This window comes from Onychostruthus taczanowskii, unplaced genomic scaffold (genome assembly GCF_017590055.1).
Source record: "Onychostruthus taczanowskii isolate IOZ18803 unplaced genomic scaffold, ASM1759005v1 scaffold257, whole genome shotgun sequence".
Classification (NCBI taxonomy): domain Eukaryota; kingdom Metazoa; phylum Chordata; class Aves; order Passeriformes; family Passeridae; genus Onychostruthus; species Onychostruthus taczanowskii.
In genome coordinates, this window is record NW_024499873.1 from 142,464 (window position 1) to 212,474 (window position 70,011).

General features: G+C 48.7%; 3 protein-coding genes across 3 annotated transcripts; 1 reads left to right on the forward strand and 2 right to left on the reverse strand.

The window, feature by feature from the left end:
- Positions 1–2,720: 2,720 nt before the first annotated feature.
- Positions 2,721–17,320, reverse strand: LOC121337216 (spermatogenesis-associated protein 16-like). The gene is made up of 11 exons (XM_041407168.1): positions 17,282–17,320; positions 15,733–16,197; positions 14,537–14,682; positions 13,749–13,838; positions 13,283–13,367; positions 10,734–10,881; positions 10,218–10,358; positions 9,872–9,984; positions 7,034–7,198; positions 5,592–5,669; positions 2,721–2,927 (listed from the first exon to the last, which is right to left on the reverse strand). Exons 1-11 carry the CDS (start codon positions 17,318–17,320, stop codon positions 2,721–2,723), a joined length of 1,677 nt encoding a protein of 558 aa, XP_041263102.1.
- A 6,541-nt stretch (positions 17,321–23,861) lies between these two features.
- LOC121337217 (gastrula zinc finger protein XlCGF49.1-like) lies at positions 23,862–25,897 on the reverse strand. The gene is made up of 3 exons (XM_041407169.1): positions 25,805–25,897; positions 25,301–25,379; positions 23,862–25,112 (listed from the first exon to the last, which is right to left on the reverse strand). The coding sequence occupies exons 2-3, from the start codon at positions 25,350–25,352 to the stop codon at positions 24,358–24,360; spliced, it is 807 nt and encodes a 268-aa protein (XP_041263103.1). The 5' UTR covers positions 25,353–25,379; positions 25,805–25,897; the 3' UTR covers positions 23,862–24,357.
- A 5,363-nt stretch (positions 25,898–31,260) lies between these two features.
- On the forward strand, positions 31,261–40,722 carry LOC121337230 (zinc finger protein with KRAB and SCAN domains 1-like). Its single transcript, XM_041407183.1, has 3 exons — positions 31,261–31,427; positions 39,870–39,948; positions 40,136–40,722. The coding sequence occupies exons 2-3, from the start codon at positions 39,897–39,899 to the stop codon at positions 40,720–40,722; spliced, it is 639 nt and encodes a 212-aa protein (XP_041263117.1). The 5' UTR covers positions 31,261–31,427; positions 39,870–39,896.
- Positions 40,723–70,011: the final 29,289 nt, after the last annotated feature.

A 70,011-nucleotide genomic window follows, 5' to 3' on the forward strand; every position in this document is an offset into this window, starting at 1 on the left:
CTCTGGGAACTTCTCCAACGTGGTTCTAATTTTCACAAGTCACAGTCCTGCCCAACATTTCCTTCAACATGAGTCCCTCCCAAGGGCAGAGCAGTCTTCCCACAATTGCCTTTTTTCCGTGGCCCCCTCCCCTCTCTTCAAAGGTGAAAGAGAAAGAGCTTCCTGCAGCTTTTTCGTTCTTAAATACATCATTGCAGAGGCATTGCTGACTCTTCTGATTGAGCCAGGCAGTGTTGGTCATCAGAGCCTTTAGGGATTGGCCCTGCGGGACATACAGCATAACTTTCTAACATAACACCTATAATATCAATTTTAATATTTGCGAAAAGCCAATCATAAAATACACATTTTTCACCTCCTTGAACAATGAACAAAGGAACACCAAGGGTTTGCCAGTTCTTTCTTAGTTTATCCAAGTCCTTTCTGAGAGCCTGGGAAAATGGTCTCTGGCAGCTGGGAATCTGTGGGGTTGAGGCTCTTGTCTGTGATAAAAGATCATAGGAATTAGGTGGCTCAGTACCTTTGAGGCCCTGGACTTCTCATTCAGTCTTTGCCCTGGGGCTGGATTTTCCCTTTCTTTCTGCCTTTTAGTTTTAAAATTCCCCTTGAATCAGAAGATGCCATGACCTGAATGCAGTTTCTGTAAGGATGAGTGAGGTTCTTCCCTTGGAAAGCAAAGGCAGCGGCCAAAAGGCAGCTCAGGCTCAGCAGGGGCTGCACCTGTGAGCTGGGGCTGCTGGTGGAGCATCAGCTGCTGGGGTGATCTCTGGGGAAAGGCAGGGCTATCCTTTGATCCCTGGGGAAAGGCAGGGCTATCCTTTGGTCCCTGGGGAAAGGCAGGGCTATCCTTTGATCCCTGGGGAAAGGCAGGGCTATCCTTTGCTCTCTGCTGACAGCTCTGAGCTAACCCTAACCTTAACCCTAACCCTCTGGGACCCTGAGCAGTGCCAGATGTGCCCCTGGGACAGGGCGAGACGTGAGGCTGAGCCTTGAGCCTGAAAGGGGCCACAGAGAAGACAGGGGCAGCTCTGCTCCCTGCAGGGTTTGTGCCCTGCTCAGAACCAGTTCCCGTCCAGCCGGGGCAAACACCGTCCTTAGGGCACGGAGAACAAAGAGCTTCCCACCCCTAAGCCCAGCCCAGCAGGTGGGCTGGGCTCTGTTTCACTTTCTCCAGTTCCCCTCCTCTTGTGTTTCTGTCTTTCTCTTTCTCTTTCTCTTTCTCTTTCTCTTTCTCTTTCTCTTTCTCTTTCTCTTTCTCTTTCTCTTTCTCCTGTTCTCCTCCTGTTGTATTCCTGTTTCTTTTCTCCTGTTGTGTTTCTGTTTCTCTTTCTCCTATTCCCCTCCTGTTGTGTCCCTGTGTCCGGAGCTGATTGGGCCATGCTCAGGCCAGAAGGACATCCAGCAGGATGGCCAGCAGAATGTCCAGCAGGATGGCCAGCAGGATGGCCAGGAGGATGGCCAGCAGAATGTCCATCAGGATGTCCATCAGGATGGCCAGCAGGATGGCCAGCAGGACATCCAGCAAAATGTCCAGCAGGATGGACAGCAGGTTGTCTAGGAGGATGAGCAGGAGGATGGGCAGGAGGATGGGCAGCAGGACATCCAGCAGGATGGCCAGCAGAATGTCCAGCAGGATGTCCAGCAGGACATCCAGAAGAATGTCCAGCAGGATGGGCAGCAGGACGTCCAGCAGGACATCCAGCAGGATGGGCAGCAGGATGGGCAGGAGGATGGCCAGCAGGACATCCAGCAAAATGTCCAGCAGGATGGGCAGCAGGACATCCAGCAGGACATCCACCAGGATGGGCAGCAGGATGTGACAGTTTGGACATGCCCAGAGCAGAGGGTTGGTGCTGCTGGCAATGTTGCATTAAACACGTAGTAAAATTTAAAAGCGTAGTAAAATTTAGCACAACTGAATAAAATTTAAATTGAAATTTATACAAGTCACATTTTATACCATTAAGTACCATTCACTACAACTGACATTTAAACAAATACAGCTTTAGAAGTTTACAACATTAAATACAATTTAAATTGAAATTCATACAACTTAAAATTAATATAAGTAAATAGAATTTAATGCAATGTAAGCCTTATTTCATATAACTTAAAGTTAATTTAAGTAAATACTATTTAACATTATTTAAAGTGATACAACTTAGTTTTATGCAATTAAATAAAATTTAATAGAATTTACACATATATATTATACATATTTTAAATTCATACAGCCTAAAGTTAATGCAAGTAAATATTGTTCAATAGCATTTAAAGTAATACAACTTAAATTTATACAACCAAATACAGTTTAATACAATTGAAATTCATACAATTCAAATGAATGCAATCTGAATTTAAATTCATACAATTTAAAGTTAATGCAAGTAAATACTATTTAATACCACTTAAATTTAAACTGATACAACTTAAATTTATACAGTTAAATACAGTTTAATACAAGTTTAAATTCAGTTTAAAATTATTGCAAGTAAATTCAAATAAATGTAATCTGAATATAAATTCATACAACTTAAAGTTAATGCAAATAAATACTACTTAATACCACTTACATTTAAACTATTATGAGTTAAATTTACACAGTTAAATGCAATTGACTACAATTTAAATTTAAATGAATGCAACTTCAAGTTAATACAATGCAAAATAAGATTAACACCTATCAAACTGATATCAATAGCTACAAAACACCTACAAAATCAACTTTTTGCAAAAACTATGCGTCTCTTTTTTGGCCCTGTGGCCAGGCTTCGTGGGTTGGGAATGAACATGTTTGTATTTTCCAGTCTCAGGTATTTCTGTCGCCTTGGAGTCCAGTTGATGTTTTCCATTCCAGGTATTTGCACATGTGAGGTCCTTAAGTAATGCTCTTCTCCTTCCCTCAGGAACTCTTCAATTAGTGCCACCTGCAGTTAGAAAGAAATGCTGTCACAAGCAAGTCCATTTGCCTCCATAAAGACTTTAAAAGCTGCTGCAATCAGTTTAATTCCAAACCGAAAATCATTAGAAACAAAAATACACGAAGGCTTCGCTCGGACAGCTGGTTACAGCTGTGGTGCCTGACTTTGTAAGTATTTTTGTTTTCTCCATTTCTGTTTGGATTCAATTCCTTCGTTGCTGTGGAACAGAGCTCTGCTCAAGATGCACACCACGCATCGTGAGAGGAGCTAAAGAATCCATCTGCCCGTTGCATTTTAAGCTGAAATAATTAAAACCCAAAAATCCTGCTCTGCTCTGCTGGCGTTGGGTGGAGTGTGGCTTCTTCAGGCACAGCACAGAGTAAAGGTGTTGTAGCTGAGATGGAGACAATACAAAACAACACACACTATTTTCAGAAGGCTTCAGACCCAGTTTTTATTCTAGCGTGCATGCTTTTTATACATTCTTAAAAAACTTCCAAGTTTACACTTTACTCATAGTCAGAAGAGACAAACAAACTGCTTATTGGAATAGAGAGTTGCAGGTTTCCCTTATTTATCCTTCTTTCTTCCTTGGTTTCTATGTCAACAACCTTGGTAGGAAATTCTTTCAGGGGTAAACATGGATCCTCCCATCAAACTCCTGTCTGGCTCACAGAAGTCGCTGCAAAACCTCTTCCCCAGAAAGGACTGGGAATTAATCCAAGCGTGGCTTCCTCTTGTGTTGATCCTGAGCTGTCCTTGAGGTGCTCCTCAGCCCTGGCCTTGGACTGGAGCCATGCCACAAGCTCTGGCCCTGCTTTGGGTCACTGGGGGGGTGTTTTTGGGTTGGTTGGGGGGTGGTTTGGGTCGGTAAGAGGGGGTGGTTTTGAGAGGCAAGCAGGGAAGTTTATGCACAGTTCCATCTGCTGCCCTGAGGTGCCAAGGGCACAGAGTCTGGGAGAGAAGCTTTGCCTTCTCCTCCTCCTGCCCATGGAGCTGGCAGGGGGACCTGTTCAGGGCATGGACTACACATGGCACCATGTGTGACGCCATGGGAAGAGTTTTGTGCTGTGCTGGTGAAGCTCAGTGGGCACTCGTGCCCGGGCTTTGGTTCCTGTGCTGCCAAGAGACCCACTGCCACAGAGAGCCTCGTGGCTTGGCTCTGCTGAGATGGGCTTGGTGTAGAAACACGCAGAGGATTAGACAGAGGACTCCTGGTGGCAGCCTGGTTTTGGAGAAGTTGAAATAAAAGCCTGGGAAATCATGGACTGGCCAAAAGCACGTGGAGAAGATGATCCCATAGGGCAGGGGTCCAGTGCAGGGCTTGGCCCTGTTAACCACAGCCACTGAGTGCGCAGGACTCTTCAGCCAGAGACCAAATGCAAGTGTCTGCATGACTTTCCTCTGCCATTAAAAGTGCCTGTTCTGTTTTGGGGGTAGTGTTGGTGTCTGCGTGAGCACACATGGCAGAAAGAGGCAGGAAAAGGGGTGCCAGGTGCTGGGTGGGATGTGGAGTGAGGCTTTTACTGAGTCAGTCTCTTAATCTGAAGGTTGTGAGTTCGATCCTCACATGGGGCACCAGTCTGTGGAAACTTCCTTTGTGGATCCCCTCGATGGGGAGGCACCTAAAAAGTTCTGTGCCAGGAATGAGAGATGGATGGGGCTTTGGGTTTTTTTGGTCTTTAAGTTGTTTTTTTTTCTCTCATCAAATGTTTGGTACACCGCCTATATCTCAGACTTAGTGTACAAAGAGAAGGCACCAAAAGTCACAAGACACACAGATTTAAGGTCTTTTAAAGCTATTTTGTTCAATTAACTCTTAGAACATTCTTTTACTTTTTTACTAATAACTATTTTTTTTTTGTTCACGCAACATCTGTATTGCAGTTCTTTCTAACCAATCACCCTGTGCTCCCAACACAGCAGAAAATGGAGGAGATGAAGAACAAGAAGGAGATCAGACAATGCCCAAAATCCTCCATCTTGTCGTCTATCTACCTCCATACTAAAACCCCAAAACTCTTAAGTTTTTCACCCTGTGATAAATACACTACTATCTATTTCACACACTCATAGATTCCAATCCATCCCAAAGTCCTGGAAGCTTTCTCCATGGACAAAGGTTAAAAGCAGTGTTCCTCTGGGGGTCAGGACTTCTCAGGACAGGCAGAGAAATATCCCTGTGCCCTGGATTCCAGCACCAACCAGAACAGCAGCAGGATTTACAGCAGCTCTTCAGGACCACCCAGCAGTGTCTGTGCTGCTGGGGATGCCAGCAGGCAGCGGCAGAGGAATGATGTTCCTACCTGGAGCTGTGTTTTGCCATGCTCTGCCCTGTGCTTTCCATATTTAGAGAATAGGTGTGGGCTCCAGCCCCCCAGTAAGAGCTGCTCTGGCACATCAGCTGCTGCCATCACCGCATTGTTTCTGGTACAGCAGATCAGCTGCAGTGGTACTTGTGCAGCAGGGATGCAGCCAGACCCTCACAGACAGCCGGGCAAACCACAGACCCCTCCCTGGGCTGCTCCTGAGCACGGGCAGAGGTCAAGGCACGGGGTCAGCCTTCATTTGACACCTCCTCCCTTTTCTGCCATTTGAACAGACCACACTCAGGGACGTTTCCTGCCCAAGGAGCAAGCTGCTCTCCTGCCCTTGGCTGCAGGCTGTTACCTTCTGTATTTTGGTCCACACACGCTCTCCCCTTCTTCCTGCCAGGATGTCCATGGCATCTGCCATCAGTGACTGCAGCTGTGGCACCAAGATACAACCAGTCAGTGTGGAATTCACTGAGAAATCATTTCTCTGAATACACAAATTAAACCCTAATTCAAATCCTTGGCACTGATTTTGTGACTCATCTTGCACACAGTGAGCACAGCCAACTCATCTTTGCTTCAGTCCTTGCATTCTTGTGGATCTAAAATACTGTAGTCCCCTTCCAGGGCGGTCCTGGCACCCTGCAACCTTCCCAACCCCTGGAAAATAGTTCAAATACTCCTAATTCAGAGACAGAAAGGCAAGGGTTGGGTCCAGGGTGTGCTGCCCTTAGCATCAATGTTTAGGAACAAACTGGGGAAAACTGGTACTTGAGACCCGTGCTATTGCTACACTCTAAACAATTCTCTTCCAAAATGTTGGATTAAGTTAAAGGAAATGCAAACAGAAGCTTTTGGAGTCTCTTCACAAGCATTTTACACAAGGAATTAAGATCTACTAGCACTACAGGTACCAGCATTCCTGGGATGTGCTCAAGGCACAGGGCTCACCCAAAGGTGTCCCTTCAGGGGAGGAGGAGACACACCATCTGTCCACTGATGCACAGCAAGAAGGAGATATTTCCCCCTCCTCTTTTCTTGGATACCATCGCTGTTGGCCTCAGTGGCTGCAGCAATCATCCCAGAGCTGGCCCCTGCTGGAGCTGGGCTGGGACAGCCAAGGGCCCAGCCCGTGCTTCTCAACAGCCCCAGGGATCCTCCACCGACTTGGGGCACCTCTGCAGCAAGCCTGACAAATTACTAGGAGCAGGCAGGCAGGTTTGTTCTGAGACAGGGAGCATTTGGAGCTGAGACCCAGCACAGAAAATCAGTTTTTCCTCCTTTCCCCTTCTCCTTCTCAGCTATACCCTGATTCAGGCTGTTTTGCTGCAGGTGCCTTCTGAGGTCAGAGGTGTCAAGGCAGCAAGAGCTGAATCATTGCAATCATTTTTCTAGACTGATCTGGGGAGGTTTTGGGAGCAGAGAAGGAATTTTCTATAAGTACTGACAGGTGAGTCCTGGTGGATCTGTCAGTGACCCTTGTATGTGATCAGCTCCTGCCCTATCAAAGCACTGAAGGAGGATTTGAGAACTTTTTTAGGTCCCCACATTGGACAAAGGACTTCCAGAGCACAGGGTGTGTTGGATTAAATTATTTTCTGACCCAGAGATGGGGTAACTGAGAAGCATTTTAAAAACCTTTATTCTGTTTTTTCTATGTAAACCTTCTATCAAACGTTAAGAATTCTCTACAAATCCATTTCCCACAAGGGTGGGAAGTACAGAACTCTGCCCTGACCCTTCCTGCTCTGTCTCAGCCTGCAGAGGCCAAAACAAGTGTTGGAAATCAAAACCTACCAGCTTGTCATCCTCCTGAGCGACTCTCTGCAGGTAGGGAATGGTGGCCAGCTCAGCCATGGCCTGGGCCATCACCTGGACCTGTTCCTCCCCTCTCTGCAGGTGGCTGAGCAGGCTGGCATGGTGGAACTGCTCAATGGCCCGTGCACAGGGGCCACGCTCATCCTGTGGACCCAGGGAAAGAGAGGAGGTGAGAGGAGAGGCACAGGGAACACGCTGGTCCTCGGAGTCCTGTGCCTCCAGGCTTCTCCTTGGTGTTCTCCTGCTCCTGCTCCGTGCCAGCCAGCACCTTTTGGGCCCTGCTGCTGGGACAGGCTTCAGAGAGGCAACAAGAAGAATTTCTTGCCACGAGCTCTCCAGTAGGACTAGGAAAACAAAGATGTCATGATAGATGGGAAGGGGAGACAGCAGATAACAAAGACAAACAGTTTTCTCCTTTGGAATTGGCTTTTCCATCAGCCCCTCCTGAACGTCTCCTGACTTTCCTGGGTGGCTTTTCCAGTCTCAGGGGAGAGGCATGCAGGGCATCAGCTCATGGTTTGGGTGCAGACAGGGCAGCCCATGGTTTGAAAGACAGAGCCTGGATGAAGTGAAGCCTGCAGGGGTGGTCTCTGGGCACCAGGCAGCCAGGAACACGGCACACCTGAAGCATGTTCCAGCTTCCCCAGCTTAGCCAGAGCCACGTGTGTATAAATGATGTCATGAACTTCAGGCTGGGTGGCTGCAAAACAAAGTGGGCAGAATTGACTTCTCTGAAGAGTTGTCATGGTTTTGATCAGCTTGGGTTTAGCACTGAGCTGGTTTGGTCAAAACCAGCCTGAGCAGAACAAGAAGCTGGATTGCACGTTTGTATCTTCAAATGAGGAAGAGAACAGCAGAAAGAAATGTTTGTTCTGTTAAACCCCAAAGATATTTTTTTTCCTCTCCAAGTAGCTTGTAAGGCATGAGTGTGTAGCTGAAGTTTGGCCATTTTTAATTTAGCTTACGTGTGATGGGCATAAGGTGGAATCATGTTTGCAGCTTGAAGACAGTTGTGGAAGACTTTAAAATAAATAAAAGTGGCCCAGTCTCTGTCAGGGCCATAAAGAGAGGCCATTCCCCAGCAGCACAGCAGCTCTGGCTCTGTGCCCATCTCTGCTCCCAGGCAGAAATGGCACTGCCCTCTGCTCCTTGGGTCAGAGGTTCCAACTTGCTGGGATCACTGAATGCTCTGAAAACTGAAGGGAAAGGGAATATGTTTCCCCTGACAATGGACATGGACCTGGCAGCTGTTTTTTCCAACCCAGCGACTCTCTTTTCTCTCCTGGGGCTTTCCTCCTCTCTGTGGCAGCTCTCACAGTGATCCCTGGGGCTGGATATGAGCCCACAGGCCCCCAGTTCAGCCCAGTTCCCTGTCCTTGCTGCTCTGGAGATGGCACCAGGGAAGCCCTTGCCTAAGCCACGGGGCTGCTGTGCCAGCCTCCTTGGAGAAAAGGTCACTTGGCTGCTGCCTTACCTGGTGCTGGGGTTTCACCTGGGTTTTCTGGGAGTGCACTTGGGTTTCAGCAAGAATATTTGAATGTCAGAGGGGAGGTGTAAAGCTGATAGAAAATACTGCTGTGTGGGAACACTGTAAATTCCTACAGTGGGGACTGTAGCAGCACTCTGCTCTCATCTCTGACAGGATGAGTTTCTTTTCCCTGTGCCCTGAAAACCAGACCACTCTGCTTATCTCTGCTTGAACTGTGTGGTCCTATTCCTCCAAATTCATTTATAGAAGAGGGGAGCCATGGGGAGTGCAAAACCTCCCTGATTTCAAAGTTCCTTCTCCTCCTTTTACTCTTTTGAGACTGTAATAGTTGCAATAGAGGAATCTCACCTCCAAAAACAAAGAGAGAATTGGGGGGCGTCAAAAAATTTTAAAATGGCAGTTCTTCTGGGACTTTCAGAAAGACCAGGATTTTATTGTGTTGCAAGTATCCAACCCAGACTGTTTGTAGTTGTAGCTTTGAAGGGAACAGATCCTCCCCTCTCCCAGAGCTACCATTTGCATTACTCTGCACATCAGGAGCTGGGGCTTTTGGTCATCCAGAGCCAAGAGGAAAGGGCTTCAGGAAAGTACTACAAAGAAGCAGCTGTGTTTCCTCAGGGCTGTCTGCCCTCCATCGCCTCCACTTCCCTCAGGCCAGTGTGGATGCTTTTGGCCAAGCCCTGCACACAAGCTCCAGTGCTCACTGCTGCTACAAGGAAAGGAGTCTGAGCTTCCCCAGATCTCCAGCTCATGTTTCTTTGCTCAGCAGAATAATTGAAGAATTGCCTGGAAACAGACTCGTCTATGTGTAAATTTGGTTGTTGACACTTGTGCTAATTGTCAGCCCCAGTGCTAAAAGCTGTGCCCATTATGGAAGAAGGGGTGGAGCAGAGGTAACCACCATCATCTGGCACACGAGAAGGTTACTTCACACCTTCACTCAGTAGAGATCTGGATCTCAGTCACTAGAAATGCTTCAAGAAGCAGTGATGAACTCCTGATGGAGCTCGGGGTGGGAGGTGCAGTCTACTGTGGGTATGAAAGAAGAGTGAGGAACTGTGTTGGTGGTTGTGTGCAGCAGGGGTATGATATCACAGGCAATAAAGATGGGAGGAAATTGCATGCAGAGGGACTTCCAAGAAGCTGTGGTTGCTGTTAAGCCATTAGGACTGGTTTTTAAAAGAGTCTGAACCCACCAGACCTTTGTTCCTAATGCAATTCACGGAGCATTTCTGGACACTGCAGGAGCAGGAGCAGCAGGAGTTACCCCCCAAAAGCACATGTTCTTCCCACACACCACACACCAGAAAAGGAAATGGGATACTCACCTTTATCTTGGAGCTTCCTATAAAAGCCATGGCTGCCATTATCCTTTGCCCGGTGTTCTGCCAAAATGTTTCTGCTTCTTCCTCCATGCTGGGACTGAAAGTTATTTTCTGGCCTAGGAAGTGAAATCACAGAACCACAGAGGCTGTGTTTCATCTCCATTTCAGATCCATTTTAGGGGATCTGGAAGGATGTTGGGTGAACTGGAGGAGGAGTGAAGGGGCTGGGAAGAGCTGCCTGCGCCGTCAGGGCTGGAAATGGGTCTCGAGACACCCCTCACCCCCTCATTTAGTAAGGATTGTGGGGGTCACCCCCGGGCCAGGGCAATTCTTGAGCAACTTAGCACACCTGGAAAGACTGGCAGTTTTTGGGTTACAAGCTTCTCCACAGTTTTTCCAGTCTCTTTGTTCCTGAAGCCCAGAGTCAGTAAGTACTGCTGGCCAGGATGAGATTCAGCCTCCTCTGGCAACAGGTGAATTCCATGAGGATCTGCACAGGGAAAGGAAAATAATTTCCACTGTTATATTTCTTTTTGGCTGTAAGAGAAGTTACTTTTTGGGAGAAAAATACGAGAAGTCTAAGAAGGAGTGAAATGGTCTCCAGAAACCTTCCCAAAACTCAGACGACAAAACCAACACATCTAGCCCTCACTGGGCTTTGAATCTTAGGGCTCTGCAGCCTTTTGCATCAACAACTCAAATTTTGCTGATGCCTGAGATAAAGCATACTCTGCCCAATTCCCCACAGTGGTGGAAGTGTCTGAGGGCCAAGCAGCTCAAACTCTCCAGCTCTCTCCAACTCTTTTGAATTCAGCTGCACAAACCCAGTCCACAGTGCTTAAGGGCAGCTGAAACCTGCTGTTACCTGTAAATATGTGCTGCACGTAGTCAGGGTACTTCTCTGCAAAGGTTTTGTTGGCCTCCTTGATCTTGTCAGCCTTGTCCTCTTTCTCAAAAGGTGTGTACAGAGCAGAAAAAGAGACTTCTCCACTGAGGGCTTCTTGAGTCATAGCCTAAAAAAGGGCAGAGAAATTATAAATTTCATGCTGGGTAGAGGCTAGTTAAAAAAAAAAACAAAACAAAAAAACCCAAACAGCTAGGTGGTTTGGAAGGATACTCCATGAAACTCCATCTTCAAGGAGGAGACAAGGACAAGAGAAACTTTTTCAGATGGAGAGAAAAAATTATTCCATGCTGTCTGAAAGTCACATCAGGAAGATTTGCGAAAAAAACGCCTTCATCAGCCGTATCAGAGTTGTTGTGTCAGGGGAGGTTTGGGTTGGACGTAGGGACAGGCTCTTCCCCCAGAGGGTGGTCGGGCACTGGAACAGGCTCCCTGGGGAAGGGGTCACAGCTCCAGGCCTGATGGAGCTCCAGGAGCAGCTGGACATCACCCTCAGGCACAGGGTGTGACCCTTGGGAATGGCCCTGTGCAGGGCCAGGAGTTGGGGTTCCTCAGCCATCCTTGGGGGCCCCTCCCTGCTGGGAAGGATGGAAGTTCCACAAGAAAGTCTCACAGATATGTGTGCTTGGCAGAAAGGTCTCTGAATGTAGAACCTGAGAATGGAATAGAGATGGAAGCAAGTTTTGATCTAGAAGAACAACAAATGTGTAAATTGAGGTTTGCTGAGCTGGTCTTGCTGGACAAGAAAGAAAGCAAAGGTTATGTCGAGATGGAAAGAGGTTTTATGACTTAGAGCAAGGGATAAGCTGACCACAAACAAAAGGATGTCTTTACCAAGCAGAAAGATACCACAGGCAAACAAGACATGTCCATGTGACAAGTAGAAAAAAGGTCTAAGAATTTTCCACTGCAAGAAAACTGAAAAGCAACCTTAAGCTTAAACTGTACCATACTAACCCATGTGGTTGGATAGTATTGACCATAATATGGTAATGACAGTAGTTATGGTAGGTTAGAGGTAAAAGTAAAGGGATAGATTGCTTGTTATCTATTAAGATGCTTAGCAAAGAAGAATATATAATGCAACATAACCAAAACTGAAGGGTCTTCAGGCTTGTCTGCAGCTGGAGCTGACAGCTGTAGGTGCAGGCTCTGTCAGCCACACCCCGTGACTGCTGTAACATCTTGGATACAATAAACTGCATTTTGTGTACAATAAACAGCAGTTTGTGTAGAATAAAGTGCAGTTTGTATGCAATAAGCAGCATTTTTAATACAATAAACTGCAATTAGTATGCAATAAACAGCATTTCTATACTATAAACTGCAGTTTGTGTGCAACAAACTGCATTTTGTATACAATGAAGTGCATTTTGTATACTGTAAACTGCACTTTGTATACTGTAAACTGCAGTTTGTATACAATAAAGTGCAGTTTGTATACAATAAGCAGCATTTTGTATACAATAAACAACATTTTGTATGCTATAAACTGCATTTTGTATACAATAAACAGCAGTTAGTATGCAATAAGCAGCATGTTGTATACAATAAATTGCATTTTGTATACAATAAACAATGTATTAATTTTGTATACATTTTGTATACAATAAAGTGCAGTTTGTATACTGTAAACTGCAGTTTGTATACAATAAAGCACAGTTTGTATACAATAAACAGCATTTTGTATACAATAAAGTGCATTTTGTATACTATAAACTGCAGTTTGTGTACGATAAAGTGCAGTTTGTATACCATAAGCAGCATTTCATATACAATAAACTGCATTTTGTGTACAATAAACTGCATTTTGTATACTGTAAACTGCAGTTTGTATACAATAAGGTGCATTTTGTATACAATAAGCAGCATTTTGTATACAATAAACAACACTTTGCATACTGTAAACTGCAGTTTGTATACAATAAAGTGCAGTTTGTATACAATAAACAACATTTTGTATACTGTAAACTGCAGTTTGTGTATAATAAAGCGCAGTTTGTATACAATAAGCAGCATTTTGTATACCATAAGCAGCATTTTGTATACAATAAAGTGCATTTTGTATACTGTAAACTGCAGTTTGTGTACAATAAAGTGCAGTTTGTACACCATAAGGAGCATTTCGTATACAATAAACTGCATTTTTTATACAATAAAGTGCATTTTATATACTATAAACTGCAGTTTGTATACAATAAGCAGCAGTTTGTATGCCATAAGCAGCATTTCGTATACAATAAAGCACATTTTGTATGCCATAAGCAGCATTTCGTATACAATAAACTGCATTTCGTATACAATAAAGCACAGTTAGTATACAATAAACTGCATTTCGTATACAATAAAGCACAGTTTGTATACAATAAACTGCATTTCGTATACAATAAAGCGCAGTTTGTATGCCATAAGCAGCATTTCGTATACAATGAAGCGCATTTTGAAGAGCTGCCCGCAGTCCTGTCCCTCCTCGGGGCTCTGCCCCTCGGCCTGTCCCTCCCTGCTGTTACCTGCCAGTAGAGCTGCAGGAGGTCACTGGTGTCCGGCCGCGCGCCCTCGGCCAGCACGTACAGACACTGTGCCACCATGGCGCTCCTGGGGACAGAGACAGGAGTGGGCACTCAGGCGAGGGGCTCTGGAAGCAGGTGCTGTTCAAAGAGTGCAGGTGAGCTTTATACCAAAGGTTACACAGAGCTCCCCGTCCTTGTCCAGCTTTCAGACAAGCATCAGCAAACGCATTTTCAGCTCCCTGAACTCCCTGCCAGCCAGCAGCCTCGGTTGTCATTTAGGGCCACAGCTGGGATTGTTCCTTACAGCAGCTGGGAGGACTGGGGCTCTGCTACCCCTGAGGTCACACACACAAAGCCACTGCAAAGCTGCCACGGATTAGGGCAAAGCCTGGCTCCTGGGGGATGTGTCACTGATGAGAGCTGCAAGGGAAGGGATGCAGAGGAGCTCTCTGAGCAGCAGAAGTACCTGGCAGCCTCCGAGTATCTGTGCAGGCACCGAAAGCAGGCAGCCTGGCGCAGGTGATTGCAGAAGTGAGAGGGGTTCTGAATGATGCTCCTTGGGGAGAGAAGAGGGGTGGACAAGGTTAGGCTGGGATTTCTTACACCACTAAAGCTCCTAAGAATCAAGTGGTGACTGAGGTAGACTCCATATGCACTTCTGCTCTATAACTCAGTGCTACATCTCAAATGTCAGGTGAACTCTCTGTCTCCCTCTCCCTGTCTCTCCAGCTGTGATTGATGAAGAAAACATTACCAAAAATATTACTTAAAGGTTAATTTCATTGTGGTTTTATCCTAAATGCAATTTCATTAGGGGTTTATGTATTGCTCTAGAAAAAATGCTTCAGGGATAATATTCTCTCTTGCCTTTGGCATGTAGGTATCAGAAGCAAAACTGCCACAGCACAAGTTCTTGTTAACCCCCAGCTGCCCAAACAGGAGCAGCAGGTGTCTGGCCCATCTCCCTGGAAGCACTGTGCACTTGGAATGTATCACAAGGTGAACCTGAGATATTTTGAAATATTCTCTGTACAAGGCATAGGTGCAGCCTGGGCAAACCCTGGCCTGTGTGTCAGACTCTTCAACAGATGCCATTAGTCCGACCTAAGCACCAGCTCCATGTGTAAGGTGTGTTCTTTTGATTCCTCTTTTCTCACTGTTAGGCTGATTCTTCCTGCACAACATTCATTCCTAATTTTTGTTTCATTTTGGATTTCAGTCTGAGCAGTGAATCCAATCTTTGTTTCCTCTTACCTGTGGGAATGATGCAGGGCAACGCCAGGCTGCCCCAGTTTTAAGTAGCAGATGACAAGCTTTGACTCGATCCAGCTGGCAAGCCTGGAAATATCATCTGGAGAGGACTTCAAGGGATCCTCTAGAGCAAAGCCTTTACTGCAAAGCTGCACATGAAACAAAACCACGATTTCCAAATATTAGAATACACCATTTGCTGGGTGGAAGCGCTTTTTGTGACTGATCAGTGGAGAAAACTGAGGTTTAATAGACTCTGGCTTTAACTAAAGTCAGCATTACAAAAATCAGTACAGAGGAAAGAATGTCAGGGACATTCTGGGATTTTTGTTTCTGAGAGTTGGATTTCGAGGCTGCTGAGAAGTGCCAGCCCTTCAGTTCTGTGATGTCCCAATCAGTCTGTCCGCAATCCCAGGGATGAATTCCCTCATCGATTTTCCTGGTATGTCCATTCACCAGCCTTTCCTCTCAGGAGGAGACAAATCCTCCTTTCTTCTTAAGTGACCTGTGGTGCTGTTCCTACCACAGCTCATTTCAGAACATAGGGGGCAAAAAAGCACTTAAAAGGGGTGACAATTTATCATTTTACTCACTGACTGCTATAATATTTATTGCTTAAAAATTACTCCAATATTGTAGAAAAAAAAAAAAAGAATAGGATATTTGCCCGTGAACTGGAAAGCCCTAATATTTGACAAATGCTTTTGAATGAAGTTTGGCAGAACAGTGCTAAAAAAAAAGTGCAGTCCTTTTCTCAGAGTTTCAAGTGCCTGGCTGATGGTATTGGAGTCAGAGTGGAGAGAAAGCATTAGCTGGGGCGGAGTGAAAACTCCCTAGTTTTTGAAAGGACATTTGTTGCTGATAGAGCTAAGATTAAAGAGAGGAGCATTTTTTTAACTCTGTGGGATTTGAATTTCCTCTACACATCAATACACTTAAGAACTTGGAGAAAGGTAGAAAATTACCTGACATTCTTTGGTTCAGTCCAACACTTCCCCCCTCCTGTGGTTTATTTACAACTCCCAATTTTCAGATTCCAGGCAAAATCACATCTCAGCATTTCTCTCCCACCCCAGGCACTGCAGGTTGGTACCCCTGGTTCCCTTCACGATTCCTGCCCCAGGGAGTGCGGGCACAGCCCTGGCCGTGCTGTGCAGGGGTCACACCCACTGTGGGGTCACAGCCCTTCAGCCCCGTACCTCCAGAGCCGTGGAGAACTTGGCGGCGGCCACCGCGAAATCGTGCTGCCGGCACCGAGCGCTGCCATCCCGCAGGGCTGCCCGCAGCCCCGCGCCAGCGTGGTGCCACCAGCTGTCCCCTGGGCCTTGGGCAGGAGTCTGAGCTGCTGCTGGTGGCCCTGCTGGTGGCATTGCTGCTGGCATTGCTGCTGGCACCACTGGTGGCACTGCAGGCGCCACCCGCTCGCCGGACTCGAACTCGGTGTCCACCTCATCGGCGCAGATCAACTCCGCTTCTATTTCCCAGAGTCTGGAGAGAGGGATGTGGAGCAGAGGGCTTGGGAATGTCCCTGTGCCACTCTCTGCTGCTGGCGCTTCTGCTTTTGTCCCCAACACATCGCCAAGGCTTCCGGCTTTCCGCTTACGGCTGGCTCTGTCTGTGCCGCTCGGGGGTTGTTCTTTGGGTTCTTTTGCCTCCTGCCACGCCTGCAGGAGAGGGAGTGGGAGGTGAGGGGAGAATCGTGGGATTTAAAGTCATTTCAGAGAATCCCAGAATGGTTTGGGTTGGAAGGGACCTCAAAGGTCATCTCATTCCAGCTCTTTGCCATGGGCAGGGACACTTCTGCTATCCCAGGCTGCTCCAAGCCTGTCCAGCCTGGCCTTGGACACTGCCAGGGATCCAGGGGCAGCCACAGCTGCTCTGGGCACCCTGTGCCAGGGCCTCAGCACCCTCACAGCCAAGAGTTTCTTCCTCATGTCCAATCTAAATCTCTTTCAGCTTAAAGCCATTCCCCCTTGTGCTTGTCACAGCTTGCCTTTGCCAAATGTCCCAGGAGAACGTTGTTTTGTTCCCAGAAATGATTTCTGACAATGCTTTGCCATGGATTTTAGCACCAAACAAGATGTCATGAAGGGGCAATGTGTTAAAATTAGTTCCCTTCCATTCTTTTAACTTTACTGGATGCATTGGGATAAATGTGTTTGGAACATCTTATTAAATTAAACTGGATGAAGAAAAAAATGTAGAATTACATAAAATGCAAGTGTCAGGGGAAAAAATGTCTTTTCATAGTCTGGAGTGGAGATCTAATGTTCCTTCTGTGCTTTATCCTGCTAAGAGGAGGGCAGGTATTGTGTCCTATTCCAAAGTACCATCTGAGGTGCCTCTTCTGATCCCAGCAAGAACGGGTGTTCATTCATGGAGAACCAATTTCAGAATCTGCTTAAACATATGAAATCTATTTCTACTCTGAGCACTTTGCTTGTGCTTAGGACACGTATTACTGTGATTACACTGAAATTAAGTAACACATCAGAGAGCAGGTTCCTGTTCTATTTGTTCGTGTTCACCACCAATGTTGTTAAACTGATGGAACAGAGGAAAGAAGTCTCTTTTGGGGTTAAAATGGGGATCCAGAAATCAGGCACAGAGAAATGAACCCCACTCAGGGACACACAGGAGAGCCATGGCCAAGCAGCTTCTCCCTTGCAGGGTTCCTGCAGTTCTCTTCCCCTTAGGGAATTCCCATTTCAAAAGGGTCTTGAGCCAGCTCAGCACAGCTGGACTCACCTCAGGGGCTCTTGAGGAAGGTTCCTGTTGAAGAAGCATCTGGGAAGGGAACTGCTGGCTCAGTCCAAGCTCCTGGAAGAACACAGGGATGAGCACACTCAGGTTTGCATGGCTGTCCCTGAGGACCTTGGTCCTCAATGTTTTTCCAGCCTATCCCAGCTCAGGAATTCCTGCTCAGCTCTTCCTCCCCTCCTTGGGAATCCTTTCAGCCCTGGCCTTTGCAAATGGAACAAACAGAAGCTGCTGGAAGACGCCTTACTTGATGAGAGCACCAGAAGGGAATTTGTTCTGAGCCCCATTCCACCTGGCCTTGAACACTTCCAGGACAACTCTGTTTGCTGTGGGCAACCTGTGCCATGGCCTCTCCACCCTCCTCACTGTTCCTCCTCCAGGCAAGAATTTCTTCCCAAGGTCCAGTTGAACCCTGCCCTTTGTCGGTTGGAATCCATTCCCCTTGTGCTGTCCCTGCAGGTCCTTGTCCAAAGTCCCTTCCCAGCTCTCCCTGAGTCCCTCCAGGGGCTGGAAGAAGCTCTAAGGTTTCTCCTGAGCCTTCTTCAGGCAGAGAGGTGCCAGCTCTTGCAGCCTTTCCCACAGCAGAAATGCTCCAGGCCCCCCCAGCACTCTCTGATCCCTCCTGTGGGCTCCTCTGGGCCACAAGGAATCATCTGGGAGGGGACAGGGAGAAACCCATGGCGGTGTCTGGGCAGTGCTGGGGCTGGGCTGTAAACTGGGGTGCTGGGAATGCAAGGAAAAGATGTGCCCTCCTTAGTGCCCGCAGTGATGGGAGATGTGGGTGTGCCCTGGCATGGCCAGCAGCCCCAGTTCCCTGGCATGGCCAGCAGCTCCAGTTCCCTGGCATGGCCAGCAGCCCCAGTTCCTGGCATGGCCAGCAGTCCCAGTTCCCTGGCATGGCCAGCAGTCCCAGTTCCCTGGCATGGCCAGCAGCCCCAGTTCCTGGCATGGCCAGCAGTCCCAGTTCCCTGGCATGGCCAGCAGCCCCAGTTCCTGGCATGGCCAGCAGCCCCAGTTCCCTGGCATGGCCAGCAGCTCCAGTTCCCTGGTATGGCCAGCAGCTCTAATTCCCTGACATGGCCAGCAGTCCCAGTTCCCTGGCATGGCCAGCAGCCCCAGTTCCCTGGCATGGCCAGCAGCCCCAATTCCTGGCATGGCCAGCAGTCCCAGTTCCCTGGCATGGCCAGCAGTCCGAGTTCCCTGGCATGGCCAGCAGCCCCAGTTCCCTGGCATGGCCAGCAGCCCCAATTCCTGGCATGGCCAGCAGTCCCAGTCCGCTGGCATGGCCAGCAGCCCCAGTTCCTGGCATGGCCAGCAGCCCCAGTTCCCTGGCATGGCCAGCAGTCCCAGTTCCCTGGTATGGCCAGCAGCTCTAATTCCCTGACATGGCCAGCAGTCCCAGTTCCCTGGCATGGCCAGCAGCCCCAATTCCTGGCATGGCCAGCAGTCCCAGTTCCCTGGCATGGCCAGCAGTCCGAGTTCCCTGGCATGGCCAGCAGCCCCAGTTCCCTGGCATGGCCAGCAGCCCCAATTCCTGGCATGGCCAGCAGTCCCAGTTCCCTGGCATGGCCAGCAGTCCGAGTTCCCTGGCATGGCCAGCAGCCCCAGTTCCCTGGCATGGCCAGCAGCCCCAATTCCTGGCATGGCCAGCAGTCCCAGTTCCCTGGCATGGCCAGCAGTCCGAGTTCCCTGGCATGGCCAGCAGCCCCAGTTCCCTGGCATGGCCAGCAGCCCCAATTCCTGGCATGGCCAGCAGTCCCAGTTCCCTGGCATGGCCAGCAGTCCCAGTTCCCTGGCATGGCCAGCAGCCCCAGGGCCAGCACCAAAACTGCTGCCAGCTCCAGAGCAGCCCCCCAGGAATGCCCTGGTGTTCCCAAAGGGAACCATTCCCCACGGGACAGCCCAAGCCCCCCCAGGCCCCCTCTGGGCCCGGCACAGGGGGAGCTGCCCCTTCCCCACTCACCTGCCGGGGCTCCATCGGCCGTTCTGGCGGTTGCTGGGCTCCAGTTCCACATCCAGGGCAGTTGGAGAGCCCTGCCCCAGCCCAGCTGCCCTTCCCCACCCTGAACACCCGTGGAGCACATCGGGCACCGCTCCTGCCCCACAGCTGCTGGCAAGGTGAGGGTGGCTCCAGCCCCACTGAGGGCACCCAGGAGCTTCCAAACCAATCCCTCCTTCTCCTCCTGGGCTTCACCTGCAGCTGGGCTGGGCTGGGCTGGGCTTGTGCTTCAAAAGGCCACAAGGACCAGCGGGAGCAGCAGCTGTCACTGTGAAGTCAGGGGCTGCTGCTGAAGGGATGTGACCCAGGTCCAAACACATCCTTGTGCTGGACACAACTCTGCCGAAGTTAAACCCAGGCTTGGGGGTCAATGGCTTTGAAAAGCAAACTCAGAACTGGTAACAGCTCTCATCTGGTCTCTGGCTGGTGTTGTGCAGAAGTAGATTTAAGATTTTTTTAGTTTTTCATGTGAAAAGGCATTTCAATGTGTTCTTTCTGCAATTATTGCAGGCAAGTGACTATTTATGCCTTGCCTTCAAGCCTAGGAGTATCTGACTTTAGTGAAAGTAATTTTTAAATGCACCTCAAAGTTTAAATAACTCAAAGCATCTTTCTTCCCAGCAAGAATATAATAGGTCTTTGGTGCAATCTGCCTTACAAAAATGGAGGATGACCATGAGAAATATCTTAGAAAATACAGGTTAATTTGTTCCTATTCTAAATGGCCAGCTGGGCAAACCCTCCTGTGGTTTGGTGGAGAAACTCAAGTCAGATTTCTTTTGTACCTCTGAACTTGCAGGATGATTTGATGTTTTTTTCAGGAGCATCATGACAGTAAAGAAAAATGAGGTTTGTCTTTTTGGTATAGTGGAGGCCTTTCATTATTTATTTTTTTATTTTTATTTTTCAAGACTCTTAAATCTTGCACTTTATTAATAGCAGCTACAGTAAAATTAAAATAAATCCTTCATTGCAATGGAGAAGTTATAATTTTGGCAGCTGCTTGTCCTGCCCTATGTCATTGCTTCGTGTGAAGCCTCTGCTGCTGGGGGTCCCTCTTTCACTGGTTTTGGAAATTTCATGGAATTGCTCACATGTTAGAAAGAAAGGGTTCATTCCAATTAAATTTATTGCCTGAGCTCTTCTAGTCCAAGTGCTTGAAGGTTGTTGTGAGAAATGATTCTCACTTTCAAAAATTTAGAAGCCTTATTGAAACCTTATCAAAAACACAACAGAAGACTGCATAAACAAAATAATACAGCACCGGAAGCAAAGGATTCAATCACCATGTGCTCTTCTACAAAATGGGTATCCTGCCCTTTACACGTCTAGCCCCTCTTAACATATATTTAATATTTGCTCATTAAATGTGAGAGCCAGCCATTGCATTACTCACCTGTAACATCATTTTCTAACGTTGTTGGCTTTCTCAGCTTCTGTTAATACTTGTGATTTTATAACATAATGTTCTGGGATGGGATTTTGCAAGATTTTGTAATCAGATTTCATTTTTGGTTTTGGATTTCTTAGTGCTGGGTCAGAACTGAACGCAGCATCTTGGGGGGAAGCTGTCAACCTCCGTGGGGCTGGGACCTGTGGGGCTCTGAGGGGTCCCTGGTGTGAAAAACACCAATCACTTGTTTTCAAATTTTAAAAGTTTAATAGTAATAAAATGGTTATAAAGATAGTAATACAAATTAAAGCAATAAGAACTTGGACAAGCAGAGTTAGGACAATAAAGGACAATAAAAAAAGTAAAGAATTATGAACGTTAGATGCTTTCCTCAAAAAGGCATGGCTCACTAACAAAGGATTAACTCTTAAAAGCAATGGCCTGTTGCATATTCATATATCTCATACATGATGCAAACATTCCTTTCAAACAAAGGGTGTTTTCTGGTTATTGTCAACTTCCCATCTCATCTTGTAAATCATGGTTTGGCTCCATGGAGGCTGAAAGGAGGTAGAAGAAGCCTGGTTCTTCCTGATAAGGAGGCAATAATTTTTCTCTTTTGGATTTTAGTGTCTTGTTGCTGTTATCTCTATGGAAATAATTTCTTGATTATCCTATCCATTCCTTGAGCTAGTTAGAAAAGTATCTTACATCACATAGTTTCTATTTTAATATTATGTTATAGCCTAAAACTATATTTAACACACTACTTAAAAGGATTAATACAGCATAACTTTCTAACATAACACATATAATATTCATTTTAATATTTGTGAAAAGCCAATAATAAAATACACATTTTTCACCTGGGCAGGGCAGGAGGCTGACCTGGCCCTCACAGCACCTCCCTGCCCAAGCAGGCACCGTCTGCAGAGGTGGTGGAGGCTGTGAGAGTTGTGTTGTACTGTTTATCATGTTCCACCTCTGGAGCTGGGTGGAGGTTTGGGTTTCTGTTTTTTAACTTATTTGTTTTTGATTGTGTTGGTTTGGTTTAGGGTTTGTTTGTTTTTGGTTTTTTGTTTTTTGGTTTTTTGTTGGTTTTTTTTTTTTTTTGGCAGAGATCTATTCTTGTTGCTATTACTTTTACAATAATTTTTATAATTAAAAAAATAATATAATTTCTTTTTTTTACATAAGTAGCAGAAACCCTTCCATGCCTGTTCACAGCCAGGGTCTAGGGTGAAAGGAGGTGGAAGTTGATGCAAAGGAGCTGTAACATCACTACAAAACTCAGTGCCCAACTCTCGTGTCACAGACGGCGAGGCAGGGCCCAGGTGGCCCCTGAGAGAAGGGCTGGGGCTGAGGGGATGGGCACAGTTGTCCATCCCGTGCTGAGGAACTGTTTTTCCATGGGCATGATCTCCTTAGCATAGCCTGGATCAGTGTCAGCTGCACAGTGCTGTCACCACCTCTCCAAAGTGGGCACTGGAGCCTTCATCTCCGGTCCTCAACCCTCTCCAATTAGCTGTACAAGCGTTGAGGACTTGGCAAAGGGGAGGATAATGACTCTTTAGGCCTTTCTTTGCTCGAATGAGCCCTGGGGTGTATTTGGTGTTCTGAGTCCAGGATCCTCAGATGCTGAGAGGAGAGAGCAGCAGTCCCCCAAGAAATCCAAGTGAGAAGAAAAACACAAAGTGTGGTGGAGCATTGCCTGTTCTGATGGAGCATCCCCAGGGCCTCCTCAGGGTTGGGGCTGTGGTTGCAGCAGGCAGAGGCACTGGGCAGGGGGCTCTGGTGCTGAGCAAACCTTTGTTGATGGAGCAGAAGGGCCAAGGCCTGACCCTGGTCCCTGGGACGGGAGATCTGTCCTTCCCAGAGCCCAGGTCTCTCCCTGCAGGCAGCCTGGGCTGTGCAGGCAGTGCCAGGGAAGGACAGCAGTGTCACAGTGCCCAACGTCTCCAGGGCTGCAAGGACACAGCCCCAGTGCCACGAGGACAGCCCGTGTCCTCACAGAGCTCTCCGGGGCACACGACTGCCGTGGCCAAGGGGACCAAGAGCTCAGGGACCTGCAGGCAGCTTCAGAGCTCCTGGGGAAGCACTCTGTGTGGCTGCCATCATGTCAGGGACCACGAGCAGACTAAGAACCATTTATTGCTTAGATAACATCAGTCTCAGAGGCCATGAGATTTATAAGACAGCAAGCATAGTCTTATAAATAGTCTTAGGCTATGGTCTAAGATGGTCACAGGTTCTTCGTTGCAAGTCAGTATGAGAGGAATGACAGATTTGTCTTTAAAACCAAGCTGTGGGTCTGCTGCTAGATAAAACTAGCACTGAGAGATAAAAGAAACAATGGGAAGGGTTCCACTGATTGATGAATGAAAAAAGATATTTTGCTTTTACAAATAAACTGTAGGTTTGCTAGTAAATGAAACTGGATATTGAAAGATGAAAGAAACACTGGGGGAAAACCCTAAATTCCATAAGAATTAAAAATTAAAAGGGAGGGTTATACATTAGAGGGAAATCTCTGGTATCAGGTGTTTCAGCAAGTCTGTACTTCTCAAGTACCTCAGCCAATGGGGAGAGAAAGGAAATTAGGATAAAAAGGAGGCTGCATCCTCCAAAAATTGGAGAGACCCCAGGGGAATGCCCCATGGCCTCTCCCTTTATTCAAACAAAGTAAAAGGACTCCTCTGTCTCCTTTTTGGACATAAACCTCTGATGTTTGTGGACTCATGTTCCTAACATAATAAACACAGGAGGACACCTGTACAGATATGCCAACTATCAGCACCCACACACTCCAGCAGTGTGGGCCAAGGTCCAAAAACCACAGATGATGATAAAAAAGGACTAAAACCACAACCACTGAATGCTTATGCTCTAAAAAGGCAGATCCAAGGAAGAGATATACTGAACAGTTCTTGGAACATGTAAACTAGTTTGGAGAAAAGTTTACTATGCATAAGGGTGTATGAATAGGCAAAGGGCTGATGTAAGGGAAAAGGTATTTAAGGGGTATCTCCCAAGATGCACCTCTGCTCTGTGGTCCTTGTCTCCCATTGTCCTTTATTACACTTTTTAAATTTTCACAAGAGACTGAACGTGTTTTTCACACCCCACACCCCCTGCCTGCTGATGGATCTTGCCAACCCAGCTTGGAGCTCCCCGAGCCCTGCTGGGGCACCAGGATCACGGGCCCCTGTGGGTTTGTGCAGCAAAGCCTCTGTTAATGCCGTAGGTGTTGTTGTTGTTTGCTTTATTATACACATTAGTAAAGAACTGTTATGCCTATTCCTATATCTTTGCTTGAGAGCCCCTTGATTTCACAATTCTAATAATTCAGAGGGAGGGGGTTTACATTTTCCAGTCCAAGGAGGGCTCCTGCCTTCCTTAGCAGACACCTGAATTTCAAACCAAGACAAGGAAAAAAATCAGCTCTTCCCAAGGAATTGCCATTATCAGTCTGAGACCCAAAGGATGTTCCTGCCCCAGCATTCAGTCAGGTGCCCATAGGGATCCGGGATGATGTAGAGACCACCAGCCAGGTGTCTTCCCAACTTGGATTATTGGGAATGTGGGTCACCAGGGCTCTCTGCAACGAGGGTCCTCTGATGGGAGAGGAAGTTGGAGCAGTGCACAAAGCTCTTCCAGCAGTCAGGGCTTCCCTTACCGGTGTCTCCATTGGTGTTGATTCAAGACTGAGCTGGTCCTGAACCTCTTCCCACACTCGGGGCACTCGTAGGGCCTTTCCCCGGTGTGGATGCGCCGGTGCCTGATGAGGTGGGAGCTGTGCTTGAAGCCCTTCCTGCAGTCAGGGCAGCGGAAGGGCCTCTCCTCTGTGTGAATCCGCAGGTGTATGAGGAGAAGGGAGCTGGTCTGAAATGATTTCCCACACTCGGAACACTCGTAGGGCCTCTCCCCTGTGTGGATCTTCTGGTGGGAGGTCAGGTGGGAGCTCCGGCTGAAGTTCTGGCCACATTCCCAACACTCGAAGGGCCGTTCCCCAGTGTGGATGCGATGGTGGATGGTAAGCTGGGGGCTGTCTCTGAAGCCCTTCCCACACTCGGGACACTCGTAGGGCCTCTCCCCAGTGTGGATCATCTGGTGGCGGATCAGGCGGGACCTCCAGCTGAAGCTCTTCCCACACTCCAAGCACTTGTGGGGCTTCTCCCCATCACTGAGCTGCTCAGAGACCACGAGGCCCAAGCTCTGGCTGAAGCTCTGTCCACCTTCCTCGCTCAGGGTGGGTCTTTCCTCCTTGGAGCACCCTGGGATGGGTTTGCAGCCTCCCCTCCTGCAGGATCTCTGGGGATTTTCCTCCCCATCGGATTCCTGTGCTGTAGAGTCACTCAAAACAGCCTCTTCCACGAGGTTCTGCTGTGGGGATTTGTCCTCCCTGGTCTCCATCCTCAGATCCCTGTCTGGGGGAGGAAGGACAAAGAGAGGATGGCATTTGCCTCCGTGGCAGAGGGAAGGGGACAGTGATCCCCCTCAGTACATCCCCAGCAGGACAGCATTGGAAGTGGGGCTGTCCTGCAGCTGAGGTGGATGCTGGGCTGGGAGATAAGAGCAGGAGAGAGGGGGAAAGGGGCAGTGACTTCTTCCTCACCTGCCTGGGCGTCCAGGGGCATCTGCCTCTTCCTCACAGCCTCTTCCTCCATCCAGCCAAGGGTTGGGAATAGGAAATCCTGGTTTGCAGGGAAAACAAGTGATGAACACTTGGGTTAGGCGGTTCCCCCTGCCCAACTTCATCTCTAGATGTCAGCATTGTATGTCCATAAAAGTCTGCTCTAAAAAAGCCTCCCAGAAGTTCCCCATCTCTGGTCTCTCAGTTTTGGGGTTCTGGGATTCCTCCTCTCCCAGGCTGCTGGAAGTCCCAGGAACCCAAAAATCTCCCCCCTTTGCCATCTCCCCACTTAGGGATGCTGGGGGTTTTGGGCAAAAAGGGAGCCCAAAGCCCCCGGCATCCTTAAATGACGGGGTGGAAAAGGGGGAACTTTTCGGATTCCTGGGACCCCCAGCAGCCTGGGGAGGGCGGGACCGAGTAGAAGGGGTACCCCCAATGCAAGAGGGACCCCCATCAGCTGGGACAGGGGGGAACCTCCGCGGGCACCTGCGGGATGGGGGCGATGCTCCCGGAGTGCGGCGAGCTCAGGCAGCGCCGGATCCCCGCGATTCCTGCCGTCCTCTGCTGCTGCCGCTTCCTGCTGCCGCTCCGCCTCTTCCTCCCTCCCTCCTCCTCCTCCTTCAGTCTCGGAGCCCTCGCAGCCCGCGGGATCGGCAGGGATGGAGCCAGGACGGGTCGGAAGGCAGAGAGGGCTGGGGGGGATGCCAGGAGTGGGAGGGACTGGGCTGTACTGGGATCATGCTGGGAGTGAGGAGGAGCAGCGCGATGGCTGCAGTGCTGGGGCCCCGGGAGCGGTGCGGGGTGAGGGGGACCCCCGGCACGGGGACTCTTTGATCGCCCATCCCGGAGCACCGCGGGGCCCCTGAACCCCCATTCCTGGGCGCCGCCATCCCCCCGTTGCCCCCCGCACCCCCTTCCCGGCCATCCCAGCCCCCAGAGGCCCCTTCTTCACCCCGAGCACCCATGGCCCCTATTCTTGCCTTTCCCAGCGCCCAGCCCCTCCTCTCCTCAACACTGAAGACACTCGGGACCCCTGTTCCCAGCCGTCCCGGGGTTTCCCACCTTTTGCTGGGAATGGGGACACCGGGGAGCCTTGGAGCTCCCTTTCTTGGACACGGGAACCCCCTTAACCCAGCCCGTCCCACCTCTGGCCACCCCAGCCTCCCCTTTTCTCAATCCTGGAGCCCCCAAACCCTGTTCCCAGCTCTCCCGTTCCCCCTTCCCTTGCCCCGTGATCCCCCAGTCCCCAAATCTCCGTGTCCCCCCAGTTCTCCTGTCCCTGCGGCCCGGGGTTCCCCCAGTTGGAGTCCGTGGATCCCGGATGGGATCCCCTTCCAGCGCCGCCGCAGCGAGCGGGGCCGGGCGGAGCCGAGCCGGGATCTCGGCACGGCCAGAGCCGGCACAAGGAGCGGGGCCGAGCCGGGATCTCGGCACGGCCAGAGCCGGCACAAGGAGCGGGGCCGGCACGGGGCCGAGCCGCGGAGCTGCAGCTGGTGCTCACCTCCTGTCACTCCCAGCTGCTCCCAGTTCCTCCCAGTGGGTGCCAGTCGGTTCCCAGCATGTGCCTGGTAGCTCCCAGTACCCCCAGTCAGGGACCAGTCACACCCACTATGATCCCAGTACGATTGTAGCTGCTCCCGGTATGATCCCAGTGACTCCTGGTATGATCCCAGTCACTCCTGGTATGATCCCAGTGACTCTCGGTATGTTCCTAGTTACTCCCAGTATGATCCCAGTCACTCCTGGTATGATCCCAGTCACTCCCAGTATGATCCCAGTCACTCCCAGTATGATCCTGGTCACTTGTGGTCTAACTCCACTCCCAGTATGATGCCAGTGGCCCCCAGTGTGATCCCAGTTGCTCTCTGTCAATGCCAGCATGACCCCAGAAGTCTCCAGCATGATCCCTGTGACTCCCAGTCTCTCCCAGTACATCCTAGTCACCCCCAGCATGCTCCCAGTCACTCCCACTTCCTCCCTCGTGCTTTCAGCATGATTCCAGTTGCTCACAGCTGCTCCCACTGATCCCAGTATGATCCCAGTTGCCTCCAGTATAGTTCCAGCTGTTCTCAGTTCCTTCCAGTACGATCCCAGTTGCCCCTAGAATAGTCCCAGTACCTCTCAGCATGGTCCCACTCGCTCCCAGTTGCCCCCAGCGTGGTGCCAGCTGTCCCAGTGTAGTTCCAGTTCTCCCAGTATGGTCACAGACACTCCCAGTATATCCCAGCTGGCCTAGTACAGTTCTCATTAGCTCAGAATGATCCCCATCTTTCCCAGTTACTCCCAGTTACCTCCAGCATGATCCCAGTTTCTGGCCCAAAGTGTGTTCCCAGTGGCTCCCAGAATGACCCCAGCAAGACCAGTAGTCACTCCCAGTATGGTTCTAGTCACTCCCAGTATGACCCCAGTCAGTCCCAGATACTCCCAGTATGATTCCAGTCATGCTCAGAGTGACTCCCTCTCACTCCCAGTGTGGGCCCAGTTGCTCCCAGTTGCTTCCAGTATGGTTCCAGTCACAGCCAGCACCTTTCCAGTCACTCCCAGTACGATGCCAGACAGTTCCTGCAGGATCCCAGGATGACACCAGTATGGGCATGGCTGTTCCCATTATCATCCAGTGTGGTTCCAGTTGCTCCCACTGTGGTTTCAGTGTCTTCCAGTGTGTCCCAGTTGCTCCCAGCATGTTCGCAGTCACTCCCAGTTGCCCTGAGTTGCTTCCAGCCTGATCCCAGCTGCTCACAGCCACTCCCAGTCACCCTGAGTGCAGTCCCAGTTGCTGCCAGTATGATCCAGCATGATGCCAGTCACTCCCAGCATAGGCCTAGCTGCTCCCACTGTGATCCCAGTTGCCCTCAGCATGGTTCCAGTCACTCCCTGTTGCTCCCAGTGTGATGCCAGTTGCCCTCACTATACTCCCAGGCACTCCATAGATTATTCCAGTCCCTCCCAGCATGGTCCCAGTCATGCCCAGTTGTCCTCAGTGTTCACCCAGTCACTCCCACTTGCTCCCAGTTACCCCCAGCATGGGGTCCCAGTTGTCCCCAGCATGGTCCCCATTTTTCCCAGTGTGGTTCCAGTCCCCCCAGTAAGGTCACAGAGACTCCCAGTATATGCCAGTTGCCCTCAGCATGCTCACAGTCATTCCCAGTCAATCCCAGTTGCCCCAGTATAAACCAGTCCCTGCCAGTGCTGCCACTGCTGGGGTCCCCCAGCCCTCTGTGCGTTCCCCGCTCCCGGATGTGCTGAGAGGAGCCCCAAGGGCTGGCAGTGCCCAGGCAGGGTCCCCAGCCAGCCCCAGTTTGGGTGTTGGGCCCCCAGTTCTCCCAGTTTGCCTCTCCTTTTGCCCGGGCCGGGTTCCCCAGGCTGCCTCTGCGCTGGGAGCAGCCGAGAGCCCTGCGCTGCCCGTGCCGAGCTGTCCCGGCTCCATCCCTGCTCCTGCCGCGGCTGCGAGGGCTCCGGGAACGGGGCAGCGACGGGGTCGCTGCTGCTGGGGGAGGAGGAGGAGGGAGGGAATGGAGGGATGAAGGAGGAGAGCCAGAAGGGATGGAAGTAGGAGAAGGAGGTGGGCTTAGGGAGGAGGAGGAAGAGAAGGGATGGAAGAGGAAAAAGAGGAGGGACAAAGGCGGATGAAGGAAACCAGAGGGAAGCACGCGGTCGAGCCCTCCCTGAATTCACAGCCCCCACCTGTGGGATCATCGCCCCCCATCCCGCAGGAGATCAGGGAGGGGGGGAGCTCAGCCCAGATATCCCGGGGGGTCCCTGGGTTGGGTTTTTTGGGGGGGGATGTTTTGGGGGGGAGAATGAAGAAGTGCAAGGCTGAGTGGAAAAGGCCCCTTGGGGGGACATTGGGGGTGGCGGTGGCAGCTGCCGGCAGAGGCAGAGGCAGCCTGGAGGAGCAGAGCCCTGTGTCCCCCAGGAGCCCAAAGTGGGGAGCCCAGAGAGGGGGGAGCGCTGCCATCCACCCCTCAGCAGCCTGGAGAGGGGCGTCAGAGCCCAGGATGTTCCTCTGACTGCCCTGGAGGACTCAAGACCCTGGCAGAGGGCTCAGAGACCTTGGCACAAAGACACCTGTGCCTTCGATTTTAACCCATGGAAAAAATTACCAGCTTTGTATGAAGATGTACAAGCCACAAGAGTTTAAGTAGAATAATAGTTAATTTGTCACAGGATGAAAAACTAGAATTTTTGGGGTTTTAGAATGGGGGTTCAAGAGGCAAGATGGAGGGATTTGGTCGTGTCCTATCCTTTTTCTCCTTCTTCTTGTCCTCCATCTTCTGCTGTGATGGTGACACTTCTTGATTGGTTTAGAGTAGAGACAGACTGTCCAACATAGGTGATAGGTATTGGAAAATTATTGTAAATAAAGTACATGGAGTTCTTAGTAAAAAATGCTAACACCACCCCAAGGGCGGTCAGTGTGCCACGAACCGACCTGCTAGACAGACCTCAGCAGGTCAGAGAAAAAATGTTATAGATAAGGAAAATTAAACAACCTTGAAAAGCAGAACCGACGCATCTTGGCTTCTTCTTTGGTTGCGGGGCTGGGAAAAAAGAGACTTTCTAACACCTCGGGGCCATCTGGACCCCAGAAAGCCAAGAACTGGCATTCCCTGGGTGGGCCTGGGCTTGCGAGCTCAGACCACTAAACATCAGACATTGAATCCCAGCCCGAGAAAAGGCACAACGACAGAGAAAAATTCCAGAGCAGACACCCTGACCTCTGCAGAGACAAGTCGCTCCAAACTCGACCCAGAAAGGAGGAAAACCCAAGGTGCCTGGGAGTTCCCCACCTGGGATATGCTGGCCAGTGACCGGGAAAACCTCTGGATCGATTTTACAGACGATGCAGCTTTTGGTAAGACAGGTCAAAATTAAGAACATGGGGGGAGCTTATTCCCAGGAACAATTTAGCATCTTGTCCGCCCTACAGAGCGTGACAGCCACTTATCCCGTGGAAATTCCTGAGGAGGAGCTCAGGGCTCTTTTGCTATGGGTGCTGTAATTATCCGCACTCAGAATCCCGTATGTTATTTGAGCCAGGGTTTTGGCAAGACATTAACAGACACCTTTATCATTTAACAACAAAGGAAGATAAAATGGCCTTGAAACTTTTAGCTCCAGCGAGAGTAATGCTGGGGGCAATTTCGCGGAATGCTGCAGGGGCTGCCTGCCATCAGCAGCCAGCAGAAATGACTGCCAGCAGTCAGGGGAGAGGGGAACCGCCTTGCCATCCGCAGGCGGGGGATACTCCTGTCAAATTAGGAGGAACAGAAAAAGGTGCGGGGGGAATCGTCACCACCCTCAGGGTCTCCAGGCACACCTCTGCCGCTCCCGGGAAAGCTCAAATTAACTATTTTTCCAAGCGATTTGGAGGACGGGGATTTTGCCTTTTTTGAGGCGTGTTCCCCAAAATGGCAGAGACCGATGCGAAATCTCACCGCGGAGGACACGGCGGGACTATCGGGGCGGGGGAAGAGGAAATCGTGGGTTCCGAGCAGGAGCAACGCCGAGGCAGCGCCGGGCGGGCAGCAGCAGCTATCCCGGGGGATCACAGTGCCGGGCGGGCAGCAGCTCTCTGGGAAGAGCACAGCGCCGGGCGGGCAGCAGCTCTCTGGGAAGAGCACAGCGCCGGGCGGGCAGCAGCCCTCGGGGAATCACAGAGGCGGGCGGGCAGCAGCCCTCGGGGAATCACAGAGGCGGGCGGGCAGCAGCCCTGGGGGAATCACAGAGGCGGGTGGGCAGCAGCCCTCGGGGGACGCTCGGCGGCTGCGAGCGCGGTGCCGAGCGAGACCGGAGCGCGCGCAGCGCAGCGCGGGGCGGCGGCGGCGACGGCGGAACGCGACGGACGCGCGCTGATGACGCAAACCCGGCAGGCGGAGCGCGGGGATTGTCCCGCGGTGCGGACGCGGCAGGGCCCGGCCGGGCGGGAGTCGCGCCCGGCGGGTGCGGGGCTTGGCAGGAGCCAGCGGGGCGAGTCCCGGCGGGGATCAGAGCGGGGCGGAGGCACCGGACCGGGAGTGGGGGCGGGACAGCGCGAGTGGCGATCGCGGGGAGGAAGGGAGCGTTTCCGAGAGCGCGGCTGCGCCTGAGCGAGCAGAGACGGGGAGCGGTAAGGGCGGAGACGTTCCTGAGGGCAGCGCCGTGTCACGGCGGGCACAGCCAGCCACCGCCGGCACACAGCGAGCAAACGGCCGGCACGCAGCCAGCACACAGCCAGCACATAGCCGGCACACAGCACACAGCCGGCACACAGCACACAGCCAGCACACAGCCAGCACACAGCACACAGCACACAGCCAGCACACAGCACACAGCAAGCACACAGCCAGCACACAGCCAGCACACAGCACACAGCCAGCACACAGCACACAGCACACAGCAAGCACACAGCCAGCACACAGCCAGCACACAGCACACAGCCAGCACACAGCACGCAGCCAGCACACAGCACACAGCCAGCACACAGCACACAGCACACAGCCAGCACACAGCACACAGCCAGCACACAGCACACAGCACACAGCAAGCACACAGCCAGCACACAGCCAGCACACAGCACACAGCCGGCACACAGCCGGCACACAGCATACAGCCAGCACACAGCAAGCACACAGCACACAGCCAGCACAGAGCACACGGCACACAGCCAGCACACAGCACACAGCCGGCACACAGCACACAGCACAGAGCACACAGCAAGCACACAGCACACAGCACACAGCCGGCACAGAGCACACAGTACACAGCCAGCACAGAGCACACAGCACACAGCCGGCACACGGCACACAGCACACAGTCAGCACACAGCACACAGCCAGCACACAGCACACAGCCAGCACACAGCACACAGCACACAGCACACAGCCAGCACACAGCACACAGCACACAGCCAGCCACAGCCAAAATCTCAAGGTGGAGGTTTTTCACAAGTGTAGCAGGTGTTACGTGAGGCACCTCGCCCAGCTCTTCCACAGGCCGGTTCCACAGAAGTGATGGCAACAGCATTTGCCAGAGCACCATGCTTCAGATGCAGAAGATATGGACGAGTGAAAAAGAACTGTCCAGAATCAGAGAAAAGTGAGAAAGCACCAGGCCTTTGCCCAAGAGGCAGAAAAAAGGAACACTATGCAAACCAATGTTATTCCAAATATGATATACATGGAAATCTTCTGTTGTGAAAAGTGCTTCCCAAGGAGGGAAACAACCATGTAAAGATAAAAGTATTAGTAATGATTCAATTATCCAAAATATCCCTGAAGACAGAGCATTTGGGAAACATCAGTGGGATCATGTCTGTGGGGTCATCAGCTGATTCCCCAGTGGTTCAGAGTTTTAGGGATTGTTGGTATTGAGCTTGTAACCTTTGTTATTTTTGCTTTTTATAAGTAATACTGATAAATAATGATCGTTGTTAATGTTATATGAATGCTTTAAAAAGGTTATCTTAACCCCTTCAAACATGTCCTGTTGATAAGTTGATTATGTAACATGAATATTCAGATTTCTATGATAAGAATTATTATTAAGGTATTGTTGTAGTATTTGCAGCCAGCTTTCATGTGTTTTACTGTCTCTTTGTGTGATTACCTACAAGACACGTGTCTCTTCAAGATCCTGCTTTTTTATTTCTTAACTATTCGTATGGGTTTTTTTGGTTTTTTTTTTTGTTTTTTTTTTTTAAATCCAGATTGCCAGTTTCATGGTTTTCTCCAGTTATTACTACAGAGACACTCCAGCAGAGAGTTCAGTTGTGACATTAATTTCTTGGTTTTTTGAGTTTCAGTTTTGTACTAGGTAATCAGTCTTTCATTCAGCTGCACTTCCTCCCCGCTCAGTGTCCAGATCCAGGCTCACAATCCTGACTGTGACCAAATTCTCATCTCTGAAGAAGAGGTTTGCTGTATTTGAAGAATCTCTTTCTTGAAAGAAACTTTGGAGGAATTCAATTACTTGATGGTTTTATTGGTTTTCAACCCTAGGGTTTCTTATTCCTAACTGTTATTTTTAAGAGTCTTGTTTCAAAATGTGTTAAGTGATACCCACCAATTAGAGTTCGGGCTCTGGCCAAGCTCTGGTTCTACTTGGATGGAGTGATTGACAATCAGCCCAGATGTTTTCTGCATAAAAAAAAAAAATTATTCAAGTCCTTTTGACTTGGCAATTTGACCATCCATGACAACTGAGCCGATTTTCAAAGGGAGTTTGGAGATATATTATATATATACATAATATATACTAAATTATATATTCTATACTTTGCTGAGCATCTTAATACAGTTGAATCAATCTCTATGTTTTATCTATAGCCTATGACAACTACTATAATTAACATATTCATGTTACTATTCTCCAATCACTAAAAGTTAGTACATTACAGTTTAAGCTAGAAGTTGTTTTTCAGTTTTCTTGCAGTGGAAAATTCTGAGACCTTTTTTCTACTTGCAACATCTGCTGACTTGTTTGCCTGTGCTATCTTTCTGCTTGGTAAAAACATCTTCTTGTTTGAGGTGGGTTTATCCTTTGCTCTAAGAGATAAAAATCCCCTTCTAATTAACACACCCTTTGGCTCCTTGGTTATCCAGTAAGACTGGCTCAGCAATTCTTTTCTTCTGTATCAAAACTTGCCTCCATCTCTATTCCTTCCTCACCTTCTACATTCAAAAAATCTTTCTGCTGAGCATACATACCTGTGAGACTTTCTTGTCAAACTTTCATCCTTCCCAACATCTCCCCTGTTCTGATGAACAACAAAGATGCTAGAAAGTGTCTTATTCGTCATTCTCTCCATACACTGAAGTGCACAGGGTACCACTAACATAATTGCAATTATCACCACTAACACAATTAAGCCTAACTTACAAAGTTCCTTCAGCTAAGGTGCAAAGCTCCAACCATCAAACAAATTGTCTAACCAAGATGGTTCATCTGTTGTAATTTGGTTAGCTAAATCTCTTAAGTTTTGCAGCTGTTTATGAATAGAAGCAGAATGATCAGACAAATTCATACAACACAATCCTTCAAAATCTTCACAGCCATGTCCATGTGGTAGTAAAAGAAAGTCAATAGCAGCTCTATTTTGTCAAGTGGCTTGTCTGACTGCCTCCTTATCTGTCAACAAATCACTAATTATGCTAGAGGTGGCATTTACTTCTTTACTGAGCCAACACCCTAATTTGTTTAACGGTTTCAATGTAATTGCAGAAGTTAATTGAGGCAAAAAAATGCTTGTAACAATTGATTTTCCAGAGTTCCAAGGGTGAAACTCACTATCACAGTTGCTCTCCTAATGATGCCCTAAGGAAGATCTTACTTTTCAATTTTTCTTTTTGATTGCTTTTTTGATACTGTGAGCAATTATGGTAAGTTGTCCCAGAGCACAAGGGCCACCATCTAGTTTTAAGGGAATACTTTGCCAAGCCCTGTCTCCACGCATGAGCCAAATTCCTTTAAGAAATCAAATTGGAAGTTTGTTAAAACGATCTGCATAAGGTTCATCATATATAAGAAGCTCAGTTTGATTACACCAAGAAGTCATATTGCTATAAACTGGGTGATAAGGAGTAACATTTAAATGTGGCCCATTTTTTCCTACAAAATGAAACAAATAACAAGTGTCCATAGTTAATGAGCCTAAAATTTCTAATTCTTGGAGGTCAGATTTATCAACTTTATCAATATAAGTTTGGTGTCTTGGGCTGGGAGTTGGGGAAATGTGGTGATCATCATATGGCCAATATTTATCAAAAGTAACATTATCAAAACCTTCAGGGAAAGGCACTCCAACAAAACAAGTTGAAAAAGGTTTATCAGGGCTAGTGTTAGATAAGCAGATGGTGTCAGAGCCTGCAGACTTGGCTAAAGAAACCCAAACATTTGTTTTAGGTTGAGTTACAGGTAAAGCTTCACTGCAAAGATAAAAGGTTAAAAGTAGCATGCACCTGCATAAATAATAATACACCTCCATTCTCTTCTTGAACCGTGTCTGGCAGACAGTTTTCTCTGGGGAATCCTGCGTAGATCACAGGGTTCCTGTCTCTTGGCTTCTACTCAGGGTCACTGGCTGATGTGGAAGTGTCCACGGGCTTTGAGGGGTGGTACGGTTTCATGTTTTTTGCTGGAATCCACTTGAGTCCTGTATCTGTAGAAACACACGCAAACCCCTTGCCCCATGTAATAAGATCAAATGGTCCTTCTATTTTTCCTGATTCTAGATTTTTAATTAAAAATGGGGGGTGTTCCTTCAGTTTTGCTTTTTTGTTGTTCTTGGAATGTCTGTAAATGGGGGGAATCAGGCTCTTCTGCAGAGCTATTCAAAAAGTTATAAACGTACAAAGCCTTATTCAACCTCCTTTGAGGTGTATCCTGGGCTCCCCCCCCTTTTTGTTGATCTAAAATGCGTTTTAGAGTTTGATGTGTTCTTTCTACTATTCCCTGACCTGTGGAAGAATAGGGAATACCAAATGTATGGTGAACACCCCAGTCATTTAAAAATATGGCAAATTCTTGTGAAGCATGTGAAGGACCATTATCAGTTTTAATTTCTTGAGGGGCACCCAATGAAGAGAATGCTTGTGAAAAATGCTGGCAAACAGGCTTAGCTCTTTCTCCTGTATGTACAGACGCAAAAAACTGCTTTTGAAAATGTATCAATAGAGGCACGGATATTTTTAAATTTCCCAAAAGAAAGGTAATTTGTGATATCTGTTTGCCATTTCTGCAAACTTTCCAACCCCCTTGGGTTGGTTGCTCCTGTAGAAGGGGTAGGTTGGACAAGCTGACAGTCAGGGCAAGCCCACACAATGGCTTGTGTTTGCTCTAGGGAAATGTGAAAATCTCGTCCATGCATTTTGGTGAAAAAAGGCATGACTCAACTGAGCTTGTTCAACAATGTCAGGCAAGGTAGCTACAGGAAGCACAGAAGTGAAATCTCCAAAGTTTCCTTCAGTTCCCTCATCACACTCTGCTGATGGCAATGTACCACCTCGTGCGTTCCCTTCTGCCATAAATCCTGGGAGACCAGAGTGGGCTCCATTGTGAGCAACAAAGTAAGGATTAGTTCTGTGTAACAAAATTTGATAAAGACAGGTGAGCCAAAGACACAATTTGTCGTTGCTAACATCTTTTAAAACAGACCCTTCAATTCTCTTAACAACATTAGCCACATATGCTGAATCAGTGACTAGGTTAAAAGGTTCTGGCAAGAGCTGAAATGCTCTTACAACTGCAGCCAATTCCACAACCTGAGGAGAACCTTTGACCTTTTGAACATCTTGTTCCCAGGATTTAGTGTTTTTATTTTGGCATGCAATTACTGCTTTGTGTGTTTGTCCTGACACATCACTGAAAAGAGTAGCTGCATCTAAAGGTTCTCTTCACTGATAAGGGGTTTCTCTTTGTAGCATAATTTAGCTTTGATCACTTTGTGTGCTGGGTAATTAATGGAACAGACACCTGGAAAATCTAACAAAGCATACAGCAAATCTTCTGACTTTGGCATGACCCAATCAAAATAGGATTTAATCATAATTAAATAGATGAATGCAAATTCGCAACCTGCTATAGAAAGAAGCCTTGCCCTGCCTTTAATGATAATTTGAGAAATAATCTCTAAAGATGTGAAGTTTGTCTTTGGTGACCTGTAAGAAAGAAAAACCCATTCAATTATTAACAAAGGATCATTTTGAGAGGAGTGCCATTGGAAAATGAGGCTATACAGTCTCAGCGTTTCTCCTAGAATTGCAAGAAAAAAAAAGGTTTATCTGGAACATAGTGATGTGCTTGTCTGTTTTGCAAAGCATCTGTGATTCTTTCTAAAGCTTTGCAGGATTCAGGAGTAAGAGATCTGGGGTATTTAATGTCACTCTCTCCTTTTAACAAATCAAAAAGTGGAGCGAGTTCATCAGCAGTGATTGCCAATACTGGTCTAACCCAATTAATGTCTCCTAATATTTGTTGCAAATCTCACAAAGCATGAACACTGGTTTTGAGTTGTATCTTCTGAGGCTTAATAGATTGTTCTGTCAGTTTCCAGCCTAAATATTTCCAGGGAGCAGTCTCTTGCATTTTTGATTCAGAAACAACCAGCCCAGCTTTCCTTATTTCAGTGACAACACTGTCACAAGTCTCTTCTATTTGTTTCTGCGTTGGTGCTGCAATGGCAAATCATCCACGTAATGAAGAATAACTGAGAGTGAAAACTGCTCTCGGACTGGAGACAAAGCACGGGCTACAAAGTATTGACAAGTACTGGGCTAGTTAATCATATCCTGAGGAGGTACAAGCCAGTGATACATCTGAAGTGGTTCTTAAAGGTTTGTACTTGGAACAGAAAAGGCAAAATGAGAAGCATCATCTGGGTGGAGAGGAATATTGAAAAAACAGTCTTTTAGATCAATAATAAGTGGCCAGTTTCTTGGAATCATGGAAAGGTTAGGTAGACCAGGTTGGAGTGGGCCCATTTTTTCAATTGCAGCATTAATTTTTCTAAGATCATGTAACAGTCACCAGGTGTCAGAAGTTTTTTTGTGGATCACAAACATGGGTGAGTTCCAGGGACTGGTAGTGGGTTTAATGTGGCCTTTTTGTAACTGCTCAGCCACTAGTTTTTTGAGGGCACTCAGTCTGTTATCTTGTAGGGGCCACTGGTCCACCCAGGCAGGGATGTGAGTTTTCCAGGTCAGCTTCAGGGTGGTGAGTGCCTCAGTGGCCCCTGTTAAAAACCCACTTCAGTTTTTGCTCATTGTGACAGCAAATCCCTTCCTCACACTACATAGGGATGGATCAATGCTTTCTTCCCTTCTGGTCCTTTGACACTAATCATAGATTCACTTTGTAAGCACAGAGTGACACCTTCTGTGCCTGTGAGAGTGCCTGAAGGAGTTATTAACTTCCAATCTCCTGGCCACAGAGAATGAGATATTACAGCAACATTGGCTCCTGTATCAATCATGCCTGAGATATCAACCCGAGCTCCACCCTTTGACAATTCACAAATCAGCAGTGGCCCTTGACGATTAGTCTTTTGAACCCAAAAAACATCTGGATTTTCAGAAACAATTGAAAAACAGTGTGATGGCATTTGATTTGCAGTCTCTACAGGCAGTGCTATAGCAATAGCTATAGGGGTTCTAGGTGGAATATGCAGTGGGTAGTAGTAGGCTTTAGATAATACCAATAACTCTTCATTGCAATCAACAGACATTACACAAGGCAAAACAAGCAGTCCAAGAATACTGTTGTTCTCTTTACTAACAACTAGAAAGTCATGTCTTTTTTGTGAGGTTCCAGTAACTCCTGTTGAAATATAATTATAGCCATTATCTTTTAAAAAGGTTGTTGGTTTGGAGGTTGCCAAAGCGCACCAGGACATGGTGGGTAGTAGGTCTGGGTCTGGTCTCTCCCTGGGATTTGGCTGGAAATGAAGTGTAGTGCTTCAGAGTCGGGGTATTCACAAATCTTACCCCTGTATGTTCTCGGGTATCTGTGGTGCCACTACTTGTGTCATTACATGGTGATGCTGCATGCTCATTTTGAAGTTTTTTGGAATTGGGTTTCCATCAATATCATATTTAGATCACTGTTTAACAAAATGCCTTCCTATTCTATATTGCGGACAAAGGTCTGATGTCTGTGCCTCTCTTTTCACCTCTGGGCAATTTCTCATTATGTGGCCAGGTTTTTTACAGAAATAGCATAGCCCTGGGATCACAGAAGTTCTCCCAGCATCCCTAGTATTATTCTGTTGCTGAGAATTTAACAGAAGAGCAGCCAAAATTTCTGTGCGTTTTTGGTCTCGTGTTTCTATTTGTGCTGCTTGGGCTGCAAGAGCTCTTTCAGTGTTTTCTCCTAGGGTCTTTCCAAGCTCATTTGCCTGGATAGCTGCCATCTGCTGAGGGCTTCCAATCTTATTGCAGGCATCTATCATTTCAGGCACCACGGGTCTACCTTTTCCCAGGGCTTTGATAGCTTGTTTGCATTCTTGAGTTGCATTATTTTCAATAATATCATATACCATAACTGGTACGTGAAAGCAGAAAAAAAAAGAAAAGCAGAACCGATGCATCTTGGCTTCTTCTTCGGTTGCGGGGCAGGGAAAAAAGAGACTTTCTAACACCTTGGGGTCATCTCAACCCCAGAAACGTCATCAAAGGGGCAGGGGGGACTCCTTGGAGCCCCTGCACCCCAAAGCAGAGAATAAGGGGAGAAGGGACCCTGAGACCCCAAAATCCCAGCATCCCTAAGTGGGGAGATGGAAAAGGGAGAAACTTTTTTTTTTATTCCTGGGACTCCCAGCAGCCTGGGGAGGGCAGGGACCGAGTCGACAGACGACCCCCAATACAAGTGTGACCCCCAGCAGCTGGGACGGGGGAACCCTCAAATGCCAAAGGGAAGAGACCACAGACATGGAACACCTGGGAGGCATTTTCAAGGCCGAGTCTTGGTGTTTGGGAGATTTTTATGGACTCCAAATGTCTGGTGACTTCTAGAGATGGACTTGGGCAGATGGGCCTTCATACTTAATGTGTTCATCCCTTGTTTTTCCCCAAACCAGGATTTCCCATTCCCAAACGTTGTCTGGATGAAGAGGGTGGTTGTGAGGAAGAGGAAGATGCCCCAGGACACCCAGGCAGGTGAGGAGGAAGTCACTGCCCCTTTCCCCCTCTCTCCTGCTCCATCTCCCAGCCCAGTATCCACCCCAGCTGCAGGACAACCCCACTTCCAATGCTGTCCTGCTGGGGATGTACTGAGGGGGATCACTGTCCCCTTCCCTCTGCCACGGAGGCAAATGCCATCCTCTCTTTGTCCTTCCTCCCCCAGACAGGGATCTGAGGATGGAGACCAGGGAGGACAAATCCCCACGGCAGAACCTCATGGAAGAGGCTGTTTTGAGCAGCTCCGCAGTGCAGGAATCCAACAGGGAGGAAAATGCCCAGAGATCCCCCACGAGGAGGGCCTGCAAACCCATCCCAGGGTGCTCCAAGGAGGAAAGACCCACCCTGAGCGAGGAAGGTGGACAGAGCTTCAGCCAGAGCTTGGGCCTCGTGGTCTCTGAGCAGCTCAGTGATGGGGAGAAGCCCCACAAGTGTGGGGAGTGTGGGAAGGGATGCAGCTGCAGATCCAACCTCTTCACCCACTGCGTCCACAGTGGGGAATGCCCCTATGAGTGTTGGGAATGTAGGATGAGCTTCAGATGGCGCTCTGACTTGATCCCCAACCAGATGATTCACACTGGGGAGAGGCCCTATGAGTGTGGGAAGAGCTTCAGCCAGAGGACCCAAGTGATCATTCACCAACGCATCCACACCTGGGAGGCCCATGTTCACTTCTGTATGGTTGGCCAGATATACCAGTCTCTGGATGGTATAAATCCTAAATATGTCGACCTGAAGAGGTTTGAGAGATGAGTTGCCAATGCGATGGAGCCAATCCACAATTTTCTCTGATAAACTTGAATCAACAAAGCCAATCCAGGGGTCCATCCATGTGCCTAGAGGTTTTTCGGAGCTCCCTGGGTCAATCGTATTATGGGGGGATCCATTTATTATCTGTCACTATAGGACATGAAACAACACGACATGGACACACTGCTGCTCTCAAGGTAGAAATGGGATGTTTGTTTTCTGACTCCAACATCTTTAGATTTCCAAAGGTGACAGTGGATTGGAGGGTGAAAGCGCCACCTCTCCATACCTCACCGAAAACTTATAACGGCCCTACAGTTAAAAGCCAATGTTGACCTGATGAGAGAACTCATGGCTAGGGGTAGGCACGAGAATGTTGTTCAATCATGCTGGCATTGTGCTGCTAGATTCAAAACTGTTGCTCACATTGTTGGGACCTGTCCAATCACGCAAGAAGCCAGGATTAAAAGACACAATGCCATCTGTGAAACTCTTAGCTGTGAAGCTAAGAAAGCGGATTGGACGGTTTTTCAGGAGCCACACTTGCGAGATGAGGTCAACAAACAGTTTAAGCCAGATTTAATCTTTGTGAAGGATTCCAAGGCAATAGTGGTCGATGTCACAGTCAGATATGAGCACAGTAATTCCTCATTGAGGGAGGCTGCTGCAGAGAAAGCCAAAAAATATCAGCACCTTCACCCACAAATACAACAGCTGACCAATGCGGTGGACATTGAATATGTAGGCTTCCCATGGGGAACATGCAAAGTGGTACCGCAAGAACTCTGAGATGCTTTCGGCCATCGGTCTCTCTAAAACGAGGCTGGAGAAGACCGCCAGGGCCGTGGCATCCCAAGTTCTTGTAGCCTCTGTAGATATTGTACACATATTTGTGAGCAATGCCAGATCGATTGTACCTGTGTGGTATTACTGCAGGAATAAATTAGGCCCCTTCCCCTGGCTGGTTTTGCTGGACAGTCGGAAGGTTTTGGGTGGGAGGGGTTCATCCATCATAACCGTGTCCTTAAGCCCATATTTTGGGGTTTAAATTCCAATCTGGACTCTTAGGTGGACAGGCCACCTTACTTAACCCAGAAAAGAGACATATATTATTTATATATGTTTATTAAATAGCCAAATGCCTCGTCATCTAATTAGTGACGCGCATGAATGGATGAATGAGATTCCCACTGTCCCTACCTACTATCCAGCGAAACCACTCCAATGACACTGGACAAACCAACAGTCCATCAAATTTTTCCTCCTCCATAAAAGAATGCAAGATAATAAGTTGTTTACAGAAAGTGTGTGAGAAAGTTTCCTACAAGGATGTAAACATCAGAAGGCTTAGAAAATCTTAAAAAATTAGGGTGAAACTTCACCATTCTCAGTATTAAAAAAAAAAAAAAAAAATTAAAAAAAAAAGAAAGAAAAAATGAACAACATGGAAAAAGAAACATGAACAAGGTTCAGTGTCCATTTGTGGAGGAATCATCGGAGTGATCACTCGTGTCGTCTGCATTTGAGTCATCACTCAATGAATCACCCCTTGATGCCTTTCAGGTTGGTCACAGATTTCATTCTGCCGGTCGGCTGGATTCTGTCTCAGGTCAGGGGGAGCACACTTCGAAGGTACCCAGCGCACCCCAGTATCTGTGGATACACAAGCATACCTGTGCCCCAAAGCGATAAGGTCATAGGGACCTTCCCACTGTTTGGTGACCAAATTCTGCACCCGAACCTTCACTCGAGGCTGAAGTGCCTCATCCACAGCCTGCAACGAGAGACGGTGATTCAAAATGACAGGGTTATTTGACGTCTGTGGCACCGTAAGATGATTGATGGTGTACAATGCTTTTGCCAACTGACTGTGCAGGGTTTCACCCTGCATTCCCCGGTTTTGTTTTTGATGAACCCGCTTCAGAGTACCATGAGTGCATTCTGCAATAGCTTGACCAGTCGGAGAATGAGGGATACGAAACTTGTGTGACACACCCCACAACTGCAGGAACTGCCACACTTTTTGCGATGAGTAAGCAGGACTATTGTTGGTTTTCACGGCAGAAGGTATGCCCAGAATGGCAAAGGCCTGCCTTCAGTGGGCAAGGACATCGTGGCCCTTTTCTCCAGTGTGAGCAGAAGCCCACATTGCAGAGGAGAATGTGTCCACCATGACAGGCACATACTTGAGCTGGCCAAACTCGGCAATCTGGGTGACATTGGTCTGCCAAAGCTCCAAGGCCTTAAGGCCTCTGGGGTTTACCCCTGCCGGCAAAGGCGGAGCAAGCGCGTGGCAGTCGTCACACGACTCGACAATGTCACGAGCCTCAGTTGGCGTCAGCTGAAACTGCTTCTGCGGAGTATGTGTGTTCTGGTGGAAAAACCCATGCGATGCCTCGGCCTGCACGAGTGTCAGGCTGAGGCGCTACCCACACTGGGTTAGCCAACTTGTCAGCCCTCGCGTTACCTTCCACTATAAAGCCTGCAGATTGGTGTGACTCCTCACACGCAGAACATAAAACGGATGAACCCGAGCCTGAATGGCACACCACAAGGTCTTCAGTAAATGAAACAAGGCAGGATTACTGACCTCCTTGAACACCGAATGACCCAATCGCTGTGCAATGTCGGCCACATAGGCAGAATCCGTGACCAAATTGAAAGGTTCCTGGGCCAACTTCTCAAATGCCATGACAGCAGCCTTAATTTCAGCCAATTGGGCTGACCCATCCTCATGACCTTCCAGATCCTGCCACTCAGATCCGTCCCTCCAAGTAACAATGGCCTTTCCTGTCCTTCCCAAACCGTCAGTGAAGACGTTGGGTCCTTCCACGGGTTCCTGACTATTTTTGGGCCGCAAAGAAATTCGTGTGAATTTGGCCATATGCAGTAGCTTATGGCTGGGCAGATGATAAGTGATCTGCCCTGTAAAGTTTTCCAGAGCACTCTGCAGGGACACACTCTTTGCAAAGCTCCAGTCAAAATCCTTCCACTGCACCGGGAGTACGATCTTTGCGGGATCCGCACCCATCAATTGCAAACACTGTTGTCGGCATTTGATTATCAAGCGAGCGAGGAGCTCAGACAATGGGGTTGCCGTCTTTTGTGGCTGATGGGGCAGGAAAATCCATTCCAAGATGTGCAAGGAATTGGACCATTTGTCACTCCATTGGACAATGATGCCTGTGGGATGCGAATCTGGAGTGGTGATGAACAAAGTGGCATCAATGGGGGGTCAATGTGATAAACTTGGCAAGCCGAAACAACCTGCTGAACCACCTCCAGTACCCGGATGTGCCTCAGGGGTCAATGTGCGAGGCGACTTTAGATCAGATTCTCCTTTCAACAAATCATCCAGAGGAGACAGTTGTGCATGAGTTAGTCCCAGGTGCGGACGTAACCAAGTGATGACAACTACCAATTTCTGAGCATCATTCAGTGTCTTCACAGAATGCACAAATTGCACCTCTTTGTGACAGATTGTCTGTTCCAGAATTTTGACCCCCAAATACTTCCAAGGTGGTTGCTGTGGTTGCTGTTGAACCTTTTCTGAAACCTCCTGTAGTCCATGCGCATTCGAAGCATTGAGCAACCGAGGCTAAATCCTCAGCAGCTCATCCTGGGTGGACATAGCCACCAAAATGTCGTCCATATAATGATACAGACGTGCATCAGGAAACTGCTTGTGAACTCCAGACAAGGCCTGGGCCACATCCCATTGGCATATGGCTGGGGAAGCCTTTATGCCCTGGGGAAGGGTCCTCCATTGATATCTCTGTGCGGGCTTGGCATTGTTTATTAGTGGCACCGAGAAGGCAAATTTCAGTCTGTCATCGGGATGCAAAGGAATGGTAAAGAAACAATCCTTCAGACCCACAATGAGGACCGGCCAGTCTGCGAGAATCATGGTGGGCGATGGCATGCCCACCTGCAATGTTCCCATGCTTTCTATCACGGCATTGACCTTTTGGAGGTCTTGTAACAACCTCCACTTCCCAGATTTTTTCGTGATGCAGAAGACAGGAGTGTTCCAGGGACTGGTAGAAGGCTCCAGATGACCCTGGTCCAACTGCTCCTGCTCCAGATTTCAATGGGCAATGAATTTATCTTGAGGGAGGGGCCACTGGATTTCCCAGACAGGTTTGTCCACCAGCCACCATATAGGAGGCCTAGGACAATCTGCGCCCTTCGTTGCAGTGTCCCCCATCAAAAATCCATCCTGATGCGTGTCCCCCATCAAAAACCCATCCTGATGCGTGCCCCCCACGGGGACAGAACATCCCTCCTCCAGAGGTTAGCAGGAGTAGAAGTAACATGAGGCCTTAATCCAGGCCGTCTGTCCCTCTGGATTCGTGACCAGCATGAACTGCTGGCTCAAGTAACATTGTGCCGTTCCCCCCAGTCCCCTGACAGGCGTCTTCACCAGATTCAGGGGCCAGTCCGGAGGCCAGGTGGTAAGGGAGAGAATGGTGATGTCAGCACCACTGTCAAGAAGCCCGCGAAGGCGGATCTCCGACGGCATTGCACCAGGGATGGACAGGGCACACATCATCTCGGGATATTCATTGGTGAGGACAGCAGTCCAGTGAACTTGAGGCGGCCCAGTGGATCCAAAGTGGCCAGCTCCATGTGACCGGTCAGCTGTCTGGCGAACAGAGGACTTAAAAGGCAAAATTTGAGCAAGTGGTGTCCCTTTCGGGATCATGACGGGGAGGGGGGATGGGTGTGGAGACCATTGCACCAAGCTGCCCTGTGCAGTCTGCATCAATGAGCCCCAGATGCACAACGATGCCCTGAAGGGTGGCACTAGACCTCCCGGTCAGGAGAGCACTCATGCCGCCATCCAAGGGACCAAAGGCATCCAGGGGAACCTTGTGTACTTGACAAGATTCTAAAACAACTGTTTCTGCTGTGCAGATGTCCACACCTGCTGAGCCGTGGGTGCTGGCTGCAAGCTGGCTGAGCAAACCTCCATCGACTCCGGGGTCTGGAGAGAAGCCTGTGGCTGAGCGCGTCTCCCCTTCGCGCTTTACTTCCTATCGGGGTTCACTGTTATTTGTCTCTGCCCCGATACGGGAAAAGTGGTTCTGGGTGGCCAAACTTTCAAAGAATGAGTCTGGACTCTCAGATTTTTCGGTCTTCAATCTTGTTTATTAATTCTTATCTATAATATTTTCTCTTTGCCCAGCCGAGGTCTGTTCAGCAGGACAACTGAGTGCACTCTCCCCGCCTCTTGGGCTGGTGCTATCTTTTATACTAAAAACTACGTATACTATGCTTACATTTACTTTCCAATACCTATCATCTATGTTAGACAGTGACTTTCTACTCTAAACCAATCTGTGAATGCCAACATCATCCTGAACATGGATGCCAGAGAGAAGAAAGAAGAAGGACAGGGCACGCCCAAATCCCTCCATCTTGGAGCCCCTGAGCCCCATGTACAGAATCCTGGACCCCCCTGTACAAGGTCCAAAACCCCCCTGTACAGTGCTCCAAAATTTTTCCCTTCACCCTGTGATTACTACTGCTATGCTACTTAAAATTTTGTGACCTGTAATTCTTCATACAAAATTGGTAATTTGCTCCATGGGTTGAGATCAAATTTCCAGGTGTCTTTGGCTTCCTATCAGGGTCTCTGAGCCCCCATCTGAACCCAGAGAGATGTCCTGGGTTCCAACAGCTTCCTGCTTCCCGAGTCTGGCAGTGCTTGGCCATTAACATGAACAGTTGCCTTGCAGACATTCATCATATGGTTTGGCCTTCCACACCGGCCACATAAGAACATGGGAATTTTTGCCTTCTGTGTTTCTTCCCCCATTTTCTGCCGGCCTGAGTATTCCCTTGCTGTCGCTGCCTGCCCTGAGGCACCACCCAGACCGGCTGCGCAGCAGTAGCCCAGGCAGTCATCTTCTGAACTGGGGGGGGTCCATCTTTGCACAGGCCTCTGCCATCTGCGTGACAGTAGGCTTACCAGGAAGAGCCTCTGTGATTCTCTTACAATCTGCATTGCAGTTACTTCTCGCAAGGTTCGCAATCACAATTCTCCTTGTCACAGGATCTGGCAATTGCCTCTCCTCACAGGCAGTCAGCCTCCCTGCAAATTTCAGGAAAGGCTCATCAGGCCCCTGGAGAATGGTCACAAATGGCTGCCTCGGAGCAGTCATTTCCAGGGTCTGAACCACGGCTGCAATGCCTAGTGTCTGGCACTGGTCAAGCACGAGGGGATTGAAGCCAGCTTGCCCTTGAGGATCAGCATAATTGCCTGTGCCCAACAGCATGTCAGTGCCAACGAAACGCCTGGGATCCTGCATCCCAGCGTAGCATTCTGCTCCACTGCGCTGGCCAAGCGAGCCCACTTGGTCTCAAAAATGTCAAATTCCACAGGGTCCAAAAGAGCATGTGTCAAAGTATGGACGTCAAAAGGTGTCAGCACCTCAGCGGAAAGCATTTAGTGCATCTGCATAACTTCAGCAGACTGCACACCATGTCAAGCAACTGTATCATGGACTTCCTTCGTTATCTTTAATGATAGAGGTTGATGGGTGTTACGAGTAACACCCCTGAGCACAGGGAAAGTCTGGGGACCCCCTGATAAGGTTACAGCACATGCCGTGTCCTGTCCCGTGGACCCCACACGGACAACGGCAGCCGCCTGACTGCAAGGCGGTACAACACCACTCGACCCCGCGTCCCCTGCAGCATCAGCGGAGCCAGAGGAGCCCCCTCCGTGATCCTGCAGACCCTGCGAGGAGGCAGGCTCACCCACCTCCTTGGCCTTAGCGCGGACTTCTCGCCAGAACCACCCATGTTCCTTTGGACGTGCGGTAACCTGGCACAGGCTGAGAATCCACAAAGCCGACAAGGATGGTCTGCGCCCCCGGGAAACTACCAGTGTCCCGCCGGGCACGTCATCAGTTGTGCTAAATGTGAACACCCCAGCGCCCTGCCACGCCATGGCCTCAACACTTGCGGGAGGCGGGGGCTGCGGGGTGGAACCAACCGGCAGACCAGCAGTGCTGTCCGCTGCAGTACGGGCAGAGGGCACCGCGGCGAACACAGGTGTTGGCATGGATCGCAAACCCAGTGTGGAGCCACCCTCCCCTGGCACGGGGGACGGGGGACAGGCGCAGAGAGAGACGTGGCATGCGGAGCCTGGTCACTGTGGGGCGACACAAGTGAGTCCGGCACAGCCCCTATCAGCGTCCGATCCATGACGTGGGATCTCACAGCGGGGCGAGCTGCCTGCCTGCTGGGGTGGGGCCCAATGGAACACCCTCCAGCAGCTTCCACCGGCAGGCTGCAAAGGCTCAGAAACAGGAGAAGCCTTCCCCCCAGAAGACAAACCTGAGTCCGGAGAGGGCGAACCTGCTCCCGCCGCCCCCAGGGAATATGTCGTGGAAATACCGCAATGTGGACAAAGCGTTGTCACTGAATCAGACTCAGTCAGAGGTGGAGGCTGATCCAGGGCCCCCTTTACCCCCAGGTACCGGAATGCACAAGGACAGAGTGGCTGTACCCCCGCTCCTCCACCTCTGTGGCATGGGGAGGGGCAGGTCGGCCGACCCAGCTCCACCGAGCTCCCAGAAGCCTGCAGGGCTCTGCCCACTGGCTGGTCACCCGAGACTAGCTGGCTGGGAGCCTGATTCACCCCGGGGGATGAACCATCACTATCGGAGGCGGAACCGTCTTCCAGCTCCCCTTCCTGGCGGGGAGGAGGGGAAGATTCTGTGTTGCGCAGACATTCAAATTTCCCTTCATCCACGTCCGAGATGGAAGGGTCCCCCAGGGAACTCTGAGAGCTACCAAATCCAGACCCCTGCCAAACCATGTCTAATATTTTCCATTGCATCAGCAGTGGTGCCACGTCTACAGAGCAATCATCAAACACAGCGTTCATGAGATGGCCTCCCATGAGAGATCAAGTCTCCCCGGAGAGTGCCTCCACAGGGTTGGAAAAAAGCCCTTGCTGTTTGGCCCGCAGAAATCATCTTTCAAAATCACTCCAGGAAATGCAAACATGTTTCTGCTCTGGGAGATCCCTCCAGAGGTCCAAAACCAGAGACTCTGCCATGAAACCCACAGGGGTTGCCATTACTACAAGAGCAGCAGGCAAAGCACCAAACAGGGAGGGGGGTTAAATGACACAACCTCACCCAGCAGTCTGCACTCCATGCCTCCAGTCTAGGCTGCAGTACACCTTGGCGTTCTCCAGATGTTGCTATAGGACACGAAACAACACATCGCGGAAACGCTGCTGCTCTTGTGGTAGGCATGGGAAGCTTATTTTCTGACTGCCAATATTTATAGAATTCCAAAGGTGACAGTGGATTGGAGGGTGAAAGTGCCACCTCTCCAATGACACTGGACAAACCAACAGTCCATCAAATTTTTCCTCCTCCATAAAAAAATGCAAAACAATAAGTTGTTTACAGAAAGTGTGTGATAAAGTTTCCTACAAGAATGTAAACATCAGAAGGCTTAGAAAATCTTAAAAAATCAGGGCAACAATTATCCATGGGGGACAATCATTGATGGTATACGAGTCCCTTGTTGTCTTGATGTAAAAGCCATGGTATTTTTCCCCGCTGTGTCCGCAGACCAGGAAGTTCACAAAAAGTCTCCAAGATTTTGATCTTACAGCACACACCATCCCAAGGGTCTCTCAATAGCACTAAATCATCCACAAAGGCCATGGCCGTTATTTTCAGCTTACCATGTTGGAAGCCCTGACTCTCAGTTTCAAGCTTGCATAGAAGAGGATTCATCACCAGATTGAATAGCAAAGGTGACATAGGGTAGCCTTGCTTGACACCAGCGCGAATCTAAATTGGGTCTGTCCTCTCCTTTTCAATGGAAATGTACATTTTGATATTTTGGTACGTTTCCCTAACCTGCTGGACCATGTGGGGATCAACCCCTCTCTGGATCATACCTGCAAGTGCATGCTGATGAGAAATGTTGTCAAAGGCCTCGGCGATGTCCATGAACCCCACCCCCAGATGTCAATGCTCCCGTTTCACTTTCTTAACCTCGAGCTGGAACAACTTCAGGTTCTCAGAACAGCGTGCGACTCAAATAAAGCCCCGCTGTCGGGGGTTAATGGGACATGCTCTGGTCAGCCTGGCCGAGGCGATCCTGGAAAACAGCCTAATCACCACAGAACTGATAGTGATAGGCCTCCAGTTATTGATGTCACCAAGTCTATCCATGTCGGAAGACGTGGGTATCATGACTGTCCGGTAGTCCCGCAGCGCATCTGGGACAGTACCAGTAACAAGCCAGAGGTTGAAAATCTCCATCAACAAGGAAAACTCAGGGTCTTTTTTAATAAGATGACCCCAAGTAATCCCGTCTGGCCTGGGAGTGGAGGTTTGACACATTTCATTCACGTTTGTCTCAATTTCTTTTTCAGTTATCACGGCCCCTATCGGTGTTCGCTGTTACTTGTCTCTGCCCTGATAGGGGTAAGGTGGTTCTGGGCAGGCCACGCTTCAAAGGACAAATCTGGACTCTCGAGTTTTCAGTCTTTGATTTTGTTTATTATTTCTTATCTACAAAGTTTTCTGTCTGCCCAGCCGAGGTCTGGTCAGCAAGGCAGCCCAATGCACTCTCGCCCGCCCACGGGGCGGCTGTGTCTTTTATAGTGAAAACTATGTATAACATATTTACCTTTTATTCCCAATACCTTTCAACTTTATTAACAAGTGCACCTTCACCATAAACCAATCCACAAATGCCAACATCACTATTGGGGTTCACTGTTATTTGTCTCTGCCCCGATATGGGAAATGTGGTTCTGGGTGGCTGTGCTTTGAAGGATGAGTCTGGACTGTCAGGTTTTTAGGTCTTCAATCTTGTTTATTAATTCTTATCTACAATATTTTCTCTCTGCCCAGCCGAGGTCCGCTCAGCAGGACAGCCAAGTGCACTCTCCCCCGCCCACGGGATGGTTGTGTCTTTTATAGTGAAAGTTACATCTATCATATTTACCTTTAATTCCCAATACTTTTCACCCTTATTGACAAGTGTACCTTCACCATAAACCAATCCAAAAGTGCCAACATCACCACAGGAAAATGGAAGACATGAAGAAGAAAGAAGAACCCAGGACCACGCCCTGAATCCTCCATCTTGTCTTCATGACCCCCCTGTACCTAAATTCTAAAATCTATACTTCACCCTGTAAATACACTACTCACACCCTAGAACTTCTCATTTCCTCATACGCAGATGTTTCATCTCTAGATGGATCAAAGTCAAGCCACCAGACACTTTCGGCAACATGTCAAGGTCTCCGAGCCCCCCAAGGGTTCTCTCGGTGATTCTGGACATCCAGAGTGATGTGTTGAGTTCCCACATCTCCCCCTTCTTTTTGCAACAAAAGCACCCTCTTTGCAACTTGACTCATGATTTGCCTTATTCACAAAAACATGCATGGCACTAGAATCAAGAGGACAATGAGAACTAACAAAACCTGAAACCCTATATTCAAAAGCTCTCTCCATAAAGGAGAAAAGTCAAAAAACTTCAATACGTCATTAATCCAAGATCCTGTGATTTTGCCGAGTTTCTTTATGCTATCCTCTATTTTTTGTATATATTCATGAATTGACTTTGAGTGATCAGAGAGATCCATACAGCACATTCCCTCAAATTCTTGACATCCATGACCATGAGCTAGCAAAAGATAATCAATTGTTGCCCTGTTCTGTAGAGTTGCCTGTCTCACACTGTCCATGTCTTGCAACATGTCACTCAGTGCAAGAGAGACTGAGTGTGTTTGCTCAGCCAACAACCCATGCACTCCAGTTGAGTCAAGACCACCCCCGACGCTGTCTGAGGTGAGAAAATTGCTGCTGCAATTCTCCTTGCCTTGTCACAAGTGTACACTTCATGGTCGCAATTCACATCATAGTGTTTTAAAGATCTTTTTTCTCTATGTTTTTGTTCTCTCTGCCACTTTGAATCTGGTGATAATATTGAAGTCTTTCCAATGCTGCATGGACCTCCCTTGGCATTTGAAGGAATGCCGTGCCAAATTCTATCTCCACAAATCAAAAAGAATCCCCTCAGCAAATGTACTGGAACCTGGAGTGACCCTCTGTTTGTCTTTGTAGTGTTTTTGCACCAAGCCAATGCATTTCTATAAAACTCCTGATTTGGAGTGACATTGATGGTATTGTTTGTTTTTCTTGTATTCAAAATTTCAAACTCCATGCACATGTCCATTGTCATGGATCCGAAAATCATCAATTCCTGAGGTTCAGTAGAAGCCACAGGAAGAAGATGTGTCCAAGCACACCACTCATTCAAAGGATCTTTAATAATCTGCGAAATCTCAATTGCAGTGTACCCTGGAATCGGACATTTGCTCACTGGCAACCCAATCATGCATGCCGAGAATGGTTTTCCTGGTCTAGAATGTGTCAGGCAGATACTATCTAAATTTGCTGCCTGGGCTAAAACCTCCCAAACATTTCTCTCTGGCTGATCAATGGGTAAATTTGCCCTGCTGTTCACAGCGATTGAAATGAAATTGAACACATGAGCATTGTGAAGCGTATAACTTCACCTTCGCGAACAAACATTACCATCTTTTCACTCAAAATCCTAAGGAAAAAATTCCCCCAAAGATTTTATTTTTTGTTTCTTCCGAGTTGTCTTTCACAGTCTGAATCTCCTCCTCTATTTGAGTGCTCGTCTCTCTGTTTCTGGGATAAGTGCTCTCTGGTCCTTGTTTTCGGAATGGTTTCACGTGCCGCGCCAACACCCACTTTGGACCTTGCCCTGTGGAAACACAAGCTAAACCCTTGCCCCAAGTGATTAGTTTGAAGGGACCTTCAATTTGTCCTGACTCTGGGTTTCTGATCAAAACCAAAACATTCTCCCTTAGTTTTGCCTGTGAACTGTTTGAGAAATGTCTCAGGATTGGCGCGGTGGGCTCTGAAGATGAACTGTTTAGAAAATTCAACACATACAATGCTTTATTTAATTTCATATGTGGCGTCGCCTCTGGTCCCCTCTTTTCTGCCTGTCTAACAAGGATTTTAAGGTATGATGTGTTCTCTCAATGATTGCTTGACCTGTGGGTAAATACGGAATACCAAATGTGTGTCTGACACCTCATCTTTTCAGGAATTTGTCAAGCACCCTGCCTGTATATGTTGGACCATTGTCTGTTTTTATTTCTTGAGGCACGCCTAATGACAAAAATGCTTGCAGGAAATGTCGACAAGCTTGATCTGCTGTTTCCCCTGCATGTGCTGAAGCAAAGACTGCTCCTGAGAATGTGTCTACTGAAACATGAACATTTTTGAGCTTCCCAAATGATGGATACTTTGTGACGTCCGCTTGCCACAGCTTTGCAGTCCTCGCGGATTGACCGCTCCTTGTGGAAGCTGGTGGCTGTACAAGTTGACAGTCTGGACAAGCACTAATGATTTCCCTCGCCTGAGTTTTTGTGAGACGAAAAGATTCCATCAGCGCCTGTGCATTCTGATGAAAAAATGCATGACTTAATTTTGCCTGATCAAAAATGTCTGGAAGTGTTTGTGAAATGGGCATTGTCAATCTGTCTGCTCAAGCATTCCCTTCTGCTAAAAATCCTGGAAGCGTTTTGTGAGCTCTGATGTGTGTGATGAAATATTCGTGCTCCCTACTTTCTAACAATGTTTTCATGCCTGCCAGATATGAATATAAATCTTCATTGCTGGCCTCTTTCAAAAGTGAACCCTCCAATCGTCTGACCACACCCGCGACATATGCGGAATCTGTGACCAAATTCAGAGGTTCCTTGAACAACTCAAATGCTCAAAGAACTGCTGCCAATTCCACAATCTGTGGAGCGCCTTGAACCATCTTCACGTTTGATTCCCATTCCCCTGTCCTTCAGTTCCTCCATGTGATCACTGACTTGTGTGTCTTCCCTGAGCCATCAGCGAACACTGTGATCCCATCCAGAGGTTCTTCACTTATTCTTGGCTTTGCTCTATAGCATATTTATGACTGCAACAGTCTGTGCTGCGGAAAATGAATTGTGCAAGTTCCTGGGAAAGCTAACAATGCAATTAACAAGTCTTTTGATTTCTGCATCGCCCATTCAAGGTAATCTTTTTTCAAAAGTAAATGAATGATTGAAAATTCCTGTCCTGTCATTGTCAGCAATCTTGTTCTTCCCTTGATGATGATCTGCGCCGCCATTTCTAAATCTGTAAGAATTGTTTTTGAAGGCCTGTATGGTAGGAAAATCCACTCTATGATTATTAGAGAATCTCTTTGAGATGGATCCCATTGAAAGATCAAACCATGGAACTGTATTTTCTTTCCCAACACTGCCAACTCAAAAGGCAACGATTCAACAAACTGATGTGCTTGTCACTTCTGAATGGCATCTGTGATTTTCTCCAATTCTTTCTTTGCCTCTCGTGTGAGTGTCCTGGGAGATAGAATGTCTGTGTCCCCTCTCAAGAGATGCGGAAAATGAATTGTGCAAGTTCCTGGGAAAGCTAACAATGCAATTAACAAGTCTTTTGATTTCTGCATCGCCCATTCAAGGTAATCTTTTTTCAAAAGTAAATGAATGATTGAAAATTCCTGTCCTGTCATTGTCAGCAATCTTGTTCTTCCCTTGATGATGATCTGCGCCGCCATTTCTAAATCTGTAAGAATTGTTTTTGAAGGCCTGTGTGGTAGGAAAATCCACTCTATGATTATTAGAGAATCTCTTTGAGATGGATCCCATTGAAAGATCAAACCATGGAACTGCATTTTCTTTCCCAACACTGCCAACTCAAAAGGCAACGATTCAACAAACTGATGTGCTTGTCACTTCTGAATGGCATCTGTGATTTTCTCCAATTCTTTCTTTGCCTCTCGTGTGAGTGTCCTGGGAGATAGAATGTCTGTGTCCCCTCTCAAGAGATTGAGCAATGCTGGAATGTCGCTGTTCATGACTCCTAAAATTGATCTCATCCAGTTGATCTCCCCTAGAAGCTGTTGTAAATCATGCAGATTGTCGACTTTTGTGATGGTCTCCATCTTCTGAGGTCTTATTGTTCTCTCCAAGATCTTCCACCCTAAGTATTTCCAAGGTGCAATCTCTTGAATTTTTGAAACACTGATTTCCAAACCTGCCTTTTGCACCTCTGCAATCACGCAGTCACGAGCCTTTTGCAGCTCCTGTTGTGTTGATGCAGCAATGAGCAAATTGTTCATATAATGAATGATCTTCACCTTCGGGAATTTCTTCCGCGCTGGTGACAGAGCTCGTGCCACGTACCATTGACATATTGTCGGCGAGTTTTTGAGGCCTTGTGGAAGTACAACCCAATGGTATTGCTGCAGCGGTGTTTCCTTGTTGAAACTTGGAACAGAAAAGGCAAATCTTGGCGTATCATCTGGATGAAGCAGAATACTGAAAAAACAATCCTTGAGATCGATGATCATGAGCGGCCAGTCTCTGGGAATCAAAGAAACTGATGGAAGTCCCAACTGAAGAGGTCCCATGTCCTCAATGACTTCATTGATCTTCCTGAAATCATGCAACAATCTCCATTGGCCTGATAATTTCTTTTTGATGGTGAACACAGGAGAATTCCAAGGATGGTTTGTTGGCTGGATGTGTCCTTTCTCCAATTGGTTTTGGACCAGGTTCTTCAATGCACTCAATTTTTCTTGTTCAAGGGGCCACTGATCCACCCAAACTGGATCATCTGTTTTCCAAGTCAGCTTCAGTGTGGCGAGTGCCGCAGTGACCCCGACTAAAAATCCAACTTCTTTTGGCTTCTTCGTGCCCCATTGAGCCAAAAGACCTCTTCCCCAGCCTGTGATGGGCTTTTGCACAACAAAAGGACAAATGATCGCTGTCTTGTTTCCTGGCCCTGTAACTAAGATGGAATATTCGCTTTGCAAACACAGAGAAGCTCCCCTATGTCTGAGAGAGATCCCAAGGGTACAATCAAACTCCAATCACGTGGCCAAAAAATGTATGATATCACTGTAACATCTGCTCCTGTATCAAGCATTCCTCTGACTGCTGTTGTTCTGTCTCCACAAGTCAACTGGCATGTCAGTGTGGGTCGATCTCAACCTATGTGTTTTATCCATGTGGTATGTATTTCAACATGCTCCTTCAGCGGATGCCCTTCTTCATCGAAAATCAACATGACCTGCTCCATGGCATGTGGTGGCAAGGCGAAAGCTCTTGTTACTTGGGTGTTTTCTGCCACGATCAAGGATGGATGAAGAGCTTTTGCCAAAACTGTCAGTTCTGTGTTCTTATCTGCTGAGACAACGGTCGGATAAACAATGAGACCAAGGATGCTACTTTTGTCTTGCCCAAATATTAAAAAGTCCTGCTTCTTGTATGAATTTCCATGGACACCTGTTGGTATCTCTGCATGACTTTCATCCAAGAAACATACTAATTTGGAAGCTGCCAATGTGCACTGCGCTCTTGGTGGAAGGATGTCTGGGTTGCTGGGAATTCTGCTGAGGACTTTGCTGAGGGTATATGCATGCTGTTCTCCGATGACTGTCTTGCCTGTTCTTCTGTCATCGCCATCACTTGTGTCGTTGCGTGCTGGCGATCTGTTTGCCCGCTCCTTTTCCCGTTTCCTGGACGTGGTAAAGGATTTCCTTCCACATCTGTCTGAGAGTAGTATTCTTTCACAGAGTGCCTTCCTCTTCCGCACCGTGTGCAAATCAGTCTTTGTGGTTTTGGTGCTTGCACTGGTGCTTGTGTCTGTGGACAATTCTTCTTGATGTGCCCAAATGCTCCGCACTTATAACACTGTCCTCCTGATGGACTGTTCTTCTTCTGAATGGCTGCAAGAACTCTGGACAACCCTGATGACGCCACACACTCGATCGGCTCCTCAGCCATGCCAAGTGCAGCAGTTGTGATGGTTGGAACCGAGATTGCACGAATTTTGACTGAGCTAGCAATGGAGGTTTAATACATGAAGGCCTCCCTGGGATGGGAGAGGTTTGAACCACAGGGATTGGAATAGAGGAAACCGGAACCGGAGAGGGGGTGGAGCCCCGAGATGTGGAACCCCGAGAACGGCCCCTCCTCGCCTGAGACGTCACAGAGGATTGGACACGCCCCGACTGCGCTTCGTCCGCATTTTCCGCATGTGCGAGCTCTCGGGAATGCTTCCTGTCTCCCCTTGACAGACGTCACTGTCTCCATCCCGCTCCGCCTCTGATGTCTCCTCCCTAGTGTCTGTTCCTGACTCCCTCTTTTCTTCCTCTGACGCTGTATCCACTCCCCCTGCCCGTGTGTACAGCCCTCGAATGTGCCTGCATTCGCCACGCGATGCGAGCGGATCGCCGCGGCTTGGCTTCCGGGTCCTGCGTCACCACCGTGTGTCTCCTATGTCTGCCTACGGGTGCCGCCTGGAGCCCTGCAGCTCCTCCGAGCTTACCGCCCGCGTCTGACGTGGAGGCTATGACTTGAGAGCCCTTCCAAGATGTCCTGCATGTCCTGCCCCTCGTGCGCGAATTTGGCATGTCGCCAGCCGAGATCGCCGCTGCCCCCGGTGTTGTGCTCGCAAAATTCGCGCCAAAACTCGTGTCCCCCGCTGCTTCCACGCTCACCCCGCTGGCTATGACCGCCGCCTTCACACAGCCACGCCTGCCGCGAGAAAGCGTTTCCCTGTCCCCTTCCAATCCCCCTTCGACCCCCCTTCCGGCCCCGCTGCTTTTCCCATCCCATCTCCCCCTGGCTCCCACGGATCGAGAGAGACCGTCCCCACGGGATGTCCCGACTTGTGGGATCTCAGCACATCACTGTGGATGTGCAGAGACACCAGGGGAGCCCCTGGGGGGCTCGGAAACCCTGGAATGATGCCAAAAGGGTTTGGTGGTTGGATTTCGATCCATCAAAAGGAGAAGAACCTGTGACGGAGGAAATGAGAACTTCTTGGGTGTGAATGATACCTTTATGGAGGGAAATATAAATTTTAGAAAAATAGGTACAGGGGGGTCATGAAGGCAAGATGGAAGATTCAAGGCGTGGTCCTGTGTTCTTCTTTCTTCTTCATGTCTTCCATTTTGTGTGGTGATGTTGGCACTTTTGGATTGGTTCATGGTGAAGGTACACTTGTCTATAAGGTTGAATAGTATTGGGAAATAAAGGTAAATATGTCACACGTAATTTTTACTATAAAAGACACAGCCGCCCTGTGGGCGGGAGAGAGTGCACTTGACTGTCCTGCTGAGCGGACCTCGGCTGGGCAGAGAGAAAAACTTTGTAGATAAGAGATAATAAACAGAACTGAAGACCGAAAATCTAAGAGTCCAGACTCATCCTTCGCAATCGCGGCCGCCCAGAACCACCTTTCCCTGTGTCGGGGCAGAGACACATAACAGCGAACCCCGACACCGACTCCTCAATCTTGCTGGGTGAAAACCTTAATTCATCTGGGATTGGGATCATATCTGCGTCTGAATTGGAGCCTGAGCCCCCTTCAGTTTCTGGGGTTTCAGGGCGTTTTGGAGGTCTCTTGAACTTTCTGGATGATGGGGCTGGAAGCAGTGACATTCCTGCCTGCCCCCCTTCCTCGGGAGCTGCCTCCCCCAGACTAACTGGGATCAGAGCGAAGCTCTGCTTTGAGCCTTGTCCTCCCTCCTTTGCCTCTGTGGGAGTTGTGTCAAGTAACTGGCTGATCTCCGAGACTTATTTGAGATAGTCTCTAACATAACTCTTGATGGAGACAGCAGTTTGAAAGCTGTCTTGTCCTTTTTTCTTCTAAAAGATATATGTGTGTATTAACTTCTTGCCAGAAAGTCCGTTCAAATAACAAACGTGTCTCTGAGAATGGATAATTGAATCTCACCCTTCATAGTAATTCTTTGAGCTCCATTTTAGAATCTCCCTCTGCATACGCTTGTGCCGCGCCTTGTAAGGCTGACATAATCTCTAATTGTTCTTGTGAATATGTGTTCCCCATATTCTTAATTTTGACTTCTCACCGAGTTCTTGTCGTCAGAGCAGTCCGAAAGCTCCCAGTCTCCGTCCAGCAGGTTGCAGGAGATGGATTCAGAGGCGCCTTTCTGATTCCTTCCGGGCTGTTCTGGTACGAGTTTTCTTTGGCAGAAGCGAAGTGCGATGTTCTCCCCGGCTGCTGCTTCCTCCGACCTTTCTGGCTGCTTTCCCAAGGAGTTATCAGCGGTCTCCTGGGAACGAGTCCAGCTCCGGGAACTGCCCACTTGGATGTTCTTTTTGCAGCTCACCGCTTCTTGCTCGCCTCTTCTGGGTGGGCCCTGGGGTGGGCACCTTTTGTGCGCGCTTCGATGCCCACCTTGGTGCCCACCCCAGGGCCCACCCAGAGAGGCCAGGTACCGGGGTTTGCTGTTATTTGTCTCTGCCCCGATCTTCACCCTGTAAATACCCTATTCACACCCTAGAACTTCTCATTTCCTCATACGCAGGATGTTCCATCTCTAGATGGATCAAAGTCAAGAAGCCAGAGGCTTTTGGGAACGTGTCAAGGTCTCCGAGCCCCCAAGGGTTCTCTCGGTGACTCTGGACATCCAGAGTGATGTGTTGAGTTCCCACACGTAGCTATGCCCTGAACTTGAGAGGGTCAGTCACTCCCACCTGTTAAGCCCGTTGTGTACCACAGGGAAACCTAGTCTTAAGTGAGAAATGTGTGTAAGGTTTCATTGTGATGCAGATGGAAATAGAATGAGGGGTGGGTAATATCCTAGACTGCAAGATAATGTGTGTGTTCTATTTGCCATCTGTTTGAGGTGTGGCAGTTATCTTTTGTAAATTAGGCCATTTTATCTCTTCCACAAACCATCCTCCTGCTGGGAAATACCTTCTGTTAATGGGCCATTGAGTGTCACTGCCTGACTGATAAAGTTACATCATCCCATTTTGAGATGCTCCGCCCAGAGGGAGGAGAAAAACATTCCTACCTGGATATAATCTGGGATTTTGGGACAGCATGGACATCCTTTTTCCCACTGGATGCCTAGAGGAGCAGCTGCCTTCTCCACTGGATTCCCAGAGGAAGACTAAGCTCACCCACACAACCACTGGCTTTTCAGAGGAAGACTGCATCCTTCTATAGGGTCACTGCTCCAACAGAACCACACCTCTCACTGCAGGAGGGCCGCAGCCACCATTTAATGGGACTGCTACCAACACCCTGACCTTCAGGGTGTCAAATGCTATTCCAACTCTGTCAGTGTTTTTGTGTTGGTGTTTGTACTATTACATTTTTTTTGGTAGTTTTTCCAGTAAAAACCTGTTATTTCTATTCCAATATCTTTGCCTGAGAGCCTTTAAATTTCAAAATTATAATAATTTGGAGGGAGGGATTTTACATTTTCTATTTCAGGGGAGGCTTCTGCCTTCCTTAGCAGTCACCTGTCTTTTCAAACCAAGACAGCCAGGCAGAAAGGGACCTGCAGGGACTGATGGACAGCAGGCTGGACATGAGCCAGCAGTGTGCCCAGGTGGCCAAGGCCAATGGCTCCTGGCCTGGATATCAGGAATGGTGTGGCCAGCAGGAGCAGGGCAGTGATTCTTCCCCTGTGCTCAGCACTGGTTAGGCAGCACCTCGAGTGCTGTTTGCAGTTCTGGGGCCCCCAGTTCAGGAAAGACATGCAGGGGCTGGAGCGTATCCAGAGAAGGGCAACAAGGCTGGGGAGGGGCTTAGAACACAAGTGCTGTGAGGGGTGGCTGAGGGAGCTGGTGTTCTTTATCCTGGAGAAGAGGAGGCTCAGGGAGACAAGGTGGTGTCAGAGCACAGGTTGGACTTGATGATCTCCAAGGACTTTTCCAGCCTTGCTGATTCTGTGGTTCTCTGAAAGCACCCTTGGAGCAGTTGCAGGATGAGTCCTGGGCCTCCTGTTCAGAAGCTCCAGCAGCCCAGGTCCCTCAGCTTCTCCTGCCAGCCCCAAAGCCCATCCTGTCAGTCCTGCAGAGCCTCTTGAGCTCCTCCTCATTGCCCAGAACAGGGAGTCCCACAGGCAGACACAGCAGCCCAGATGTGCCCCCCTGGCCTGGGGTGCCTCCGGCAAGGGAGCAGCACCAGGCACTGCAGGAGCCTGCAGACAATTCCTGCAGCACTTGGAGGATGATCCTGCTCCCCAAGGGACGTTCCCATGGTGCCAGGTCAGGAACTGCAATGGGGAGTGGGGCCAGAGAGGAAAGGGCAAACAGGAATGCGCTGTTTGCAGGGGAGGGAAGAGGGGTGGGTAATAGGAAGAAATCTGGACCTGGGAAGAGTAAAGAAAGCAAAGGGTAAGCAAAGGAAATGTTCAGGGCAGTTTGGGGGTGGCTGCCAGGCAGCCCTGGCTCTGAGCAACAGCAGCTGCAGTTGGACAGGAAACTCCCAGCTCATGAGAACAAATTTTGGCTGACTGCAGAAGCCATGACAAACCTGAGAGGTTTTCCCTGGTGTCCCCCAGCCCTTGCTGGCCCCAGGGGCTGATGGCATTTTTGCTCCTTCAGGTTCATGTCCCCACAGCAACAGCATGGGGGTGCTCCCCTCTGCTCTGTGCAATGCAAACAGGCGCTCCTGAGCCAGTGCTGCCGTGGCTGTGCCTGCAAGGATGATGCAGCTCTGTGAGCTGGGGGAGAGGCCAGGGCTGCAGAAGGGGGGGAAGTTGTTGGCAGGTCCATGAGTGTCACTGTTGAGCAAGAAATGACACAGACTCACCAGAAGGCTGGTTTCCACAAGAACTTGAATATGAAAAACTCTTTCATAGACAGCTTTGACCCATTCTACTTGATTGGCTAATTAAGAAAAACATCTTTCTCACAAACAGTCTTTGAGAAGAACAGAAAAACAGAGTAGGAAAACAATAGTTGCAGGTTGTTTATACTAACAAGTTGTCATTGTTTCTCTACAACTCCCTAAAAAGTCTCACAAGTCCACTGTGAGATAATGAATCTCGTTCTCTTGGTGCAGGTCTTGGTGCAGGGTCTGTGCCACCAAGGGCTGTGAGGAGACACCTTGTCCTGAGGCCCTGGGGCCTCCTGGCACAGCCCCAGCCAGGCTGGGCACTGTCACCCCCTTGCCCTGCCCTCAGCACACCACATCCCAGTGGCCTCAAGGATCTGCTGGAAGGAGTCCCTGGGAAGCCTTGCTCAGCAATGGCCCTGGGGGGCCTCTTTAATGTTCCCAGGGACTGCAAGTTTTTCAAAGGACTTTCGGTTTTACTTTTGCCTTGGAGTCTCTGAGAGCTTTGTGCAAACATGGCCTCCATTTATCTGCTGTAATTAGTCCCTTGAGAGGATTTGACAGTAACAACACTCAGTGGGGCTCATTAATGCTTCAAGGTACTTCGGTTATTTTAAGGAACTTGGTATTTTCATTTTGATACAGACTCTATAGGATGTTTGTGCAATCATGACCCCAATTATCTGCTTTAACGAGTCCCTTGATAGCTTCATCTTGACACTCAGTGGGGCTCATTAATACTTTGAGATACTCAAGGTTTTTAAGGTACTTTGTGTGGAGGCTGGAGAACTGGCCAAGGAAAAGCCTGCTGTACTGCCTTGGAGGACCGACGCCTAAGCCACAACCTCTTGGTTATGGAAAGCAAAAAGATCACCCCCAGAATTCTTTGTAGCTCTGTGTTGATCCCTTGCAACCCATTGGTCCTTCCCCTTTGCTCTGCTCCTGTGCCCTAATTCCATGGGCTCCAGTTCTGTCCTGCCCTTCGAGATCCCAATATAAACCCTGGCTTTCCCTGCCTGAGTGGCTTTTTGTCCCTGGAACCTTCTGAGGATGAAGCTCAATAAAGGTTCTCTTTGGAACCCCACACGAAAACCTCATGTCTCCTTTTGCACTGCTCAGAACACAGAAGATCTGAAATCACTTGGCATGAGCACAGACATGCCTGTGTCCCCGAGGTGTCTTCTTCAAGAGAAAAACTGAGACCTGTCCTGTTGCCTTCCTTTCCCTGTTGGTCTTCGGTGCCCGCCTGAGCTCTGAGACTCTGGGGCCCAGGGCAGTTGTTCCGCCACAGGCCCCTGGACCGAATGCCAGCCCTTTGCCATGGAAAACAAAACTGCTCAGCCCAGTTTCCTGATGTCAGTTTGCCAAAGGCACTTGGCACTGCCAGAGCAGCCTGAGTTGTAGGTGCTGGCAGCCTGGATCTGGGAGGTGTCGTGCACTGTTCAGAATTTTAGGAGGTGGCAGGCCACGGGGGGCCACAGGACCCTGTGCTGGATGCAGGCCCATGGACACGAATGCCAGCCCTTTTTCATGGGAAACAAAACAGCTCAGCCCAGTTTCCTGATGTCAGTTTGCAGGAGGCAATTAGCATTGCCAGGGGAGCCCGAGTTGGGGTTGCTGGCAGCTTGGGTCTGGGAGACATCCTGTGCTGTTTGGGATTTTAGGAGGCAGCAGTCTACTCGGGATCACAGGTCCTTGAACATGAACACCAGTGGAGGAAAGATCTAATGGTAAAAGCATCACCCAGGCAATGCTCTTTTGACAGGTTCTGCCCTGAGCTTTCCTTAAGAAGATCTGAAAGGTTCAATGTCACCAACACAAGCTCCTGCAATGGCTGCTCGCCATCAGAGCAGGGCTGTCAGCTGTGAAACAAGTGCTGCCACAAGCAGCAGCTCACCCAGGGGAGCAAATCAGGAGCTGGCAAGGAGCTGATCTGAAGGCCAAACCTCCTTAGCTCCTTCTAAAAGAGCTGGAACAGTTCCTCATTTCAGTGTGGTGCCATGTTGGGCACCACAGCTCCAGGTGAGAACTGGACACAAGTTGCTCCCACTGAGTGCTGTGATGGTTTCTGCAGGAGCTGGGGGCTCCTGTGCGTGCCGGCCACAATGAGGAGAGAAGGAGCCAAGTGCACTGACACTCCTTTGCCTTGAGCATGAGCCAGCCTAGACCAAACACACTGAAAAATTTCCCCTTTGGCCCATGTCTTGAAATGTCAGGTCCACTGTTTGACAACTCAGGTTGGTTTGGTGTCAAGGAATTTCCCTGAGAAATACTCGGGTCTTACTCTGTGCCTTTCCCTCAGCAGCCATGGGGATGCTCCTATGTGAAGCCATCTGTCTCACACAGTTTGAGACAACTTGAACCGGATATTGTGCAATAAGTCATCTCCTCTAAAGTGTTCCAACAATCCCTTTCCAGCAATAGGAAATTATTCCTAATAGATGAAAGTGAAAAAAACCCCAACAGTTCGTTAACAAACAGATCCCCCATGACAGGTGTTCAAGGTGGCGCCGGGTTCTCTCTCGGGAAGAACAGGAGCTGTCACGGAGTAGTTCTGGCAGCTGATGAAAGCTCGGTGGCTCGCCCGGCGTCGACTTTCTCCCAGTGGCAGAGCTCCATGGAACGGTCACGGCAGGTGAAGCAGCCGGGCTGGAGCCCCTCGGTGCCTTTTCTCCCTAGTGTGGCTCAACTCACAGACTCCCGGGCTGGGAGTGGGGCTGTCCGCTTCTGCCAGCACCATGTCCCTGGGCTTGGACAAACAGTTTTCTGCTAGGAGAGCCCTGCACACTGTTCCACACATCTTTCATAAAGGCCCAAACCAACTCCAAACTCTCTGTCTACAGCAGCTTTTCACAAAGGGCTGCAGAAACCCAGGACAGCTGCAAGCGAGTGTCAGAAGGCTCTTATCTTGTTCCTGCCAGCAGAATTCTTGATGATCTTATGCAATTTTACTCAGGAGAGTTGAGTTTTTTTATTAAAATATTCCATGATGAGTAACAAGCCTTGGGAGCATGAGGTACAGAACTGATACGTGAAAACAAGAGCATATCCTCCAATGTGGCCAGTTTAATTGTCTATTTTATTACTCTTGAATCTACTCCTCACTAATAAGGAAATGCAAGGTTTGCTTGGAAGCAAAACAGGCATGGGATACACTGGGGTCCCTCACAGGCTGTCATGGTTTGACCCGGAAGTAAGGTCTTGGAAAGTTATGTTCAAACCAATCAGTGGCCAAATTTCAGATTGGCACCTGGTGTGGCCACTGGGGACTTGGATACGCCTTTGAGAACACACAGGGGTTAAACGCAGAGCACTCCCAGAGAGACTTCGTCTTTGGAGTCCGGCAGGTGAGCAGATCAGACCTCTCCCCTGCCCAGCTGCGTCTGGGTGGGGGAGGGGGGAAGGCCTGCGGCCTGAAAAAAAGAAGCCAGAGCCGCTGCAAAATGCAGGGGTGGAGGAGTTCCTAAGATGGTTTGGGCAGCCCCCCCCCCCCCCCCCCCCCCCCCCGGGAGGGGAAAGATGAAGAAAGTTTGAGTAAGTGAAAGAATGCCAGCAGATAGAGCACCCGAAATAGAGGAGATTATTAGAGTGGCTTTAAGCCAGTCTTTTCCTCTGACATAGCCACGGGTGAAGCCAGTTTCTTCCGTTAATGCAGAGACTGCACCTTAAGAAAGGCGATTGGCCAGACGCCAAAAATAATAAAGCCGCGAAAAAAAACTGAAAGAACAGAGACTGAGGGGGAGGGTGTGTTAGAAGTCTCAGCCTTCAACAAAAAATCTCCGTTCCTGAGCCCCAGGCCCCAGGGGAGTGACTATGGGGGGGACAGGTGTCCCAAATGATAAGAGGCGGCCACGTCTTAGAACTAAGCGAAAAGCATTCTTAAAAAGAACCCAAGGAGTAATTCAAATCCATGAACAGTGGTGAGAGCACTGGACATGGAAGGAAGATGGTCACCATGGCAGATTTCTCGTCGAGCAGCTGCCGTGTGTAACATAAAAACACAGAAGTTCTGCTGTGTTTCCAGGGGGGAGCCTATAGCACAAGAAGGAAGCTCCTCTCTCCTGATGGACTGGGGGGTGCTTGTGTGAAAGGAGAGTTTTAGATTGAGTATTAATGTGTTAGAGGGGATTTTGAATGTTAGAAGACTGGGGGGAGGAGGAAGAGGAGTGTTTTGAAAGTGTTCGCTGCTTTGAAACAAAAAGTCCAGAGATCTGGATAGCTTGAAGGAGCATGAAATGCTAATTAAGTGTTCATATTGGTAATACCCAGGTCTGCACTTGCCAGTGCTCTGAAGCAGCAGCAGGAGGACTGTGCATCATTCCTCTTGGTGGACGTTCATGTTTCTGGTGTGCAAGAGCAACGGCTTTGAGGAGGGACAAAAATGCCCCAATTCAAGTAGTGGGTGTGCAAGGAGATGTGAAGTTTCACAGCCTTTTCTAGGATATTTTAGAAAGATCTAAGAGAGTATTTTGGCATGGAGTAGGTCCCTAATTTTGTCTCCAGAGAAATCCCCTAAGGGCACATTCACTCTGATGGTGATGGCAACCCCAGAAGCTCACGGACTAGTTTTCCCTGCAACATGCCACCCTGCCTGGGCTTTACTAGGCCAGGACTAGACATAGCTAAGCAAACACATGCAGCCAGGTGACATAGAGTTTTCCTTTCAGAAAACCTAATGAACACATTCCCATGCTGTTTCTTCTGTAACATCAGCAGCTGGCAACAATGAGGACTTTGCTGGCAAAAGGTTTCAGTTTGCACTGGGCCCAGAAGTGTTTTTTCCTAAGGCAAAGCAACTGGAAAAGTGAAGTTGAAAAGCTTCAAATGACTATGAAAGGAAACTATGGAATAATTTCTGGAAAGGCAGCACTGTCATTGATCATGCAGCCCAACAACAGCTGGAGCTGCACCCAGAACTGCTTCTTCCAGCTGTGCAGGAATTCATTAAAGTGGCAAGCACTGGTCCATGATGAACAAATGATCCCCTAGCTCTGGGCTGAATGGCACCCAGGCTGTGGTACAGATTTGAGGAACCCTTGTCACTTGTTATTGGCCTCCCAGTGCACTCATCCTTCTGCAAACAAGGTACAAACAACACAGCTGGGCTGCATTTCCATTAAGAAGTTGTCTAAACCCACAGTGAAGTTTTAGAAATGCACCGCAGAGAGGAAATGGAGGGATTTCTAATAAAAGGGATGATTCCATTTTCGTGACTTTGATGTCAAGTGCCAAATGTCTAATCTGGCTCTTCCCTTTGCTCAGTGGCACACAGCAAAGGGCAGTATTAGAACACACCTCAGAACTCCAGCTCACCAGAGATGGCTGCTGCTTGGCAGTTGGATTAGAAACATCAGTGACTAGCTGGTGTCTTTGGCAGAATGCTTTTGGGGCTTGCAAAAGGCAGCTGTTTCAAACCTCAAGGTGTCTTAGAGAATTAGCCAGACCCCATTGCTGTGGCATTTGAACATCTCCACATTTTAATGTCATTTCCCCTCCCAATGTCCACTGAAATAGGGGCATAGAGAGAGCAAAATGCTACACAGGGGACTGAAATTTATCCAAAACATGAGTGTTTTCTCATATTGTCTCTGAAATCTGCTCTCTGCTCATTTTCTGAACTGAACTCTATCAAACAAAGAAAGAAATTTACTACCAACAAGCTCCTCTGAGGAATCAATTATCAGCTGCATTTGTAGCATTTTGGACAGTGCTGACACAGGCAGACACTGTTTGCACACCCTGAAATGCTCTGCCCAGTGCCACTTTGACAGCACAGGCAGGGAGCCTCAGCACTCTGCTTCTGCCCCTGTGCCCCAAAGGCTGCCTTGCACTAAATCTGTGCCTCTAATACGTGTGTTGAGTTTTGAGCTAAGCTGTGACCCCCAGGCTCTGCACGGTCCAGCCTCAAAGCTTTCCAAGAGAAAACCAAGAATTCTGTGAGGACAAAACAAACTGATCCCCTGAAACAGCATTTGCCACCATTTTCCCTAAAGGATGACAGATGTCCCTGAGCTTCCCAGAGAGGAGGCAGCTGGGGTATTTTGAGCCCCTCCCTTTCCTGGAGCTGGGTTCTGAGATGTCCCAGTCAGAGCTGAGCCCCGAGGCCAAGCTCTGCCCCCGTCTCAGATGCTGCTCACTTTTCTGAGGTCATAGGAGAAAGGACAGTGCAGAGGGAAAGGGCAGGGGCAACCCCATTTTATAAAACAAAGTACATTTCTGTGGATTTTTGAATGCTTTTCTTCTTTCCTTCCAGCCTGCTTGGCAGGGTTTTAAATTGCAAAAGAAAAGCTCTCCTTTCACATTTGTAAATCCAAAGTTGTCTGCTGTACCAGGAGCTATGTTAAAACATTTCCCATCAGGGACCTCAAGAATTCAGTCACATGTAAGCAGTGAAAAGGTTTTGCATCCCAGAGCAAAAAGGAAGAACCCCATATTTGGGTCACAGAAAGGCACTGAGTCAGGCAGTTTGTGAATTCACAGAGCAGCTGAGGAGGAGAAAGTGGCAACTCCCCTTGAAGACCTGCCTCTTCAACACTCCTTCTTTCAGGCATATTTCCCCAGTGCGACATTTTCAGAGCTGACATCAATCTGTGTGGCAAAGGAATTTAGAGCAGCCCTTGCCTATGTAGTTAATTGCTGCAGCCATCTTGCCCCATGCAAAACAACACGTGGAACAAGGCATCACTGACAGCTGGGTTTATACCTGTTTGTTACAAAGAAATGGACTTGGCAGATCCTAAGTTCCCCTTTGAAAATAGAAGACAAAGAAGAAAAGGGGAAAATAGGCAGCTAATGCCTATCAGGTAGAGCCCTCCAGGTGGCTGCTCTGCAGAAGTTCTGATGGGTCAGTGTCCCTTCATGCCAACAGCAAGGCTATTCATTTGGGAAGTCAAACGGGGCCCAAGCAAACTCCAAACCCCCTTTGCCTCTGAACTGTAGCAAAGCTGTAGTCCGGGACTTGCTCTTCAGACAGGCAGCACAGAGCCAGGGGCTCCTGGGACTTTTAGGAAATACTGATCACTTTCAAGCCTGTTGGGGGACTGGTGTATAAGGACTGCACCTGCACAGCTTCTGGTGGATGCCAGCTGGAGCTTTCCACAGACAACAGCAGCTACCAAGGCACTCAGCGTTCTCTTGTGTCAGAGAGACAGAGACACAGGTGAGGAGAGTCCATGCCAGGGCTCAGCCTTACCCAAATGAGCCATGGATTCCTCCAGTGCTTTCACAGCTGCAGCACGAACCCTGGGATCCTTGGAGTTCAGGTTCTTGGTTATTCCTTCCACCACACCGATGATCACCGGGTTCAAGGCATCTTGCAGCACACCTGTGATTTCAGCCAGCACGTCCAGCGCCTTCTGCTTCACTTTCTTGTGGCTGTCAGATATTCTCAGGACAAAATAATCAAAAATCTGTGAAGAGAACAAACAACATGAAAGCTGGATTCACATGTCCTTGCTTGAAGAGTGGATATAGCAGTCAGCAATGTCAAAGATGAAAGTGATTCTTTCTGTCAGGTCAGCATTTGCTTGCACAATTTCACTGTTTCCCTGTGGGCCCTCACTAGAATGGTGACACCACCTCATGCTGGTTGAAAGATTTTCTTCTCTTTTTAAAAAGTTTGGTTGGGGACAGAACAGTTCCTATGGTATTTCTCTCCATCTATAAATCATTAAATCAATTCCATTTATTCATGCTAGAGACTACCTTTGCTTTAGAAGAATGGAATCAGATGTTTACAATACCTGATTTTCTATACAGTTGCCTCAAGTAGTGAGGGCAATTAGGATTTTGTCAAAACTATGGCTGGGGGAGACCTAAGTTTTCTGTTGTTTGTCTCAGAGGCAGTATCTGGAGAAGTGCAGGGCTCTGAGAAACTCTTCCAGGATGCAGACCATTTCTCTAAGGAACAGGTAGACTTTGGAAATTTAATGTGCTGTACAGCTCTCATTAGAGCAGGTTCAGTCCCTTGACAGCCACATTACCAGGCACCTTTTCCTGGAAAAAGGGAAAAAGCAGCTACTGGGAAGAGAAGGCAGAGATGAGTCTTTAGCTGTATTTCTCCTTTTCCAAAGAGAAAAAAAGACCGCCCAAGAAGGGTGAGCACTGTCTTTACCAAGAGGAATAGGAGCAAGGTCAGAAATGAGTAGCCACAATTGTGCCTGTGCAAGACAAGGTGGAGTATATAGCAGTATTCTTCAAAAAAACAACTGGGTTTAAACCAACCCAGCCTGATACTTCACTTCCCTAGGCAAACCCATTTTTGGTATAGAGAATAACTGCCATCCTTTCAGTGGCTGGACTCCATTCACTTAACCCAACTGGGAGTAGGAGAGAGCAGCAGTTACACCAGCAGAAAATGCTGTCATCATCTGATGAACACCATCAGTAGGCACCTGCCAGACAAATACAGCTGGACTGAAAGAACTTGTCCAGAGGCCTGGACCTGAATTAAATTTGTCTGGGGAAGAGGGAGCAGCATGTCCCAAAACCAGCCAGGATGGAGTGCCAAGGCACACTGAATTAACTGTGACTGCTACAGGCTTAGGAAAGGAGCTAAAGGAAAGGACCAATGAAGGTAACCTACGTA

What these genes read in the sequence shown, in the direction of transcription:
- LOC121337217 (XM_041407169.1), bottom strand. Translation starts at nt 25,352, where the DNA reads ATGGAGGAAGAGGCTGTGAGGAAGAGGCAGATGCCCCTGGACGCCCAG. An exon ending in GCCCCTGGACGCCCAGGCAG is followed by an intron (nt 25,113 to 25,300) that starts GTGAGGAAGAAG and finishes TTCCTCCCCCAG; the next exon opens with ACAGGGATCTGAGGATGGAG.
- LOC121337230 (XM_041407183.1), top strand. Translation starts at nt 39,897, where the DNA reads ATGAAGAGGGTGGTTGTGAGGAAGAGGAAGATGCCCCAGGACACCCAG. An exon ending in GCCCCAGGACACCCAGGCAG is followed by an intron (nt 39,949 to 40,135) that starts GTGAGGAGGAAG and finishes TTCCTCCCCCAG; the next exon opens with ACAGGGATCTGAGGATGGAG.
- LOC121337216 (XM_041407168.1), bottom strand. Translation starts at nt 17,320, where the DNA reads ATGCTTCTTCAACAGGAACCTTCCTCAAGAGCCCCTGAG. An exon ending in TAGGAAGCTCCAAGATAAAG is followed by an intron (nt 7,199 to 9,871) that starts GTGAGTATCCCA and finishes CTGGGTCCACAG; the next exon opens with GATGAGCGTGGCCCCTGTGC. An exon ending in CTCAGGAGGATGACAAGCTG is followed by an intron (nt 5,670 to 7,033) that starts GTAGGTTTTGAT and finishes TTGGTGCCACAG; the next exon opens with CTGCAGTCACTGATGGCAGA.